The 72,089-nt window shown below is 37.4% G+C and overlaps 2 protein-coding genes across 4 annotated transcripts; one reads left to right on the forward strand and one right to left on the reverse strand.

The window, feature by feature from the left end:
* The first annotated feature begins 1,809 nt into the window (after window positions 1-1,809).
* Window positions 1,810-23,585, forward strand: LOC105052355 (dihydrolipoyllysine-residue acetyltransferase component 1 of pyruvate dehydrogenase complex, mitochondrial). Of its 3 annotated transcripts, none has more exons than XM_010933135.4 (20): window positions 1,810-1,947; window positions 2,323-2,482; window positions 7,000-7,056; window positions 8,406-8,460; window positions 8,532-8,565; window positions 12,198-12,247; window positions 12,342-12,386; window positions 12,526-12,599; window positions 15,248-15,317; window positions 15,532-15,939; window positions 18,764-18,824; window positions 18,899-18,943; window positions 19,123-19,206; window positions 20,782-20,858; window positions 20,937-20,999; window positions 21,508-21,578; window positions 21,682-21,742; window positions 22,782-22,842; window positions 22,918-22,998; window positions 23,089-23,585. In XM_010933135.4, the coding sequence occupies exons 2-20, from the start codon at window positions 2,454-2,456 to the stop codon at window positions 23,145-23,147; spliced, it is 1,485 nt and encodes a 494-aa protein (XP_010931437.1). In that variant the 5' UTR covers window positions 1,810-1,947; window positions 2,323-2,453; the 3' UTR covers window positions 23,148-23,585. The 3 variants fall into 3 exon arrangements, with proteins under 3 accessions (XP_010931437.1, XP_029122642.1, XP_073100291.1); XM_073244190.1 differs by lacking the exon at window positions 1,810-1,947 and adding an exon at window positions 1,975-2,112; XM_029266809.2 differs by lacking the exon at window positions 19,123-19,206.
* A 1,155-nt stretch (window positions 23,586-24,740) lies between these two features.
* Window positions 24,741-59,437, reverse strand: LOC105052416 (protein MOR1-like). Its single transcript, XM_073245111.1, has 54 exons — window positions 59,022-59,437; window positions 58,691-58,796; window positions 58,468-58,591; window positions 54,430-54,509; window positions 54,149-54,326; window positions 54,007-54,071; window positions 50,907-50,989; window positions 50,739-50,824; window positions 50,486-50,599; window positions 49,969-50,088; window positions 49,562-49,664; window positions 47,795-47,931; window positions 47,602-47,667; window positions 47,384-47,501; window positions 47,248-47,288; window positions 46,187-46,258; window positions 45,979-46,083; window positions 45,667-45,772; window positions 41,958-42,070; window positions 41,078-41,165; window positions 39,186-39,286; window positions 38,873-38,980; window positions 38,652-38,757; window positions 38,495-38,574; window positions 38,110-38,259; window positions 37,929-38,004; window positions 37,703-37,827; window positions 37,498-37,608; window positions 37,264-37,413; window positions 37,098-37,172; window positions 36,417-36,498; window positions 36,187-36,308; window positions 36,012-36,113; window positions 35,857-35,931; window positions 31,594-31,689; window positions 31,393-31,494; window positions 31,188-31,289; window positions 30,720-30,902; window positions 30,530-30,641; window positions 30,203-30,279; window positions 29,902-29,981; window positions 29,234-29,299; window positions 29,005-29,134; window positions 27,667-27,789; window positions 27,515-27,592; window positions 27,258-27,416; window positions 27,001-27,159; window positions 26,830-26,927; window positions 26,577-26,733; window positions 26,368-26,484; window positions 26,103-26,198; window positions 25,906-25,977; window positions 25,541-25,817; window positions 24,741-25,414 (listed from the first exon to the last, which is right to left on the reverse strand). The coding sequence occupies exons 1-54, from the start codon at window positions 59,182-59,184 to the stop codon at window positions 25,155-25,157; spliced, it is 6,075 nt and encodes a 2,024-aa protein (XP_073101212.1). The 5' UTR covers window positions 59,185-59,437; the 3' UTR covers window positions 24,741-25,154.
* Window positions 59,438-72,089: the final 12,652 nt, after the last annotated feature.

Here is a 72,089-nt window from a genome sequence, read left to right on the forward strand (position 1 = left end):
CAATTTTCGGATTTTATCCGAATTCGAATCTAAATCTGGTCAAATCTTATTTTTCAGATTTGATCGAATTTGGATAGGATGCATATCCATCGGATCGAATCGATTTTATCATCCCTAATTGTAGGAGGAAGAGGATAGAAGGCTACGGTGGGAGTAGGCGAAGGTGCCGGAGGGGTGGTGACCTGCGGGGAGGGGGGTTTTTCTAAGTACGTATATGGGATGGGATTCTGCGTGAACTGGGGTGGTGCGTTACGAGGGGTGCCCGGTGCTGACACGATTGTGGGGATCAGGAGGCACGAGGTCGGGGAATCACCGAAGGTGCTGCGGATTGGAAATTTGAATGGAAAGTATGCCATATGTACTTATCCTGCTGGTCCTGATCAAGTATGAATCATTTCCTTTTACTTCCATTTTTCTTGGGTTTTATGTGGAATAATTTGATGTTGGAGAAGTTGGATTTTAAGCATTTCGGTCTGTTTGGATGATTCAAGAACATTTGGGTTGTAGCACGGTGGTTGTGCCTCTCATATCTTGGGGGAGGTTGTCCCAAGTGTAGTTGTTTGGTGGTGCTCTCACTGTTGCACGTAGAAAAACCAGAGAGAGAGTGAGAGAGAGAAGACTGCTTGAGTGATTTTGGTAGAGAACACATGCTTGAATGCTGAGGACTGTGCCAGGCAGAACAATTTTCTTTAATTTCATCTTTGTTGGATTTCTGCGTGCTTTTATTTGCATATAGATTACATTGGATTAATCTTTTTTTGATATCTTTATTTTCACTAATTTTGCATTTGTAAGATGTTCTTCTGTTCTGATCATCATGTGGACATAGGATGAATGTTCTTATTTTGCAGGAAATTGATTCGAAGGACCACAAGTGGGGACATTATTTTATTTGCGGATAGAGCTTTATTCTCTATGTTCTTTGTTAAGAAGTATCTTATCTTCTTAATTTAGCTGATGGAATATCTTTTTCTTCTTGATTAGTCGTAAGTTGTGTACCTTTAAGTCTTTAACTTTAGCACTATAAGTTATACGCTTGAAGATGATCAAAATTGAAGCGGAAAGAGGAAAAAAAAATAATAATAAAGGGACAAACAAACAACACATGTTTTCTCATTGATAAAAAGTACTGATAGCAAGAATTAATGGCTGACTATAGTCACAAAAAAAAGTTTAAGTGGAAAATTCTTTCTTTTGTCAAACTGTACTTAAAAGTCTTACTTTTTTTTTGTCTTATCTTTTTTATATTGTATACATATTTTTTTAATAAAATATTCTGGATAGTTCAAAGTTTTTTTTTTTCAATCAAAAAAAAAAAACTTTAGCATTATATAATATAAGCTATGGCTGTTGATTGATTGAAATAATGTATTTGAACAAAAACCTCCATATAAGTTATTAATATAGGAGAATAGGTTGATTTAGCGATAATTTCAAATTTAAAAAAATAAAACAATTTATAATCCGCACTGCATATAAAATATATTTTTTTATTATTTTAATTATTTTTAAAAAATATATATAATATTAATAAAATAATAAAATAAATTTTTTTTTCAATAAAAAATTACATTCCGTGTACGGTATAGCAAGGGATTAGTTTATCTGTAGTTGCGCCCTCTTGCAACGTGGCCTTTTCGTTTCGGCTTTGACAAGTTGAGTGTTGGAGGTCGGGTGCAACTGGACATAAAAGCTACCAAATCCGGTGCATACAACCGTTAGAACTTAATCAGACGGTTCTCTACACCCCCCACCCTTGAATAATAAAACCAAAGCACGTGGACCGGAGAGAAGCACCGGTTCGTTGAGCGCTCGGCCCGGCCCGGACCGGACTCGAGCACTTTTCCAAACATCGCTCCTCGCTTCTCCCATGACCCCCTCTCTGCCCCAACTACGCGGCGGCACGCTGTCTTGATCGGCCATTCAAAGACGTCTTCGGAAGAGCTGGTACACCTTTGCATCTTCTTCTCTCCTCTCTCTATCTCTCCTCCATTTTTCTTCAAGAATTTGATTTATTTTTCATTTAGAATTTAGTTTTCTTGCGTCTGTCCGGGATCTCCCGGGACTTCTGGAAACCAGAGAGTAGGAAGGAGATCAGATCAAGGATTTATGGTCTCAAATTCATTCAATTCTATATTTTACTTCAGATCGAATTATTGATGTTTCTTTTCTACTTTTTTCTTGTTCTTTATGTATTGGATTTGGTTTTGAAAAATGGAACTCCCAATGCCTCAATTGAAGTTTAGAAACAATTCGTTGGTGTTTCTTGAGCGATCGCATGTTGAGATTTCATCTCTTTTACCTTTTCTTGGGTGTATGCAGATTAAATCTTTCAAATCAAAAAGTTTATTTTGCTGATTGGAGCACCTCAAAGTTTCCTTCAAGAACCGTCAGAAGTATGGCCCAATAGAGGGAAGAGGTTTGCATCGAACAATCGAAGCCGGGGAAAGGTCATGGCGAACGTTCGCTCGCTTCTCTTGGGGTAGATAGCCCAAGCTCTTGCAAATTTTCCATCTGTTGTTCTTGTGTTCTAGTCTTATATCATTATTCTAATCTGCCAACATTCCAAAAGAAATGTTATGTGTGCACAGTCCGCTGATCACATGTATGTCTCTGATTCTTGGTTTGTAAGAGTAATAAAAAGATTTACATTATTGCAGTGGAAATTGAATTAAATAAAATCTATAGATCTATGGTAGAATCAATGTCCTGGAGTTGATGAGGTGTGTTTCTCAAGTATCAGAACTCAAGACAAAGAAAAAAAAATTCAGAAATGCATAGACATAGTGAGGAATTTTTAATATATCCAGGGGGCCTTACAAGCATAATGAATGATGAATGGAAAGAAATTCTTGATCAAAAAAAAAAAAATCGTGTAGAAATTGTTACACATGTAGTGGGTTTTGATAAAGATGTATAATGATTGACAGAGTTAGAAAAATAGCTATTAAGGCTAAATATGCTGCTTGTTATAAGTTGCATAATGGGTGATTTCTGAAGAATGCTAGTAGGGATTCTCTAAGTTAGTTAGGGGCGGGGGGGCAGGGGGCGGGGCGCGGGATAGAGGAATACTATTAATACAGATCAAGTTAGATGCTTTAGGAGTGAGAACGGTAGGTTTTCATTGAAAGATGGAGAGATTAAAGAAAGATATATAGGTTACTTTAAATCTTGAGGGAGGGAGGGAGGGGGGGGGGGGGGGGGCGCGGGATAGAGGAATACTATTAATACAGATCAAGTTAGATGCTTTAGGAGTGAGAACGGTAGGTTTACATTGAAAGATGGAGAGATTAAAGAAAGATATATAGGTTACTTTAAATCTTGAGGGGGGGGTGGGGGCGGGATAGAGGAATACTATTAATACAGATCAAGTTAGATGCTTTAGGAGTGAGAACGGTAGGTTTTCATTGAAAGATGGAGAGATTAAAGAAAGATATATAGGTTACTTTAAATCTTGAATTAAGGATCTATGAGTGGATTTGCTTTTCAGTTGGTGCAATTAGGGGGTTGTTAGATATTTCTTTGTTGATCGAGAAAAGTAAGGTTCCTTTAGAGAGGATGCAATGGATGGACTCACATAGAGAATCAATGGAGGAATTGCATTAACTTGGTTAACTAGCTTAAAACCAAAAAATTGATGAATGAACAAGAAGTACTGGAGTACTCATCTATGACTTTGAAGGTATCATATAATTATATCATTTATCAGGGAAATAAACCTATAAGTAACACCATGATTTTTTGGAAAAAAACAATGGAGCAAAGACTTGGGAAATGGCAACAATTTGAGAGAACTGCTTTGTTTTTCTTCAGAAGACTTAAAATGGAGGCTACCTTCTTCCTTAGGCAATTGATGGTAAATTTTTTTAATAAAAAAAAGGAAGGTTTGGGGGCAGGGGTGGGGGGAGATGTAATCTATACTCAATCTTGAAATATGCTAAAGAAAGCATATGATAGTGTTCCAATTTTTAAGAGAAGTCATTTAAGGGGTATTATTGGAAAAGATATGCACTAGTGGTATGTTGGAGTGGAGGGGAACATGCATGTTGGGGCTATTACCAGTGTTTGCAGTAGTGTGTGGAGACACATGAATTGCTAATCAAATTGGCTTCCATAAAGGGTCAACACCAATCCCACATTTGTCTACACTAGTCATCCAGTTGGACTTTTGCTAATATTTAGGAAGATGATATTTTATTTTCTGATTGCGTGTAATATGATGTTGATTTAAGAGAACAATGACAAGATAAAAAAATGTTAATTTCAATTTATGGAGGAAAGACGTAGAGAAAAGGGCCTAAAAACTCATATATTAACAATGTAGTACACAATTGTAAATCTTAAGTGGGAAACTTAATGGGAGTGGGACCCCAATAAGATTTTAACTGCCAAGTGATACCACAGTGTGATCAGATTGTTATCTTGGATATATTGTATGATCGGATGGGGAGGTAGATGAAAAGACATCTGAAGAAGACAAATTAATGTTGGGAAGATAAAATGGAGGGGTGCTTTTAGATCTTATAGGACCTACACTAGACGACTCAAGGAAAACTTTTGCATGTTAATAATATGGCCTGCAACAATTGCTACTCTTATAACATGATAATGGTTATCATGATAGTTTAAGGGCCCGGGCCCTCCTACTGCAAAGTGTATACATGAGAGGACTTCAGACAACTCCAGGTTTTGGTTTTTATCCCGTTATAAGAGCTGTTTTATGAGAATAGCAACTGTTATTCAAAGTTTTTACTATTCTTGTAACTTTAGTAACACAAGTACCTATGTATATGCACGTAATATAGGGTAAAGTTGTAATGCTCCTATGGACCAACTTTGTAAGTCGGTCCTACCAGCAAATGACAACTTTACCCCCACATTTGTTGCACTGGACAATTTTACACAAATGAGGGCATTTGTTAGTTGAGCCTATCTATTGGTGCAGTTTTCCCTGCAATAATTGCTCCACTTGTTTATGCATTAATGGCATGGGCCAAATGACAAAAATGCTCACGTACGTGTAAAATTATGTAGTACATTACATGGAGGTGAACTTGTCATTTGTTGGTAGGACAAATTCAGAAAGTTGGTATAGCAGGTTGGTGTAAATGAGTCAAGCTTGAGAGAGCTAAGCCCAGCTCAAGCTTTGCCCATTTTGTAATCAAGCTGACCTTGAGCCCACACATATATATGTCGTATAATATATATCGATATAACGTTGGACAATGCTGAGCTGAAGCCAAAATTTGGGCCAAACATGAAGTGCTCATGAACAACTTGTTCCTTTGACAGTCCTACTAATGGGAGCTGCGAGCATGATGACCCTATCCATAGACATCAAAAGCCAATGTTTTCATTCTTTGAACAATGACATCATCAAGTAATGCTATTATTTCATTGATGTTCTCCATTATTTCTTGTTAAGACAACTGACAACAATTGTTACAACAACCATAACTATATTGCAAAGTATATCGTCAAAGACCTGATTTTTTTTTTTTTAAATGGGTGACTTTCAATTAGAATGGTAAATAATGGTTTTGAAGGGGTTTGGTCTGTCATTTAGGGATATTTGCTATATTTCAATCTGTTTTTCCAATTTTGTATGGTTCAGGATTCACTATGTTGGGCAATAAAGACCAAGAAAAGAAGATTAACAAGGTAGAAATTAGAATGATATGCTGAGGTTGTGGTAAAAGTGTAAATCTAGCAAGGACATGGAGGAATGCATCATTGAGGATATAGGAAGTGGTTGAGATAGTATGAGCATATACGATGAAATCTATTTATTTTGGATGAAATCTATGTTGTTTCTTACAAGATAATTCATTTTAGATGTACTCTAAATCTGTTTGCCAAAATCTTATGTTTTAGATCAAACTTGGTCTATCTTCAGTTTAATGGGATGAGGTGGGCAGAATGTACCTGATCTGTACCTCATTTTTATTTGATTGTCTGCATTAAAAATGTTCAGACAAATATCATTATCTGATTGTCTACATTAAAAATGTTCAGACAGATTTCATTTTGAATGAAGCATCAATATATTAGTGTATCTAGTGGAATTTTATAGTAAGTTATATTCTTTCCTCTCTTGGTGTTGTTGCCAATGGTAAAGCATGGATATATTGGAGTGTATCGGTGGTGGGGGAGAGGAGTGGGGTTTATATTAGTTCTATTCTTTCCGTTCTTGGTGTAGTTGCCAATCGTCCTCACGACTTTTTTGAAGTAAGTTGCAAAAGAAGGAAATCTTTCTAAAATAAATGGAACCAAGTGAAATATATTTATAAGATGACTCATGTCAAATTAATCCAATGAATTACATCTTCAGAACTGATAAAAGAATAGTTCTGAAACCTATTAGACATAAGGATAAAATACTAAATTGATCAAGCATAGTGAAATTCTAAAGTTAGTGTTGCTATTTGTCAAATCTCCTAGAAGCATCTGTTTTCTCAGGTTGCTTTAAAGTTTTGCACGTTGATATGTTTAACTGTTTTTTATAAAGTTTTGCATGTTGATCTATTTAACTGTTTTTTAACTTCTGCTAGTGCCGGGCATCAAATTGAACTCTCATGGTTGACTGTGTTGATGGTTTTTAGATTATGCTATATTGCTAAAATTTTGTACGCATTTAGTTCTTTAGAAGCTCATCAAAAGGGGAGAAGAAAATTGTGTTCTGATTCAAACCTGTTGAGAATGTCCTTTTGTTCAATTAGTTTTAGTTTGTGCATCATCATCATTTGTTTTAGTTCATAAAACACAACAGTTTGTTAAAGTATGGGTAATTATGATCTTGTTAGATATGCTTCTGGTTCGGGTGATTTGCCTTAGGTATATAAGCCTTTTCTGGGTAAAAATTATTTTCCTTTTGCCAAGCAAAATGAGCGGCAACTATATATTATAATTATTCTTCTATTTTCTTTTTTAAATGAGCCTCCCAGCCTATTGGCACTGTGTCATTTATTTTTCTCTATTGCTTTCTGAATTTTGGTGTAGTTTGGCCCGGGCACGGGGTTCCTCTTTGTTTGGCATCAGTAATGGTACTCATCTAAGGTATGCAAATTTAACTTTACCTTCTTGGTACATAACATACTCTATTGTCACATTTATTCATTTACTTTATTGTCTACCAAATAAACCAGTTTATGATCATGGCTTTATAGTGGATTTTTGCCTAAAGTTCATTTTTCTTTAGTTGCATGATATCAGCCACGTCATTTATTATTATATTTTTGTGTTGAAGTATTTACTTGTTATTAATTTAGTTCAAAAAAGAGATCAGGTGGTCCTTGCTTCTTTTTTTTTTTTTGCTATCACCCATGTGGGTAGATGTATATGTGACTGTTCGAACTTTTTCTGGGCCTAAACTGGATATTTCATCTACAGAAGTTTAGTTAAAACATGATATTCATGTACTTCAATAAGTTTATATATGCACTTGTTCAAAGCACAAAACTTCTTTTGCACATTCAAGCAGGAGAGTATATTAGTTATAACTTGTAAGTACATAAAAAATGTGACCTTAATTAATATGTAATATGGGAGTGTGGAAAATCCTATGAAACCTATAGTCTAAACTTTTCTAATAGATACATTGACATTGTGAGGTGGGCAATGCATGCTGATGTGGACCTTAGTGCCTCAATTATCTGCGGATAAATGTGCTAGCCTGCCCTACTCACATCTAAAGTTTATGCTATTGCAGGTTGCTAAATCAATATGATTATCACATGTCAATTTTTCAATACAGTGTTTCGCTGATTTGTGATCTCTCAAATATCATTCATGCCAGTTTATCAAAGTACAGGCCTTTTTTTTTTTCGAAACCTTGAGTATAACATCTTTCAGGATAATTAAGGTGGTGGGTGGTGTATGTTCGCAAGGACTTTAGTAGCTTGAACATGGGTCAACAAAGGAAGTGGAGTCACATGCATATGCTGAATGATGATGGTGCCCACAATAATTTAGGCATCCTAGTACAAAAGAAATATATTTTTAATCATAACAATAATATCAAGACTTTGTCCAATCCAAATATTTAGGGTCAACTTGGTTAATGTTTTAGTACCAAGGTCATTCCTGGTAATGGGTGTGAGGTGTCTAAATTCACTTCCATCACAAGGTTTTTGAATCTTTTCTCCGACTTCCATCCACAACTTTTTGAATCTTCCCGGTCTCCTTTACAGGTTGGACATGCCCACACCAAGTATGATTTATTATTGTAAACTTTCCTCTGTAAAATGCATGCTGTTCAACCAGTTGATTTTTTAATACCTTCAAATACTAAGGATTGTAGATGAAAAGTGTTATAAGTATGCATGCAAATATGTACTTAAAGATTTTAGTGTCTAAACACAACAAAAATATGATTCTTTGTACCTTTCCCCCTCTTTTTCTCATAGGCCTTCGTCGTTTGCATTGGCCAATATCTTCTCGAGAAGCCCTTTGTCTGATGAGGTTGGTCAGCAAATTGTTTTCATTATCCTTTCATTATGCGACCATACACTAATATTTATTATTCAATGCAGCTACTTGTTCGAGTTCGTTGTATCTCATCTACAGGTATCATGTCTTTGCGATGTTCTCAATTTTATATATATATATTGTGTGTGTATGTATGTATGAGGTAGACTTTGCTACACTCGTGTGGATCTCCACTCAGATCCGATCAGATCTAGGGTGGGTGATAGAGATCCCACGTTGATGATCCGAGTCATTGGATATGACTTACTATCTCTAAATTACTTATACACCAAAATTCATATGATTTAGAGATCCTTAACCTATGCATCAAATGATCAAAATATTAGACAGTTTAAATAACATAAAATGGTACTTTTTTTTTTTTGACTATTAGTGCATAGGCTAGGGTCTCCAAATCACATGATTTTTTATTTGTATGCAATTTGGAGATAGTATATCATATTTAATAGCTAGGATCATCAATGTGAGGCCCCACTGTCCGATCTAGACTTGATCGGATCTTAGTAGAGATCCACTTGAGTATAGCTCTACACACACATATAGGCACATATTTATATACTTCTACCATACAATCTTTTTCATTAGTACCATGTTTAATGCTTGTGTTCATGGAGTTTTTCTTTGGGGGGGAGGTGCCAGCATTTACATCATTAGGAAAATTTAAAGGATTCTTATCTGTCCTTTATATGAAAACTTTATGAAAAAATATACATTAAGATATTATCTTTACTTATCTTTTGCAGATCTTTATGACTATATTGGTTTAGTCAAGCTGTAGTGTACATTATATTTATGCTTGTGGAATTTGTGGATAATGTAAATTGGTTATCATGTCACATATATCACGCGGCAAACTAATGGCAAACAACTATGTCTAATGCTGTATTGTACTTCCAAGAAAAATTCGAGTTCACCTTTACACACTTTGGGTGGATTATCTCATGATTGAAAGGATGCTTTATTTGAAAAAGGAAAGAAAAATATTATTAAATTGTTGTCCATTTGGCTAAAGGTGCTTGAAACTCATAATTGTTGGCAGATCAAAGTTCGAAGTAGAGAGTAACTTAATGGTCATTCTTGATGATTTTTTTTTTAAAAAAAGAAAATAGTTCCCTAGACTTAGGGGCTGTTTGGTCACTGGGTCATAGGAACAAGATTTTACATAATAGTTAGATTTTGTTAATTTATATGTTTTGGCAAGTCATTAATTATTAATCAGGTCTTAGGTAAACTAAGTATCTCATATAACCAAAGGATGAATTTATGAGGTACCTAGGGACCCATTTTTTGTTCTTGTCAGTACTTTTCTGAAACATCAAGACCAATCCTTGTAGAAACCCTATCTCCCTCATCACATTCTTCCATCAGTGAAAAAGTCGACTGCCCACCCTCCTCTCCCACCTTCCCTCTCATCTTCTTCACCATCTTCCTCTTCCTCCTTGTCCTCCACCTCATCCTCATCACCCCAGTCCCTGCCCTGCTGCTCATGTTCTCTCTCCCAACTACTTTCCTCACCATCATTCCTCATTCTCTCTTCAAGCTTTTCTTTGCCACCTGCCCTTTCTTCTTTTCTTCCACCCTCCTCTTCTTCCATAATCCTCCCATCGCCCTAAATCCCCCTCCCCTCTGACTGCTTGTATTTCTCTCCACCACTCCACCCATCTCCACCAATCCTGTCTTTATCATTTCTCTTCCACCTGTTTGATTGTTAATTCATTTTTCAACTCTCCCAAGCCCTTCTCTTACCAAAGTTACCAAACAGCAACAACAACAAAAAAGGATGTTTTATCAACACCATTCTTAAAACTTGTTTTTGTACAAATTAAAATTGGTCTCATGAAACCAACAACTAAACAGTTGCATAAAGACTGTTCTTAGACAAAGCCCCAGTTTATAACATTCTTGAATCTGTTCTGGGATCCTGTAACTAAGTCTATCATGCTATCAGCATTTTCTCATTTAAGCAATTCTGGATTTTTCAAGTTAGTCCATTGTTATCTTGGTACCCTTTAGCTTTAGCTGTTTGTTGCCTTCTCATTGGGTCTCCCACATTCAAATAGCTGCCAAATCACATGCAAAAGGAAAACTTATGAAATTATGACCAACTATATATAGATGATGAGAAATAAAATAACTTAAATCAGTGGGCTTTTGGGGGGGTTAGCAAAGAAGAGGTTGAGATTGAAGTTGTTCCTCAAAGGTTTTAGCATGCCCATAGATTGAACTCTTGAAGAGCCCTTATCAGAATAGTAAGTTTTAACAGATAAGCAAATAATGCCCTCTTGGAAATTACACTATCCCTGTAACCTCCTAACAGTGGAATGAATCTTATTTTGAAAAGCATAATTATATTCCTTAATCTATATAAGCACCATTATTAGATCACTCTACAGTTTGAAGAACACAAAATTATCTCTTCAAGGGTATATGTCCATTTTTATTTCATAGATGTCTTGGAGAAGGGTACAATTGGACCGCTAAAAGTCTTACATGCACATTGCAACCCTAATCTACCTCATTGCATCCTTGCCCTTCCTAGAACTGGCACATAAAGGAGAGGAAGCCCATTTTGTATACCATCCTATCATCGAGAACTTAAGGCAGGTAATGCCAATTAGTTCTGCACAGTCAGCATATTAGGGCTAATCGCATCTGAACTCTTGAAAGCTTATTAGGACAGATAGTATCCTCACCTTCGTCATTTGCTTTTTAACTAGTACTCTGTTAGTTAACTTGTCATTGACTCATATTGTCCTGATCAACTTAATGCTGACCACTGATATCCTGGACATCTTGTGACAACTGCGAGATTGACCTTTTGAGTTTTTCTTTTCTTTTCTTTTCTTTTTAGAAAAAAAAAACTACTAGAATACTTTGTTGAAAGTTGATCTAACTTATCAAAATTCATGAACCAAATGAACTAAACTCTTTGTTTTTTTTTATATCAATTAACACCTTGGCTTTCACCAATAAGCATCCAACCTTCTTCATGAGCTTTGTAAATGACCTATCAAGAGAACAAATTATCATAATAGTCATCTCGGATTCCCATAAGGTCCACATGCCAGTGCCTAATGCACCACATAGCCCCTAGATCTTGACATTACATGCAAGAACCAATATTTTTACAGCATATATGGTCTTTCTTGTTATCCATGACCCATGTAGCGAAATGAAACTCTACTGAAACCTTTGGGTGTTAATATTGCAAATTTCCATAATCTATTATTAAGCTTCTAGGGACCGTAGAAGCTTTTTTTACATCAGAAGAAAAGTTTCTATGGTCCATACGAAGAGAACTCCATCTCTGATCTCCTGTTTGAGAGAAGTTATTGCTGCATTTTCTGATCATATCTATAACCTCCTTGCTCCACCTTCATTCTTAGCCTGCACTGCAACATGTATCTAAACCCTACTTGTTTGTGCCCACTGCCTAAGCTTCACAAGCATCACTCTGTCTTCAACTCTAATCTTTTGAAGTGCTTTTCACTTTTGTTTTTTATTTGAGCTCCTGCCTATTATTTTATTGGCTGATAATGGATAGGTGATATTGTAGACTGTATTAAGTTTCACTTGACAACAAGGGACTCGACAAGGATGTACAATTGGCATTACCACCTTGAGAAAGCTATCTTGGCACAAACTATCACTTAATTTGACATCATGGGGCTTATCTAAATTTTTTATTACTTCTCAATTTGTCAATGCAGGAGTTGCTTCCCATATGGTTCTTGAAATGCCGGCATTATCCCCAACAATGGTGAGTAAAACAGGAAAAGTGACTCACTGTCAACTGTTTCAGTTCTCTCAAAATTCTAAAAACTAAAAGCTGACCTTTGATCTGATGCTCCCAGAATCAAGGCAACATTGCAAAATGGAGGAAGAAAGAAGGAGATAAGGTCAGTTGTTTTAGTTCAATATCTTATAATTTGAAACATTCATATTGTGACCCTTTTAGTAGAGAACTTGGCAAACTATCTTCTCCTCTTGTTACAACTCTAAAGCCATTTCTTGCTGTCCATTTGTTTATATTGGCAGATTGATGTGGGTGATGTATTATGTGAGATAGAGACAGATAAAGCGACTCTTGAATTTGAAAGTCTTGAAGAGGGGTAATAATACGTAGCTTGGTCCTTGATCAAATTTTATTGCCATTTGAGAAATTTCTATAGATTCAAAATTATATTTTATCACAATGTATGTTGTGCAAGTAAACATTTAAGCTAGACATATTTTAGACCTCTCTTTTTGAGAATTTGCATTAATTTGAAATTTCTTTTATTGCTGGAAGGCTCTCTGAAAGAGAAAGATAACCTTAGTTTAGGTGAGAAAGTGACATACAATTTCACTAAAGAATATCTGATAGGTGGCTTCAGAGCACCCTCACTGGGTTTGAATTATAAGATTTACGTCATATGCAGGTGATACCAATTTATATGCACATGAACTTACCAATGCTGCTATTTCTAAATAACCCAACTTGTAAAGTTATTAACTTTCCCTTTACCCTTTAACGTCCTTCAAGTTTAAGGCCCATTTGTTTCATATACGTTCTCAAAGGTGCCATTTTTATATAAATGTTTCCTCATAGTCGAAATCAAAAGGAATCATCAGTCAAAATGACTTTTATTCCATTATATTTTTCCACATCAATCAAGGTTTCCTGAGAAGTGATAATTTTAAGAGAACTGACAGTTTAAGTTCCAGCCTATTGTTTCTGTTAAAACCTTGTCTGTTTTTGTGGCGAGCCTTGGCCTTCGCCATTTGATGTTGAGAATACTCAAAGGCTTTGAGTTTGAGATCTCCTTCTTCCAGATCTTTAGGGACCTTAATGTTTTGATTTTGATTTAACTACCTTTTTTTTTCCTTTCGAACATTTTATAGCCATTAGTTAGGTATTTTTGTTTTCTTCAGTCTTTGCGCTTGTTGGAAAATGACAATATAGTTGCTTTTGATCAATTCTGTGATGTGTATAACATCAGTTTTTACTTTTATCTCCCAAGTGTGATGATTGGCATGAACAAGGGGAATTAGTTTGGAGTATGTCTTTGTAAATTGATAAGAGATTCAGGGTGCAGTGACTGCTTGGATGGTGATTCTAACTTAGCTGCCTGGTTTAGTGGTTCTTCCTGCTGTAAAATAACCTGTAATGACAGCAGTGAGTTTCTCAAAGATGCAAATATCCTGCCATTAGCTATTCTTGACAAGGGTTGCATTATAAGTTGGTTGCATGATGTACTGTATATGTCTGCATCGTGGCTGGAGAATCATTTGAACCATAGGCAATTGAAGTTGGATCTTTGCTTGGATATTCTAGACAAAGGAAAGAAAGGGTGCTAACAATAAGGTAGTTGGGGTTAGGGAACCAATGAAACTCAAAAGGAATAAGATTAGGAGTTATTGGCTTCTTGTACCAAATTCTAGAACAATTTCCTAGAATTCTTTGAATTTGTATAAGCAACATGATTTCCACACTTTAGTTCTTTAAGCAGTCATACACTAACTCTTGACTTGGGTAAGGATCCTCTGACTTGGCTCATGACCCATTTTGTGTTAGGAATATTATGGAGCAAATTCAGATCTTGCTCTCATGCTTTCATTAGACACTATTAAGAAGTGACTAGTTCAGTTGCGTGACTTGCCAATCAGGAAGTGAAAATACCTATTTTTTCAACTAGTCCTATTTACAGCATGGATTGGACTTTGGAGTACTCCAATACTGGTCCCGTGCTGTCCTGTTTGCACTGTACCATCTTGGGACTCGTATGAGGTGACCTGGATAATATCCCCAAACTACGTACCATCCTCACTCCGAATTTCTGTTAACCCATATTGCCCTGAGTTGCCCTACCCCATGCTGACCATACCGTTGGATATGCCTCTTTTTATTTTTGATGGCCCAAAAATGGCTGGTATATTGTTCCAGTATGGTTTGCAGTATGACACATGCCGTACTGGCTAGGGATCAGTATGGTCCTGATCCTCAATATTTAAAACCTTGGTATGATATCCTCCTTCCACCATTCTAAGGGTGCTTAAGGTATAATCTATCTGCTTCATAGTAATTAAATTGTTCGGAGGTGCGTGTAGGTCTTGTAATATTAGTGATAGAACATGAACCATTAGGTAGTTAGAAGGTATATTGAGGAGCTTTCTTGCTCACAACTAAGTTTGAACACAGGCACTTGTAACTCTTTGAAGATCTTGGTAATAGTGGACTAAAGTGATGAGCTTTTTTTTTAAAAAAAAAAAAAGAATTGTGATGGTAAGGGACATGGAGATTAGGAATTGAACAGATCTTTCTAGAAGAAAATTATGATTGCAACCTTCGCTAAATATTGTAGTCCGCAAGCCTGCAACCATGGTGGTAACTCAGAGTTTATTGTACTTTGCCAAGGAAAAAAAATGACGCTTTACCTCCCATATATGTATGAATTTGCCATTAAATGTTGTCAATTTGTCATTTTTGTATCTTTTTATTTTGGTGCTTTGTTGGATAAATGCCTTGTCATGTTTTGACCATGTTGATAAACTTGTTTAAATAGCTTCCTAAGTCTTTGTTATTGTATATAATTTAGTCTGAAATAATGGAGATCATGTATAGCAATAAATTTAGTTTTTATTATAATCTGCTTCTAAATCTAGTGTCCACCTTTTTTTTCTTTTGAAAATTGTAATGGCATTGACATTCATAACAGTTGATACATTTTCTTGCCCAACTTTTAACTCTATCCAGTTTGTCTGATAAAAATCTCAACAGGTTTTTGGCTAAGATATTGACACCTGAAGGTTCAAAGGATGTGCTTGTAGGACAACCTATTGCAATTACGGTATGTGCTTCATGGAATTCTAGTTATATACTCAAACAAAATTTTCTCTATTTGGTCTTATTGATCAGGGAAGATTAGAATCTACACTATAGATAATTAGATTTATCACAAAATTATTCTTTTACATAAATGGTGTCATTTCTATGCTATCTACATCAGTTACTTTAATAGAACCATTTATTTTATTGAGATCAGTTTTCTGCTGATTTGAAAGGTTGAAGATCCAGATGAAATTAAAAATTTGCCAGCTGATATATCCAAAGGGGTCGAGGCCAAACAGGACAAACCAACTCAGGATTTAACTCATGATGTGAAACATGAAGGGATATCTGAAAAACCAAATTTCAGCAGAATCAGCCCATCAGCAAGGTTGCTTATTGCAGAATATGGACTAGAACCATCTTCATTGAAGGCATCAGGTCCCCGTGGTACTCTTTTGAAAGGGGATGTGTTAGCAGCAATTAAATCTGGAGGACCTCCAAGAATTTCAGAGTCTTCTCAAGAAAAGATATCTGGGTCGACACATACATCTCAGCCATCTTCTCATACACCACCTCCATCTGCCACCCCTTTACTTGACATGGATACTCATGAAGATTTGCCAAATACTCAGATACGCAAGGTAGATTTTTTTAATTAACAAAATATGCTTTTAAGGATGACAGCTTTTTAATGTAGAATATGAAACTTCATGATTCTTCAAAATTTTGGCCTCCAGAATTAGTAGTCCTTTTCTTTTATGTGGTAATAATAACTATGACTTTTCTAGGTGTCTCTTTCTTTAGGTAGATTTTTTTTTTTTGGGTAAAGGTAGATGTTAAGTTACTGTATTTTTTCATGTCTGCTAGCAGGATTCCTTTGCTTGCAGATCTACCATATTGATTAAAGCCACTATAGAGGGATAATTTTCAATAATAAGATAATGCTTTGATATTTCCTCCCAAAGTATGCTGAACCGGTACCGTCGGCCGTATCAGCCGGCCGGCGGTACGGATCAATACGGTTTCGTACCATATCGAACCGACGAAGGCAAGCGGACCCAAATTGGAAGAAAAAAAGAGAGAAAGAGAGAGAAAGAAGAAGAAAGAAAAAGAGAGGGGAAGGAGCCGGCGGGGCTGCCGGACGGCCTCCGGCTGGCCGCCGTGGTCGTCGGAGGGCGCAGTCCACGCGCACGGCTCCGCGGGCGTGAAACAGGGGCGTCCCCCCTGTTTCGCAATTTTTTTAAAAAACCTAGTTTTAAGTGAAGCCGGCAAATAGTTTGCCGGCTTCACGATTTGTATTTTTTTTTTAAAAATCCCTTAAGTCGGCAACTATGTTGCCGACTTCATAAGTTTAAAACCAAAAAAAAAATAAAAAATCGAAACAAACGGTCATCTGTTTCGAAAAAGAAGAGGGCAGAGCTGCGGAGGGGCGGTCGAGTGGCTCCGCCCACTCGACCGCCCTCAGGACGTCGGCGTTGGCTCGCCGGCCACCGAGGCCCTCACGACGAAGGCGCCGTCCGTCTGGTAGGTCCCTCACCCCCCTCCGAGCGCTCTCTCTCTCTCTTTCTCGCTCTCTTGAAAGTCCTATCGGGCGATACGGGGTTTGGAAGCCCTCCGACGGCCGCAGCCAGCCACCACCGGCCTCCGGCAGCTCCCACCTCCCTCCCTCTCCTCCTCTCTCTCTCTTTCTCACTTTTTCTCTTTTTTTCTTTCGTACTGCCCGTGTACTGAATTTACCGACTGAATCGTGCCGTTCCCCGCCGGTCCGATACGATACGGGATGTACCGGCCGGTTCGGCATGGTATAAAAAATCTTGTTTCCTCCATCTGAAGATTTGTAGATCATAATCTGTGATATGGATTTCCATTCATTGGAAGGGAACATGTACGACTGAAGATTTACATGCCATAATCTATTAGATGTGGATTCCCATTTATGGGAAGGGAACATGTACATCTAAGTGGGAATTACAAAGAAATCCAGGTATCGTTATCTTGAAGATGAGCCATCCTACCGCCACTAATTGGTTGGTCAATGAAGACATTAGCTGATTTGTGCAAAATTAACATTTCCTCTTCTTTCTAGCAAGATTCCCCTTGCCAATCACATAAGCATTGACTTTGAAATGGTAGCACTAATTGAGCCATCATCCAAAGTAATATCAGAAGCCTCCCCCCCGCCCCCTCTCCTCCACCCCCCAAAAAATAAAAAAGCGAAAATATAATGATGTTCTTCATGCTTTCATTATGCTTTTAGTTCTTATAGGCTCAGATATTGGCTTATTTATTCAACCACTAAGTATTTCTTAGAATCTCACTACTAGAGCTTGGGTAGCAGAATGATCAGCCACATTAGTTGAACACTGGCCTTTTTCCATGGTGGATATGCTTGGATTGACTTGTTCAAACTTCAAATGGTATTTGCAGATTTAGTTTTTAACCATTGAAGAAAGCTTTTTTTTTTTTTTTCCCCTCTTTAGTAAATTGGATATCACCACCTTCTGCAGAGCTTTTACAACTTTCCAATTCCCTATTTTGCACTATCTCTTACTTGATAAAGGCACAAGACAAAAGAAATGATGTCACAAACATTTTCATTTCTACGATAAACGTGTGCAATTGTATAGCTGTGTTGTGGGTTGCACTGCAAACCCTGCTTGTTCACCGCTTAAACCTCTGCTAAAAATCTTTGGCGGCATGTCCTTTGTTGACACCTGAATCATCTTGTGACGTCACTGTCAGGTATCTCTCTTGGAGACAAGCTAGCATTGGAGGAGAAATATGAACTAATATGTTACTAATTTCATAAATTATGATTTGAATGTGAAATCTCTTTAAAAACTAATGTTCTGTGTCAAATATTGTAGATTCAAGGAACATGTTTTAGGGAACCAACTGTACCAGGTACTTATGCTACAAAAATTGGATAATTCTGGGAGTTTTATGATATGAAAATGCAGCCTCTTGTAATTTCTGAAAACAACTAAATCTTTTTAGTATTTCTAGAGCCAGCTCCATCACAACACAGAGGAGAATGCTTCCATACACCATCCTGCTTGTAGGTTCCACAGTCATGCTCCATGTGTATAACCTTCCAATTTGTGAGTATGATAGTTGTTGTCTGTCTTGTTGTAGAAGTCGGTGAAGTTCAATCTGAAAGCAGGCCTACAGTAAAGTCATATTAAACAAGGTTTCTGCGCATGTCCAGTTCATTTTACAGATTCATGTTATATACCTTCTTGTGTGTTTATGTTTGCATATTGCTGAGTAAGTGTTGTTCTATTTTTCCACCGATTGCAACTCATAATGGAAAACTGTAACTTTGACATAATAAAATTAAAGATAACTGTGATTAACAGGAGACCATAATACTGTTTTACTAAAGTTCAAAGATCGATTTTGTTTCTTTTCTTTCTTTGGATAAAATCTATGTTGATGATGTTGCGGAGTGTGTTTGTTTGTTAGGTGATTGCAAAGCGATTGCTGGAATCAAAGCAAAGCACTCCACATCTATATTTATCTATAGGTTTGTCCTTATTGCTTGACCATTTTGTTCTATCAACTTTTCACCTTGTTGACTTATTTTTGATTTGTTACCAGATGTCATTCTGGATCCTCTACTTGCTTTCAGAAACGAACTTAAAGGTAAGCAATGTGCAGTTCTATCTTTGACCAATTTAGTTCTCTATGTTCTTTTTTTTTTTTTTTGGTGTGAGAGAGAGAGAGAGAACTCCATATTCAATTTACAGTTCTAGTTTTTCTGTATTTCGGGCATCTACTGACTTAGGATGTTATTGCTCCCTTTTTGTGGTCTGAACGTGCAGAGCGGCACAATCTGAAAGTTTCAGTTAATGATATTGTCATAAAAGCCGTTGCACTTGCATTGAGAAATGTACCTGAAGCTAATGGTAAGGCTTCAAATACAGTGTAGGACATTCTAAGCTGAAGTGGATCATTTCATATCGGGACAAAAATCAATCCATTGAGAAGTACATGTTCTTTTTTTCTTTTTTACTTTTGATAACAACAGGAGACTGCTGATTTCATTCTCTGATCATGACTTAAACCAATGAGGCAGGCTGAGACAACCTACCTCAATACATCTACTAGTAATTTCCTGTATTGCTTAATTTTTGATATAATAGGGTAAAAGTCTATGTTTGCTCACCAATGGTCAGAGATGCATAGCTTCTAGCTGCTGTCGTATAAAAATAATTGATGGACAGTTAAACCTTGTCCAATTTTGTTAGAATTTGATATATATAACTTACTGGTGAGAAGGTTAATGTCGAGCTAGACCAAATAGACCTGGAATGGCAGATGATTTTTAACCAACTCATTGTATTATTCTTTCTCGGAAACATGTACAGTAATATATAAACAATGAATACAACTTGCTTTTACTTTTTAATGCACTCCATTCTGTGATAATAATAATGTTGGACGATTGGAGAGAAGGGAAAAGAGAGTCATCACCTCAAAAGATCATTAATGATTTGGAATACCATTATAAGACCAGTACAGACTACAAAAAGCCCACTGGATCATTAAAATGCTTATGACTCTCTGCATTTCATATCAACCTTATATCAGTTGAGTCCAAATACCTAGTCAACAGAAGTTGGGGCTAGAGAGTGATCTTTCATAGAACCTAGACAGCTGGTAGGTTGGGACACTTGCCTTGCTATGTAGTTTTGAGTTTAGAAAACTGGAAGATACCTGCCTTGTTTTCCTAGAATGGAATGGTTCTGGATGATCAGAGAGTTAGGTTGGGTTCAATATGGAGAAATGCATCTTTGAGGCATGAGCTATTAGCTGAAAAGCCATTTTATATCAAAATCTCGCTGAAAATGCAAACCCAATCATTAGATACAATTTTGGCTTCTATGGTGCTCAGTCATGCCAATCTTAGTATGTGGTTTGATGCTGCAACCTTTTGAGGGTCCTCTATAACTTTATATTGCTGCTCAATAAGTGGGAGAAAAACAAATTGTTAAAACCAGCCCTGAATTCTTCTTAATTATACACGTTCAGATTTGTAGAAGGCATTTAGAATGTCTTTACCTTTTTAATCTTATCCTGTCTAGCGTCTTAACATTGTAAAAAATATCCTCACACATAATGATGCTCAAGTTTCATCAGATTCTTTGTGCCTCCCTTTTCACTTCTTGATATCTATTCTTGATTGTCCTGCATTCGACATTTTGGCTTGACAGAATTTTTTGACCAAGGACATGCTCACTACTTTTTTTGAATGTGAATATTTTGCAAACATAATCAGCAAATATTTTTGGTGTTTGTAATTCTATTCTTTGCCAAGCCAACTCAGTGTCATAATTATGTTTAAGACTATCTTATAGAATAACCCAATGGTGACCCAGAGAATAACAATAGAATCCAGCCCATGTGTAGAATTCATGTTCCACATCTTTTATTGCTTCATTCTAATCATATAGACTACTGATCTATGCATGGTCGAGCAGCTTTCTGGAACAATGAGAAAGGGGAACCTTCTTTGTGTGATTCGGTTGACATATCGATAGCAGTTGCTACTGATAAGGTAATCTCTCATATTGCCCCTAAAAATGATATTAGTTTATACTAGTAGCTAATTGGATTGGTGATATATGTTGTACAGGGGCTAATGACTCCAATCATAAGGAATGCAGATCAGAAGACATTGTCAGCAATATCTTTGGAGGTAAGCCAAGTTCTTTTGATGTAGATTATAGCATTTTAATCTTTAATTGTGCAAGCAAAAGTTATAATTTTGCTGAACGTACTGTTGAAATTTTATGTCTTAATTTCATTGTTCTTGAATTAAGTGGAGGCTTCAATATGTGCAAGTAAAATCCATTAGTTATGTACTTAATTTCTGTATGAACTGGCGAAGATACTATGTGCACTGTGCAGTTGTTTAGATACTGCTGGATACTTATTTGTGAAATATTATGTCTCAATTTGATCATTCTTTGATTACTATTATGCATTTGCAAATCATCAATGATTGTGCAACATTAATTGAAATGCATTAAATGCTCTTTAAACCACTCTAGAGTTGTTAGAGTCTAGATTAGAAATATCCTTTTCTATTATAGATATCTAAATGCATTGTTGTTGTAGATGTTTATTAGTTTGGTGATTCTATATGAGCAAAGAAACATGGACTTTTATAATTGGCTGTCTTCTTCTTCCTGGGCAATCTCCAGGTCAAAGAATTGGCTGAGAAGGCACGAGCTGGGAAGCTTAAGCCTAACGAGTTTCAAGGTGGGACTTTCAGGTGAGTTATTAACAGTTCAACCTTACTGTAGGCTGTAGCTTAATTCTTTGATCATCTTTTGTAATAGACACTATATATACTTATCCCTTTGTATCTTATGCAGCATCTCGAATCTTGGAATGTTTCCTGTGGATCATTTCTGTGCAATTATTAACCCTCCACAGGTCCTCTCTCTCTCTCTCTGTGTGTCTCTGCATGTGCATGCACATGTGCGTGTGTATACATGTCAATGCAAACATATGTATTATTTTCTCAAAGAATCTGTTGTTCCTGCCTGAACACCTGACTCCAGTTCTCATGTCATCATTACAGGCTCCTTTGCCATAATACCTGTCAAATTACATCCTATTAATTGAGAACATGCTCAAGATTGTTGCTTCACGTCTTTCTTGTAGATAATGAAGTCGATATTTAAATTTTTTGCCATCATCCGCACACTCAATGCAGAAAAAAGGGCTAACAAATTTGAGCAGATCTTGTTTTAAATAGCAATTCCAATCCATCAGGTCATTTTTCCAACATAAGGGTTCCACCTATAATTGAAGCTTGTTTCCGCCGCATGTGCAATGAGAGTACCTCCCCTGTTGAGCAATGTCACAAGTGAATTGCAAGAGAAGTGTTCAGGGCTTTGGAGCTGGCATTATGGAGCCTACCCCTCATTATGAGTGTAAACATCTATGAATATATTAATATGAGAACAATATGCTCTGGGTAGATTTGCTGTCAGCTTTGGCACAGATCTGCTTCAACATATATGGTGATTCATTGATTTAGCTAACCACTATGTGAGACTGTTAACTTATTCGTTCAGATTTTCTTAATCATTCAAGTACTTTAGATATTGACAGCTATCTCATTAAACAATATTAAGTACTGGCTCTTGCTCATCACCTCATTAAACCTTCCAAGACTAGTCTGTTGGTTCCAGCTGGGCTTGTCTTAAATTTTACTGGTCTATGGGCTGTACATCTGATACAACGCTTGTATAGGTGGATTTTGTGCTAGTTATTGCATTTTTTTTCTCTTTGGTTCTGGATTTGTATATATTGCTATTGAGCTAGCGCTTGCGTTGATGGAACATATTTGCACGATTTCATTTTTAAATAGTTCCCAAGCAAGGATTGGACATGAGACCGATATTTCGGGGAGCTGATACAAATGTCTAGACCTCTGAGTTTAATTGTCTGCTTGAATTTTCTTCAGGCTGGTATTCTTGCTGTTGGCCGAGGTAACAAGGTTGTTGAACCTGTAGTTGGCAGCGATGGTATGCTTCTGCATTCTCATATACATCACCCATGCTCATAAATCTGCAAGTATTTATATCCATTTGTTTCTTCAGGAATTGTAAAGCCTGGAGTTGTTACAAAGATGAGCTTAAAATTGTCTGCCGATCATCGTGTTTTTGATGGTCAATTGGGAGGTAATTGCTAAATTGCTCTTCATCTATAACCAGTAACTGGCACACTTCACTAAGGACGGTTTATTTTTTTCCCTTTAATTCTCTTTGCAGGTAAATTCCTTTCTTCTTTGGCGTCAAACTTCAGTGACATTAGCAGACTACTCTTGTGAGGCTTAGGAAAAGAACCCTAAGAAGTCGGTGCGAACATTCTATGAGAGACTAGTAGATACCAAGGCTTTGAAGTTGTGATTTAAAGCTTGCCTAGTGTTTATCAATACAAATCCAAAATTAATCAAGTACAGAAATGAAAACATCAAAGCACCACCTGGAAATCCAGGACAGACGGAATTGCTTGGGCTTCATTTATATTATTGCAGGCTCTCATTTCTGTATCCATTTTACGAAGCTTAGTTACTGACACCCAGATTTCTCTTGATCTGGCACATTTTATTTATTCATTTTGGGGCTTTCTGGTGATGAACTGAAACGTCAATAAGCCCAAGTGAGATGGGCATTTTCTTGTACCTGTTAGTCGGTATTCTGTCTGAATTTTATGCATTTTGCAGCGACAACAATAAAGAAAAATTGTAGATTTCTTTTTTTTGTAATCGTTGATTTGTTAAGCTTCCGAGTGGATGACATGCATCAAAAAGCCTGTAGGGTAAACCATGAACCCATGAGGGATGCTGTGGTTGCTCAGCCATGGGTCTAAAACAGGGATGGCTACTAGCCCAAGTTCAAAAAATGTGGTAGGTCTACAGGGACGGAAGATGCCTTGGAGACGAGAAATTATTGCCTACGCTGCATGCAACGTGGCCGTGCATGCAGCCAATCACCGCTGCTGGTTTCCTGGGCCTCATTTATCAAGTATGCATTTCGGTACACCACCACAGGAACCAGCGGCTGCCGTGATTGGCTGTGTGGGCATGCAACGAAGTCAACTAATGGCACGAGAGAGATCAGTGCTAGACTGCACCAATTGCAGATGCCCTATATCAAGTGCACCATGCCAATCACAGATGTTCTCTTCCGAGGGCCAATCATTTCAGTTAGGGCCAAATCGACAACTACCCTATTAGATGAGAGTTAAGGTTCTTGAGTGGACATGGTTCTTGCTAGTCAATTGGGTTGCCATTGGCTGCTTGATTCTGTCCAATGCTAACAAAACGCGACAAAGCAACCCCTGTAATCAATATTTATCTGACCAAGAGAACAACAAGATAAATGCATTTGTACTTGGAGTGGCAATGTATGCGTATGTCTACCAACGTGTCCCCAATGATAAGATTTATCCAAGGTGACTGGATCCAAAATATGAAACCAGTATCTGCACACAAGTAAGATTACGTCCATCTAACCCTCCTAAACTCCACAATAGCAGGAGTCTTGTACATGAGGCCACCCTTCTAAGCATTCAATAAATTGAATTTCATACATTGAACATTACCAGACCTGACCTTCAGGAGAAATTTATCAACATCCTCACATAAATTACCACCTCAGACAATCTAAAGAGCATCATGACCAGTTCATTAATTCTGATCAGGGCCTAGGGGTGGCAGATGGCTGCCAGTCTAGTTGTTCCAGTAAAGTAGGATGCAACATGGTCAGAACAAGGGAGGTGATTTGGCAGAGCAGGCTTCATTGAGCAAAAGATGAATAACCAAAAGAGTTAAAAAAACAGAATAGCCACTCACATGATGGGCATCATACATGATATGGAATCCTTGTTACCAAAGAAAACTTGTAAGGTGATTCAAATATATCACTAAGCCATGAAACGCTCGTTCAAGGAGACCAGTGTGTTTTAAGGCCATTTAAAAGAATTCATCAATACAATACAAATAGCTAACACCCCTATCCAGTACGCTTTGAAAAACTCAACTCTGTGCATGTACATGGTTACAAGAAAATATGGGCAAAAATATGTTAGATATTGTCTGTCAATCTGTACCAATAATGGGATATTACAAACAAGCATCTGGGGCTTGCTAACTGAATTTCCATATGCTTCAACTGGACTTTGAAACTATGGTGGGATCAGCATCAGATGCATTCGTCCTCCACGATATGCATCTGACCATCTAAAATTTGCAAAGCATGAAAACTGCCTTGTCCTCTTTTTTCTTCTCTTCCATTTACAAGAAGCTATAGAAGTATGAATAAACTCTAATCATCTACGACAGATGTTCGACGGATCCGCTTTTTAGCCTCTCCATCCGGGCTTGAAGTCCAGATAATGCCTTCTCATCCATAGGAAGAACACTAGTCTGACTTGGGGTTTCTCCATCCATGCAGTCCGTTCTATGGAGGGCATTACCATTAACATATGCCAATGACCGGGCCCCAATATCCATATTGCCTGCAGCTGCAGCAGCTTGGATGCTTTTCATCCTTTCCCTGATGGCATCTAAAGTCCCCGTTGTAATTGCAGGAGCTGATCAATTTCAGCCATCATCATATTAGAATAATTGCAATGACAATAAAGAAATGCATGGATGCGCATAAGCACGGATATGAATATGTGCATGTGAGAGAGGGAGGGAAAGGAGTATGGAGAGACCTCCAGATGGGTATCTATCATTTCGCTCACCCCCCAACTGCGACCTGAAGTCGTACGAGTCATTTTGGCCTCTCAAAGTGGTTGTACCACCAACAGCATCATCTTCACTATATGATACAGCCACATTGGAGTTCATGCTTTCAGTTTTTACATTAAGTGACTTCGTGTGTACAGGAGAAAGAGGTGCAAATTTTGGTGATGGAGCAATTGCCAAGGGAGGAGGGGTGGACATTGGAAGACTTGAAGGTGTCCTTCCAGCTGCTGCATTCTTTTCCATCTGCATGCACCAATATCAGGACTAGTTGTACCAAACACTAGTTTCATGAGGTAATCCCAAAACCTGCAAGCAAAAAGACCTTGCTAACCTGGGCAAGCCCATCTCTGATATATGTTCTAAAGGCCTCACTTGCATTTTGAAGCTGAGCAAAAATATCGACCTAGAGATTGTTCAAAAGAAGTTAGGAACCAAATACAAGAATAATCCAGTTACATAAACTAATTAAACAAGTTAATTCAGATAGTTCAAAAAAATCAAGCTCCTCTGAGATACGAGTTGCCATACCTTAGGATACAGCTGGGTGATACGGTAGAGTTCATATAGACCAATGGTGCAAGTTTGTTTGTCACCAATTTTCTTGAACACTGCAGCAAGCTCTTGCTGTTTCATGTGAAGAAAGAGAGAATAAATAGCACAAAGGAAGCCAATAAGAACAAGCAATCACACACACAGGAAAAATAAATAAAATTGATGGAATTAGAATAAGCTAATCTGATAACAATGACACATATAAAGATAAAAATTTGTAATTACTAAAGTGAACCAGCACCTTCAGTTGAGCATCTGCAGAATGTGTTGTAGAATTTGGACTGTTTGAAGCAGTATCACCCCAATGTGTTTGTCCCATAGGACCAGATGGAGTCAACATTCTAGCAGCAGCGAGAGTCTGAAGAAACATAAATAGAAATTATCTCTTCAAAGACAATATCACATGACCGTATCAATTCAAGCAAGCCTTTTTATTTCCAACAAGTTTACCTGAAGGTTAAGGTCAATGTACGCAAGAATGATGGGTTGAGGTTCCATGTCTATAGGAACCATGGAGAGGTGACCTTTAATTGCTGTCCCACGAAGCTTCACTAGTTCATGCAGAACAGTTTTAACCATTCGCAGTGGCTTGTCATCAGCTCCAGCCCTATTCACAGTTGCATATTAAATTTGATGGCCAAAAAATTATACCATAAAGTGATGAGAAAATAGTTAAATAATTTACAAGCAAGCATATAAATACCTTCTTCGTATCTCTTCCATCCCTAGTTCTTGCAAATACACATGAATGCTTTGAAGTATACGGTCAAGATCAACATCATAAATTGTACTTTGAAGTACCTAGCAAATTACTGACAATGTTAGCACAAAATTGGGAAGAAATATTCAACAATTTGAAAAGATTACAAGTTACCTTTGTCAGCTTAATGAGACATTTCACAACTAGATCTGAAAACTTTTGATTCCTGGTAACAAAAGCCTCACTCGGTGCTGGGGAAGGCCACCTTGAGGGGTCCAAGGGCCTCAATAAATTGATTAGCACCACAAAAGATGATGTTCGATCAGCATTGTCCTGCTCAAACAGGAGCCAAGTAAAATGTCCTAAGTAAACAAGATGCAAACAGTGAATGCACCAAAGAAAGAAAATTTAAAAAGAAAAAAATTGCAAACCAGAATTTTAAGCATCAAAACATTAAGTGCTTTCAATAGTTGGCTGCCATCATCCATCATAGGAACTCTTTCATCTAAAAGCCAAAGTAGTAGCTCAGTAATAAGATTGTCTAGAGTACTCTCCCTAACAGCATGAGCAAGTTTCTTGATTTGGAAGGTCTGCAGCAACAACATTTATCATATAATTATATAAATTTTTACAGAAACAATATAAACACATTCTCAAAGAATGACCAAGTTAAAAGAGATATGTATACCTGCATAAGCGTGTTCAAAACATATTTACAAGACCTTGAAGAAGCTCCAGAAAGGCTAAAATTGAAGGTCTTTGGAACCTGCAAAAATAGTCAAGATTACGGAAATGAACAGAAAGCCAAGCTATATCGATGAGAAAAGCAGAACCCACTACCATAGATGCTAGGCTTGAAACTAGTCTATCTGCCTCCTTAACAAGATCTGCAATTATACTGCTTTCAGGATCACTTGTAGCCTGTGTCAGCTCATGGCAGATAATTTTCATGCCCTCAACTGACTGCACCAAAGCAAAGCCTGTGTAAGCCAAGATGTTGTAACACAACAGCTTTCAGTGACAACAGAATCTCAAGCATAAATTGTTCTTCAGATTTAAAATCAGGTCATCTGCAAGTTATGTAATGCCAATGATGGAAAGCTGACTCAATTCATGATCCATGAGTGACCATTCTACTCAATTTTGACTCCTACCATCTAACAAAATCAACAAAGAATGAACCAATTAAATAATATATAAAGCAAGACCACAGCATAATTCTAAAAGGACACAGAAGTCAATACATCTAGATACCCCTCCTAACTTACTAGAAATTGTAAAGTATGAATAGTACTATACCAGTATCATAATATGACAACATATATTTTTTCACTCCATTATTGAACGTCCAAAGCTACATCTACGATAACCCAGTATGTACCTGGATGCCAGCACCTGTTTTGACATGAAACTTGTCATGATCATTAGTTAAGAATTAATCCTTAGTCAAGATTTTTAATAGAATTACTTGGTTTATTTATTATGTGCCATGTCTTTCATGCTGGTGCTTGTCATGCTTGGAAAACACTGGCAGGAAGCTGGTATCATATACTAACATCCCTTGCCAATAAGTACCTCAATGTTACATATTGTACCAAGCTTTGCAGCACTTCAATCCAAGACTCAAATGCAACATTTGCCCATATGTTACGTTAGCTAGTTCTTAATGACTTAACTGCTTCATTTCTCAAAGGCCAAAAGGAAAAGATGACTCAACCACAGAAGGACATGTGATACCCCCAGTATTTTCTTTCCTTTTTCAGTGAAGGGTACCTATGGAGATGGGACAAAAACCATTTTCCTTTTTTCTGTTCATGACTTAATTTTTCATCTATGATCTTTTTTTTTCCGCTTTCCTCACGCAGGCAAACTGAGTTCTCAGATATGTCCTGGAAAGGGGGAAAAATATAGCCAACGAAAAAAAGGCACAGAATTACCATCCATTCAATAACAGACATACTCCTAGGAAGAAATCCAGCAAGTACAACCAGTGAAAAGATAGTATTTTGGTTTATAAATAACAGGATAAAAAATATTTAAGATAATATTTTGGTTTATAAATAACAGGATAAAAAATATTTAAGATAATATTTTGGTTTATAAATAACAGGATAAAAATATTTATTCATAATTTCACAAAGAAAGACCTTCACATGCTATATCTAAGTAGTATTTTACCTGCTCAGGTGAACCCAATGCAATGATATCAAGAGCTTCATGCCAGTCTGCAGGACCATCAGCAGTAACCAGCTGTCTGGCTAACATGTGCCTCTCCACATGGGAATCAGCATAGCCAATGTTCTCCCTACTGATATAGCAAAATATATGATGAATTTCCAGGAACACGATAGATCATGTTTAACACCAAAATTTCAGCTAACTATTATCTTTAAAATATTCCAGGTACCTTGTCGCCATTGGAACAGACATGGAACGTGGGAGAAATTCTCCACTCTGTTCTGCAACATCTGACCTGAAATCCAAAATGACATATTACAAAACTACGTAAAACTGAAGCATGTTTTGTATAACAAATATAAGTTTTCAAGGCTGAAGGAAATTATCTAACCACCCTACACATGAATCTTGAAACATTTTTTTTTAAAAAAATAAAGTCAGAACTTAATATATCAGGAAAAATAGAACAAAAAAGAAGTGTAATTGATGATTATGCTGCCAAATAAAAAGAGACATCAATAGTTCAAAACAGTGTACGGTAGCTAATAAACCTTCGGATATATGTTAGTTTATAATTTTTCAAATATATAATGTTTCCACATAAAACCAGCAACGAATATGATGATTTCCTTCACAAAGATATTAAAATGGGGATATGGCACTACTTCCATTATGAAATTAAGAACAATTGAGAATATCTTAGTGCAAAAGAAAAGTGTAAATTCAGTCAAGATCATAATTTGACATGAAAAAAAGACATGCATTTCAAAGTTAAAAGTCATCAAATTTGTGCATGCACGGACATACACACAGAGAAACAGAGAGCAACACAACAGCAAGACAGACAATACAGAGAGAGAGAGAGAGAGAGAGAGAGAGAGAGTGAGAGAGAGAGACCCATTTTCTCTAACTGATCGCCTTAAAGCTGCTCTAGCCTCACCAGGCTTTCCTTCCTTCCTCTTGTCCATCTCGCGGGCCTGAATACGAAATGGCAAAAAGATATTACATGATCCATGGTATTTAATCCTTAACATGTGGAAGTGTGTTTCCTACTGCTATAGCTCTGCTATCACCCACTAACAGGCATCGAAGCCATTAATTTCTATCATTCCTCCTTCACCCCACTACTCTATGTAAAGACAATAACATCTCCTCGGCATCGTGACAATAGTCTGCCGCTGGGTTTTCATATACTAACCTTCCACTTAAATCTATCATCTAGCATGCTTTTTTGAGCATCTGATAGTTTCCCAACATATCTCCAAACATCCTCTCCTGTTCAAGAAAGACATTAAAATCAAAACCAGAAGTATTAAAAGTATAAACTCTGATAATTTACCTTCAACTGCCTTTCATGAACATTGATGCAACAAATGTTAATGGATTTATATAAGTCATCAGGAGGAATTATTAGAATAATAATCATCAATGATGACTAATTCGTTCAGTAAATCAAGACATATTTATATAATAATTTATTCAATTCTACCAAATGTTACAGATCTATTGAATAAAATGTACATACCAAGATTCTTATAAGCATTAGCCATCGTATTTAGAGCAGCTTTCCTAATTTCACCATCTCGTTCTGATGTCAACCCAGCAACGAGTTGCAAAGACTTCAACTGTCCACTTATCTGCATGAAAGAAACAAATAAGCATGCTTTGTTGAGAATTATGGGACTACAATTACATCAGAAAATTCATTAGTGCACCTCAGCTCCATGGTGGTCAATTAAATATCCAACAAGATCAACACACTCTATCCGAGTACGGTTATTTTTTGAACGCAAGCCCTCCAAAATGTACGGAAGAACCTTTGATGCAGAATAGATAGTTACAATTTGCTTCATCAGTTCACGCATTTTCTCCCTCACTTTTTCAATGTTATGACCAGCCTGCATTGCAACAACAAAAACCACCTCTGTTATGTAATGTTTATGACCTCATGGGTGCACAGTAAGAAATTCAAAAATATGACAATAGGAGTTGCACAATAAAAATTCAAAAAAAAAAAAATTATGAAAATGTACAAATATTACTTAATAAATACTGGAAAGGATATGGCAAGTTGAAAGAAGAATGTTATCATATCCCAACTGAAAAGAAAGACTTGATAGGCAACAGTTAAATCTATTTAATATACATGAAAAACCAGATGCCTAGACAAAAAAAAAAAAAACCTTCTCTACAAGGCATGGAAGAAAAATTGCAGCTTCTGCCTCAGTTAGAGTATAGCCCTCAATCTTCAGTGCATCAAAAAGTTCGGGAAGAAACTCCAGCACCTGCACAGCATGTCCAGTAACAGATGCTTCAGCAATCAGTATAACAAATGGCAGAATCACTTGCAAGACAACAAATCAATTAACAGGCAGGAAACATGTTTACCTTCAGCAAGCATGTTGTGTTAGACTCACAAAACCGCAAAACAGACCACCTTAAAAGTATGTCAAGAAGTTCGATCATTTCCTTTACACTTGATGGCAAAGCCTGCACAACAGAAGGAATTAGATTAACTTACTTTAGATATAGTATACATGCATATGTGCATACACATCTAAGAAGAAAAATGAGTGTGTGTGAAGCCACCTTCTGTAACAACTCAAGCCCATCAACTTGCTTCTTAAAATCCATGCTAAGGAGCCTTCGGTGCAGGTCTTCTCTGAAATGCTTCGTAAAATCGCACTGCAGTAGATGGTGTTTGACATGAAAAACAAAAAAGGGCAAGTGCTTGACATCAACATTCACGTTAAGGAGATAAGTACATGACATACCAATCGAACGTCATTGTCAAATTCAAGCAGTAACTTGGTAATGAGCTTTACGGTGTGAATAGAATTTCACACATTCTCTGCTCGCATATATTTGTCTAGGCAGGCTTAAATTCTCTGCTTGTATGTATTTGTACTCAGTCAGTTTACACATCACTAGATGATGCAATCACAGTCATGGAGCACAGTAGTTAACAGGGGAAAGAGGGCTTACTAACTCGCATTGTAAAGCTAGAGGATTCAATCATGAGCTACTGGGTGAAGAATGTCAATAACATCGACAATTTCCCTTCTAAAAATGAACTATTATGAGAATGGTAAGTTAAATAAAGATGGAACCAGAGAAAGAAATACCCCTTTTAAGGTCTCGGGGAGGAGTCAGCTCAAAGTGTAGGAGTCCAAGCAAAAGTTCATTTATTTTCGGATTGACATTGGTGATATATCAGGGCTGGTTATTCTGACTTCCTTGTAATTTTTTGTCAAAATCCCTAAGATTTATGAGTTACAGATAGGCAATAATCGTCTAGAAATCCTTCTTTTTATACACACAAGGGTAGGAGACTAAACTCAATTAAAGTTAGGAACTGGATTCTACTTATAAATTTTAGATGATGGGTTTTAGTATTCATTACTAATTTTGATGGAATTGTTGTTGTTCTTTGGGATGACTTTGAAAGCATATTTTGTTTCTTTAAAAAGCTCATTCTCTTGCAAAGAAGTGAACTTTATAAAGAAAAATCACATGTCTAGCAAAGCAATATCAAAAATGACTTCTCAAATATGCAAATATCAAAAAATGGTAACGGGCAAAAGCTAGAAAACCTAGTCTCTAACTTATTGAGCACCTTTTTGTCTGTTCAAGAAGACAAACACACTTAAGGCCCTCTGTAGTTCAAATCCCTGAAGCTGCAGCTTATTGTAGAATGAAGACGTATCATCTATCAAAGTTCACATTGCATCATATCTATGTCAAAAGCAATTCCCCTGATGAGTAGCTTAAGTAGGCAGGCACTCCTCACAGCACTCTAGTGTGACAAGCTTCCTTGTAGGGAGGGAAAAAGGACTGATCTCTAGGGCGGTGAGGGTGGGGATGGCTCCTCCCATTACATTTCCATTTAAATGAAAACCTTCCATTACATTTAAAATTCAAATTATCTTCATGTCTTCCATTTTGGGATATAATGATTAAGAATATTAATCAGAACAATCATTACTTTATTCTATAAAAAAAAATGGGAGAGGTCCCTTTACTAGGGATATTTCCATTATCTATGTGCAAAAGAGTTTTGAAGTTGGGTGTTTGTTGAAGACCAATATTGAAATTGGAATTAATGGAGCAGCCAAATTGGTGCAGGCTAGACCAAATAATAATCTTAAAAAGTTATAGATGTTTTCAAAAAAAGAATATCTATATCTTATTGAGGTTTTTACCACATAGGTACAAGCAAGCTGTTTATTCTCTGGAATCAATTTATTGAGAAGTCCTAGTGATGAAAATATCTTTAGAGTCTGGAATCAATTTATTGAGAATTCCTAGTTGAGAAAGTATAATTAAAGAGTTTTTGAGAAACAAAACTCTAAGGGCATGTTTGGATGGGGGGAGTTGGGCTCTGGAATGGGCATAGTAATGAGTGACTCCCATTTCAACTATTTGATTGGAAGGAATGGGAATTCCCAAATCCCCTAAAATCCAATTCGGACTCTCATCTAGTATTCAAATCCCATTCCGATTCCATTCTAGTCATGAACCAAACAGGTTAGGGAATATAACCATTTTGATTCTCATTCCAATCCATTCTGATTCGGTCGCAAACCAAATGCACCTTAAATTCTAAGATTCTTCTTATAAGTATTTTATGTTTTACCACTCAAATCAAGTATTGACAGGACACACAGAATGAGGCAGTAGGATCAGGATTCAGGAGTAGAGGCTGCATGAGTGAGTGATATAGTAAAGAATTACATGATTATGGGAGGGCCATGGTGCCCCACCCACTTGGCTCCATCCATGTTTCCTTGAGGCAACATGCGAAGAAGCATTTAGCCCCCTAAGTTAACTAATACTCCTACATAAGGAGGTGAATAATGGCTACAAATATTAATGTATGCTATGCTCAAAGGGAATTTCCCTTAATAGCAAGACTCTTCTGCTTAGAGTAGCATACCCACTTAGAATCTCTTTGGAAACTAAACCCTGAACCTGCTTCCTAGTCTTTTTCTTATAAAATCTTGTTAAGAGACCCGCTTCACTGTGACCACCACCCAATACGCTCTTGCACTTACACTCACCTCTGGTGCCTAAAGACTTTCCATGGAAAATGATATTTGCAGATGTTTAGCAATTTACATGTATGCTCGTCATTTCTAATCTTCGATAATGCCTCTAGTGGGTTTTTGGAAGAATTTGTTCCCCTTAAATCAAGTTAGAGCTACTGCATTGGTTGTGCTTCTAGTGGCCTATGCACCTGTAACTAATAAGGCATAAGTTTGAGGTTATTAAAAAAATGTATAAATAGTTGATAGATTTGTGAAAGGCCTGACTACAATAAACCTAAATAGGTGGGACTCCTGAGGAACAGCTCGTATGAACAAATTGATGGGACATGATCTGTTGGTTTAATACCATGGATCTCAAGGATATTATGGTAGCACTTGGAGGTGCCTGCTGGAAGAGGTGGCAAGAGTAAAGGTAGGGCCAGGCAGCATTCACTGTACCATCCCGAACCGAATGGGTTCAAGACGTTCTGAGCCGTACCAGCCACAAACCAAAACGATTCGGCCTTCCAAATCGAAACATCGGACAAGGGACAGGAAAGAGAAGGGGGAGGGGGAGAGAGGAGGAGAGAAAAAGAGGAAACGACGATGCTGGAGGGTCGGCGGTGGCCCGCCAACGACCCTCCAGCATCGTCGGAGGGCCACGGAGGCCTCCGCGACTCCATATCGCTCAATAGGGCGTTTAATCCAGAGAGATAGAGAGAGGAGGAAGCAAGAGTACCGAAGAGAGGCGCAACCAGCGAAGAGGCTGCCGAAAGGCGCCGAGTGGCCGCCATAGCCGCAGGGCAACGAAAAAAATACGGACAGAGCCGCAGCCACGGAACAAGGGCGATCACCCCTATTCATCACATTTTTTTTAAAACGACAATGAATAGTAAAGACGGCAATGGAATTGCCGACTTCACCATGGTCAGAATTTTTTCAAAAAAAAAAACCAGTGAAATAGGGACGATCGTCCCTGTTTCAAGCCTGTGAAGCCACAAGCCGTGATTTCACCGTTCGATGGCTGCGGTGCCTAGTCGGAGACCCTCCGATAGTCTCTCCATCAGCTTCCCTCCTGTCATTTTCTTTCCCTCTCCCTCTTTCTTTCTCGATCATGATTTGGCAGAGGAAGTGGAGGCCTTGGCGGCCCTCCGAGCTCTGCCTCTTTGGAGATTCTAATCCCTCGAGATGCTCTGCCTTGCAACTTTGCATGCAGCCCAAGTGCTTTAGCATTCATGAGCACTCTTGGAAAGAATCTATGATATGGCACAGAGGTGCGCATGAGCATTGCAGTTGATTCGAGGGGTCGGACTGCTTATAGGCACTTGAGGGTGTCATCTGTATTCAGTACAACAGTGTTGCCAAGCAGGGGCATAGAGGTGCAAGCTTGGCTGTGGCTGGACTGCTGCGTGCTTATTGGTATGTCCGAGGAAAGGACTCGAGAGGGCTGGCCTTGGTGTGTGGCATGCTGGGGCACCGCACAGGTGTTTGGGTAAGAAAACACTCACCCCATCCTGTGGCCACCGCCGACATCTCCCACCTCTCCCCTCTTTCTCTATTTTCTTCCTCCCCAGTTTCTTTCTTCGCTTCTGTATCGGTTTGCACCGATCCGGTCAATACAAACCCATACCGACTCATACCGCCTGTCGGCTAGCATAGATCCTAATTCCACGGACCTTGGGGTTAGGGAATAAAAGCGATGTACAAGACATGAACGACACCTATGAACCCAAATGATACCTATCTATTCCGGGGCAGAAAATGATGACCATGTTTCAATAGCTTGAACATTAGATAAATTGGGAAAAACTTTAGAAATACAAACCTCCAGATCTTGAATCTGCTCAGGACGTGGCTCCTCAAACTTGAATCTACGTACAACATATCTCTCCCTATCTTCCTGTATAAACAATCATGCAAATATCAAATATTTAAAATCTCTTCATTGATGTATATTATAATGTCTCCATGAAAACAGACCTTGTTTGAGTCCTTGATGTTAAACAAAGCCTGTGACTGGACCGCAAGATCTTGAGCAGATACAATGGCATCAAGCTTTGAAGCCCTTGTGGGAACACCTCTCTGTCCATACATAAAGAAAATAAGCGACCAAGTTTTTGTAGAAAAAAGGTTGTGAGTTGAGACAAGAACAGACCAAAGATATGGCCTTGTTTCCATGTTTAGACCCACGATCACTGAAACTATTTGAACCTGGTTTCGCATTTCTTGTGCTGGATTTTAGACTAGTAGAAATCATTTTGGTGGAATCTGAAGTATCTGGAAGGGGCAAAAAAACATATAAGTATAACAGGAAAAAAAATAATGACAGCAACTAAGATAAATACATTTTAAGTAAAATGATGGGCTAAGATTACAAAAGAACACCTTCAGGTGGACCAGAAAGTTTCAGCCGCTCAAGTATAAGAGCTAAAGCTGGTCCCTTTAAATCCTTCAGATTCTTGGCCACCTAAACAACCACAAGATGGGTATAATAGTATGTGACCGGCCAGCACAATAAATAAAGAGGGAAGGTATAGAACAAGGTTTGCCAGTTCGGGGCGTACCGAACCGGACCAGTCAGGGACCAGCATGGTTCAGAATCAGGCATTTAATTCAGGACAGGCCAGTTCTCCTCATTATTTGATTCCCCTCACAGAAAACTCTCAAGAGCGCCCCTGCTGGTTGTCCTCCTTTTCATCTTCTTCTCTCTGTCCTCACTTTGGTGTTCGGATTACTCACAGCAATCTCCTTCGCCCAAGTGCCCAAAGCCACCCCCATATGCCCCACATCGCCGTCCCTGTTAGCCCTCCAATCCCGACTCCAGCGACCTCTCTCTCTCTCTCTCTCTGTGGTTAGGGTTAGGGTTCCCTCACCCTCCCCCTTTCTCTATATCTTCCTCTCCTTTCTCCCTCTCCCCCTCCCTCTCCGGCTCTCCCTGTCTTGAAATGCCCCCAAATTTCATGGAATGGACCCATGCTGTCCCGAACCGGTCATTAGCTGGTACACCCTCCAAAACCAGTTCAGCAAACCTTGGTATAGAAGAAATTTAAAAGATTGACCACATACTGCTTCTTGGCCGCAAACATTCAAAATTTCACCTAGACAAGATTCAGCAGCTTTTCGAACCTCCGCAGATTTATCCTGGAGAAAGCCAAATAAGTGAACAAAATTATACATAGTTCTTGCATATTTCTAAAACAATGACATTGATGAATGAGAGAAATACTATTACCGAGAGAGCAGAGGCAGCTGGCTTTAGTAGGTGCAAAGCATCACATGACTCGTTATTTTTTGCAAGATGCCTAGATAACCAATCAAAAAGATCTTTTCGCCCCTCTGCGCCAAGCTTTGGTTCAGCCAACGCTACTGTAATGTATGGAACCTGGAAAAACCAACAAATTCTCAGATCATCATATGCCAAAAGCAGAAAACAATTTTCTGAAATCTCCTTTGGATCAGCGCGTACCATTTTATCAAGTTGAACTGCTCCGACCCAGGAATCTAAAGTATTCAAAGTGCATTCTCTCATGTGCTTTTTGTTGTCACCAAGACATTTTAGTACATCTGCCAGAATACCCTTTACAAGATACAGTGTCAGTAATTCTGTCGTCAAGACTTTAAAATAATTTAAGGAACCTATGAATCACTAGAAGTTTTTGTTTAAGTGGAACCTTGCTTGACTTCTCCACAGGAGGACCCATCGCAGATGCAAGACCACCAATAGTAGACAAGGTTGCCATCACTAAATTTTTATTGCTATCACATAGACGGCCTCTTAGAGCTGCAAATAACTCCCCTAACAGTTCCAAAATAGGATGAGCATCAGGATCAAAGTCAATATGTAAAATTTTTCTGAACCTTATAACCATATGAAGAGTACATTATTCGATAGAATACCAGTTCCAGCAGGTTGTATGCGTTTATGCGCTTCCTCCAGAATTTTATTGACCAAGTCAATAGACTCCAAACGAACCTGAAGTGAACATACATTACTCAGCCTTACATAGTACAGAAAAGTGAAATCTATGGTTGATGGCAACAGTTTTCAAGCTCAAAAAAGTAATAATTAACATCATACCTTCCAATCAGGACTGCTAAGACTTTTTAATAAATTAGGTGTTATCTTTGCACTGACATCTTCCCGTGGTAGACCGTCAAAACCAGTAGCAGATGTAGATGACGTGGAATCTAAGGCTTTCACTGTTTTCTTCGGAGCTGCAGCAGCACCCTGCCAATTAACATGGTAAGTACTACAAATGTTGTGAGTGCCAACTAGTGCAGTTAGTACTTAGTAAGATGATTGGTTTGAGGTACCCAACAACCTCGGTTTGAATCTTGCCTACACCTGGGTGGTTGGGTGAAAGGTAACCCCTCCCCTTTTGGGGCCAAAAAAAAAAAAAGCACTACAAGTGTTGAACTAAAGGATCTGAAGGTAAGTTCCTGCTCCAGCATAACAAATATACCTCAAATGGATTTTTTGCATATTCTGCATCCAGAGCACTTAGAAGTGCAGGCTTGACATCAGTCAGGAAACCTTTAATATCTGCAGAGAACCAAAATTTAGAAACTCTATTGAAATCATCAGTGGCCACTGTTTTGAGCTAAATTAAGGATCATCACCTGGACCGACAAACTTATGCAACATTCCAATCAGTTTGATTGTTGAGTTTCTTGTTGCAGCAGCACTAGATTGCAACCCAATATCCTTGCAAAAATCAATCAAATCCTGCAACAAATCAAAGCAGCACTTGTCAATTAAAGAAGAAGCAAAAAAATGTTGTTGTTAAAAAGCCTATGGTAGAAATAGCACATAATAATACAAGCAGAGAACATATTAGTACCTTCAATTTTAAATGGGAAATCCCAAAATCTTCAACTGCAGACACCATCCATAGTATACCCTCACTGAGAACCTTGGGATTCTTGTGCTCCTTCATGATTTTGTAGAGCTATAGTGTAATATTCAAAAGTTATCAGTGCTGTTAGCTAATAAACTAAAAACAAGTATACATGGATTGATGGATGGATGGATGAATGGATGTATAAATATATATATACATATGCATTTTCCATCCAAGCATTCCAAATATATAAAACAGCATACTTAATATAAAAGCAATAAGGAAACTAAACCATAATCTCATCTCTGCTTACTCTATCAAAAATAAATCCTGGACCAACTGCCTCGGAGAAAGTAGTAAGGCACTTCATTGCATGGGCACGTGTTTTGATATCAGCCACCCTTTCACCTATGCCTGTCAAAATGAAGTATGTCTCAGAAACATTGGTCTTCATAAATTCCAACTCAATGAAATCAAAAGACAATATATGCAGAACCCAACCTTCAGCAATACTCCACATAGAAAAGACAAGAACAAGTTGTAAAGTGTTGCTATAATATGTTACTATTTCAAATTTTTATGATGTATTTAACAAGTACAGGGAAATTTAGAATAACTTTGTTAAGATAAGCATCTCATAATAAGCTATGTTAAAGCCACCAAAATATCTCACCTAGTATATACGGTTGGCAATTTTGACAAGAACCCAATAAACCTGACCTGGCAGTACCCAAAATGTTTGTTCCAAGGGTCAGATTTGGGTCCAGAAAATGTTGATCAATTGGCAGGTTGGGGTTAGGTTGCAACGATCCAATCCTTCTAGTCATAATGCATAATTTGACAACATACTTATACATGTACAGCATATAATATAAAATCAAAACTTCGAAGCATAATTCCTACCCTCTTCCAATCTCTCCACTGCCTGACTCCCTTCCCTCTCCTCATCCTCTCCTTCTCCTTGCCCCCATGCTCCTCATCTTCCCCAACCTTTCTTCCTACACTCCATCCTTCTGCACTCTCTTCTCCTCAACAACCCATCCTGCCACATACCTGCAGCCTGCAGCAGTCCACCATCCATCACCCCACTACAGACTGCTTCCCTGCAGCAGCTTATCATGTCTCTCATCGAAATTCACCACCATTCACTAGCTATCTTCTTTTCTCAGCTGGCTGCCCACATTTCTCCTCTCTTTCACTAATCTTCTTCCCCTATCCTCTATTCCTCCTTACCCAAGTCAGGTCCTGATCAGTCTCATTGACCTGAGTGACAATAGGTTCAACCGTTCAAGTGACAGTCATCCATTGGCAGGTTAGTCGGGCTCATGTCAGGCAGGCCGGGCCTTGAGAGTAGAAGTTGATCCAACCTGATTTGACCCATTTACATAACCATAACCATTAAGCATTATCCCAACTGTTTGGGGCTGGCTTTACAGATCTTCATTCATCAAATACTTTTTAGTTAGGGCCACCACAGACATCATTCAAGTTTCTCCATATATTTTCCTACGGCTGTCATGCATGTCAGCTTAGGTCTTCCCCTCCTACATCATCCAACAAAAATTAATGTATTTCTTCTCACTAGAGCCACCAATATCTTCATTACACATGCACAAACCATCTCAACCAGTTCTCCATCACTGTTCTTTTTGTGCAACTCCAACAGGTCCTTAATATACTCCTTTCTTAATTCATCATTTCTAGTTTCACTATATATAATTATATTCATATATGTGTGTGTGTATAGATAAACATAATTATCGTTAAGACCTGATATCTATTGAGGACCCATTAGCTAACAGCATAAGCATTTAGGCTTTAGCGGTTAGTTAACATGGTATTAGATCAAAAGGTCATGGGTCCACATCCTCTTTTAACCAATTTTCCTTCAATCCATCCATTAACTATCTTCTTTTCTTCTCTTGATTCATTCCCTGTTCAGTCATTCTTGACTTCTTCCTATCTTGAGTCACTCTTGAGTCGTTTATGCCTTCACATGCATGGTTCAAGATGCACGTGAGGGGGAAGTTAAGGCCTTATATACATTATTGATCCTTTTCCTGACAACTTAAGCTTCTAGTGTCTTGTGGTTACTTAACAATTATATGTATATATTTATGTACATATGTAAACATAATAATATGTACACATAAGCACATATACTTGTGAAGAATAACTATGAAAATTTTATCAGCAAATGCATACCTTGAAGACACAGCACAACGCATCGTTTTGGAAAGCGTTTCACAGTTGAAGCTATGTATGTGATAAGCTCGATGACTTGTTGTTGAACCTATTCCAATGAATAAAACTTCAAATGGCATGTCATGTGAAAGACATACATATATGCATGCACATATGTATATATACATATATATATATATATATATATATATATATATATATGCATGTGTATATACATATACACACACACATATATATATACACATATACATATATATATAAATACACATACGTATATACGTATATACATGTATATACGTATATATATATATATATAAATACACACACACACATATATATATGTATATATGTATATGCATATATGTGTATATGTATGTGTATATATGTGTATATGTGTGTGTGTGTGTGTGCACACACACACACACATATATATACACACACACACACACACACACACACATATATACACACACACACACACACACACACACACACACACATATACACATATATACACACACACACACACACACACACACACACATATATATACACACATATATATATGTATATACACACACACACACACATATATATATATATATACATATATACATACACACACACACACACATATATGTATGTATGTATGTATGTGTGTGTGTGTGTGTGTGTGTGTATATATATATATATATATATATATATATATAGTTATTCCCAATTCATGTACAAGAAAAGGGTGCCCAATGGTTCAGTTGGTAAAATGTGGACATAACAGATTTCAGCTTGTTCCCACCCTTGCCCTGATTTTTAGGTAGGCTTCCAATAATCCTACTTCTATAATAATAATAATAAGAAGAAGAACAACAAAGTGCAATACCTGTACATTCTTTTCGCCCCATCCAGGAACAGCGCACAATAAACGAATCAAAATTTCAGCATACTGATCGAGATCTCCAAGATTTTCAACTTCCTGCTTTAGCAAGCCAATAGCTGTCACAAAAAAAAAAAAAAGGTACCTTCTTTAGTGTTCTTAAGATCACGAGCTAGGAAAGTAAATTTAAGAAAAAGCATTATATACTTTTTTTCTAGAAGTTTACAATTACCATGTATATATTAATAGGAAAGTCAAAATAGAAAATTAAACAGTAAATGCTACTCCTTTGTATGAAACAAATTTCCAAATTTCTCCATACCATCCAACTATGCATAAATAGTTTAAATCCAAAATGTGCGCCTGCACAAGCATGCACCCACGCACGCACGCACGCGCGCACACAGAGAGAGGGAGGGAGGGAGGGGGGGAGAGAGAGAGAGACTGAAAAATTAATCAGTCATAGCAATTTCCTAACCTCTCTTGAAAGTAGGCCTTATTCTAGAAAATAAGTGCCCCAAGGAAAAAAAATGAAGCACAAAAGAAGATGGAAGGATCCAATCCTACATATTGTTACAGAAACCCACAATTTCTACACAACGAGTAATAGGTAATGCACGTGCGGAAACAATCATTTTGCCAACAATTCAACTATGTAACTTCACCTGCTTTATCGACATGTCTGTGCAGATTTTTCTAAAAAACAGAGGGTTGGAACTCCTCTTATCCCAAAAGCCCAGACTTCATTAACTTAATTAGTATAACATTAGCGAAATATGTTACATGTGTTAAGTAGATCTTAAGTTCTAATGAAGCCAAAATAATTAAAGACACACACATAAAAACAGGCATGAATATGTATATAAATAAATATGCACATACATCCATACATATTATATATATCCATCCATATTCCATAACATAAATACATGCACTGCGCACACCAATCACTAATGTCCCACACCATATCATGGAAGTAAAGATGAAATTGTTAAAAATTGGGGTCAGAAACCCTTGATTGCAAATCAATAATGACCCACACCATATCATGGAAGTAAAGATGACATTGTTAAAAAATGGGGTCAGAAACACTTGATTGCAACATCTAAATGCACTGATTTATCCCTGCAAATTCTTTCTTCCACTAGTGCTAACATCAAATTCACATATCAAACTTGTATCATCTGCATTCCAATGTCAACGTGATGCTATATAAAATACAGTCATAGGAATTGTATACTCATTGTCGTTCATCGAAACTTTTTATCCCATTAATAGTCACCTGTATTTCTGTATTCTGGTTTCTTGTTGGATCAGTACACTAGAATTTATCACAAATCTTGTTTAAAAATTTTATCCGATTACTTTTTTAATGGACTGAGGATTGACATTCAAAGCATAAAATTTCAATAATGAAGTCAATCTTCATAAATTGGAACCAAAGATTTGAGAAACATGAAGAGCCCTCCGAGTGCCACAAAGATCATGTCACCCTTTTAATATACTGATAATATCAATATTTCATCAAACCTACACCCTCCTAAATTCTGTGACAACCTCAATTACTTATAAAATAGTAACAGGAGAAAATAAGCAAATCAACCAATATAACTTAATTATGAGTAAACAAAAAGGAAGCAGCATAGTCTACTGTCCCTTGTAAACTTCTACAATGCTTCACATAAGAAAGTTCCACAACATTCAACCAATTTATCACATCTATAAGGAAAAAAATCAGATATTGTTCTAAATTATTTTCCAATAACTTAATTATCAACGGCATTGGAACAACAAATCATTACACATTCATGTCCCTCATAGCTTTTTACCATCTATTTTGGGAAAAAAGGGCCTTCAATAAAGAAGGCTGACCTAAAGAGTTCACTGGCAACCCAAAGTGCCCATATCCATCCTCAAAGGCAACAATCAACGTTTAAATATTATGCCATCTGGTAAATTTTAAGAGTCAGGTGTAGCAAGAAAACTGGGATGTGCCAACTGAAAGAAAAAAAAAATAATAATCAAGAAAAGGAGAAAAAACTACAGTCTACGATGAATGGAAGTCTAAGATGAAGGTACAAAGTAATAGTCCACAAACAAATTCCAAACCACAGCCTCATTGGCACTATGTTAGATATTAAAATGTGACACCCTCAACCAGCCGAATAATTCTTTCTCCCTTAGTATCTCAATGTACAATTTAAGTCTTCTTAAAATCTCATTAATAATATTCCAGAATCTCCTTTAAAAAGACACATCTAGCAGCAGTTGAAACTCTAGCAGAAGCAGACACCACCTTGATTTGAAGTACACAATCATGAAGATTGCAGAGAATAGATGTCCTTTGACAACTCCACAGGGTAGTTTACTTGGATTTTTCTATAATGATGTGCTGCCTAGCAGCCACAGAAAGCCTGTTTGAGAAAATGTCTCTGCCTCATTCTGTCTTAAATCCCACACAACCAGAGAATAAGGAGCTTCGCTGTAATAAAATTTTTAAACAAATCATGATTGTGCAATTCCTAGTCTTACCATGGCAACAATGATCGAGGTCAAGTTTAACTTCAAATAATTGCATCAAAATCATCCTCTATGAGTTACACAAATAATTGCATCAACCATCCTCTAAGAGTCACACCTCTTTCTTTTAGTCTAGCTGAAAATGGCCATGACAGTTTTGGCTTTTTAAAGATTGCAGCATCCAACAGATGGCATTGTTCTATAGTCTATATCTTCTCCATAAGTATCTACGCATCAATAAAGGTGTATGTCCAGCACCAACCAAAAGTCCAAAGGCATTGCTTTCTTGATAAGCATTTAAAGTTTTAATAAACAATGCCACACAGCACTGTCAAATAAAAAAAATTTAAAAAAAAAAGGATGAGCCACCTGATACTTATCAACTCTACAGAAAGAGTCAAGATAGTCTGTTCTGGTTTTGCATCAAATGAGAAGATGATAGACAACTAGTTGCGCACACAACAAATGAAGCATAAGAAGAATAATAAACACCAAGGTTTTAAACCTCACGGGATGGAGGTATCCTGGTATCTTTATGGAACTGGACTCCCCACTATCCTATCTTGTCCCGGTCATGCATCGCAGTAGATATTCTCCATCTCACTCTCCTTCTTCTTTCCTTTTTTTTTATATTTCTTGTTCTTCTCTTTCTTTTTCTTCTACCTTACTTTCTTTTCTTTCCTTTTTCTTTCTTTTTCTTATTCCTTCCTTTCTTTCTTTTTTCTTTTTTCTTCTTTCTCCTTCCTTTCTTTTTCTTCTCCCTTCCATCCTTTTTTTTAATTTTTTTCTTCTTTCCTTTTACTTTTTACCTTTCGTCTTCCTTTTTTTCTTTCCTCCTTCTTCTCTCCCCGCATAGATGGGTTTCGGAGTCCCAACCCTAGCCCGATCCCATTTTCACATAGGAACAGGATGGAATAGCCAAAACACCCTCCATCCCGCTGGAACATAAAATCTTGGTGAGCACAAGTTTAAGACTTAAACTTTTCTGAAGAAAAAAGCATAATAAAAGAAGTTGCCAACTAAAACTAACTTCAACACAATCCAGTAATTCTACAAAATAATGCTGACCAAGAGAAGCCAAAAAAAAAAAAAAAAGACCAAATCAAACTACAGTTAATTCCTGATGCAATCCAAGACAATATTAAAACCAGCAACAAAAAGTTAAACAGATGTGTCATGGAGCATAAAAAGAAACCTTCAAGGCGTTCTTTCCAAACACCACTCTTTAATTGAGAAATCGTATCAGGCTTTATAACAGAACTCAATTTTCCTTCAATTTCTTCCAGACTCATATCAGCTGGCTGCAAACAAGATTTTGAAACAGTATGATGTGCCATTCAAAGGACCATCTAAAAATAACAGCAACCCACATAAAAATAAGAAAGTAATCTGATTTTCTCTCAAACTATTTGCTTTCATTAGCATTGCATTACTATATTCTACCAAGTATAGAAGATCTTTCATTAATTTAACAAGTCAAAGATTCAGTTTCTAATCAGCAACTAACCTCAACATCTTCAGTCTCAACTGATCCTAAAGCCTTTGACTGTCCAGCTCCATCAGCCTTTTTCACAGCACCTGATTTGACTGAGCCATTTTTCTTGGTAGTTGACTGAATAAGAATTTATATATTAAATCGATCAGACAAAAGCTAAGACTAAGCAAATGTGATTTTTTCCGCATATTGGTGTAATAAAGTAAACATTGCAACTCACAGCTGCTTGGGCAGGCTTCTTTCCTGTAAGCATGCTTGCTGCAGATCTTCTCACAAATGAACTATCAGCAGCCTTCAGATAATATAAAAAAAAAGAGCAATTTTAGTTCCCGTAGGAGTAAATATGAAATAAATAAATAAAATAAACAGATTTGTCCAGCACCCATTGTAATAATGATCATTTATGATAATGAAATGGATTGAAAAACTCAATGAGCATCGATAACAACAGAAAGCCTAGAAAAGGATAAGGAGTTGCTAACAAGTCAATATAATGTATATAATTATCTGAATAATCTTCAATTTAAAGTATAATATGACAATTTAGAAAGCAAAAGCAAGAAGGCTCATCTAACTTTCCATATATTTCAGCACAAAACTAACATGAACCAGTGCAATATCTATATCAAATGTACCACAGATCTCCATAAAAGTACAAAATAAATAGCAAAAAGAGAAGTGACCTTCACTTAAAGTAAAAGAATCAGGCATGCAATTAACAGGCCCGGCAAAACAGGATGTATCTTTTCAGTGGAGGAATACTCAGAGAAAGCATAACACTGATGAACAACTGCAGTTGACAAAATCTTAAAGCAGTTTTAATGGTTCAGCCCAAAAGAATGTTGTTTCAGGTATCATTACCAATCATCTACATGATTATTGCCTCATTTCATTTTGTAAAATGGGAAATGGTTTGCCTAGTAATAGTATTGTAAATTACTATCATTTTCTCCAATTGCAATAGTTTTCTTATTTTTGTTTTTTTTTTCCTTTGAGAAATATTTCATCATTAAGTTATTTTCAGCTCCAGAACATTTCCAACAGAATATGCAATGTGCTTTTCTTTTGGCCCAAATGTTCCGGTTTTCTGCTAATCTAACCAATTTCCACCATGAAAACTTTTATCCTAATGAACAAACTTCTTTATAGAATCTTGTAGAGTAGAATGGATAAGAAAAATTTCTTTAAGATATATTAGATAGAAACAAGAACAGTTACCAATATCAACATAAGGTGTCTAGGAAAGAAGACGTGTCAAGTGGGGGAAAAACATAAACTCACCTCATGACCAGAAATATTTCCACTTGAAGTTGAGACCAGAGCTGGCATCAAGCAAACTATCATCAGGGCAAAACAAAACATTTTCTGAAGTGTTGATAAAGATAAGCTACAAAAATATGCTGTTGAAATTTCAGACCTGATCCGGAACTAGTAACCGGACCACCACTGGTACTTCCAATCATTTCTGATAGCTTCTTTTTCCTCACATCATCAAGTTTTTCTAATGATTTTTCCAAAGGTCTCATACCAACCATCTACAATAGCAAGAATTAAAACATCACTGAATGTTCATACTTGCTGAAGAAAGTAGCTATCTTACATGTGAAACAAGAGGCACTTCTTATTTGTAACTACCTTAGCTATAGCTGCCAAAGCAGCAAAAGAGGCATCTCTCACTTCCGGGGTGCCATCACTCAAGCACTACAAACATTCAATAGAGACATCAAAAATATGCAATATATACACATGCACCAACAGACCATACTACATATCTCCAATAAAAGTATAAGACATCAAGCACAGAGTAGGGGTATTGGTATTTGCTTACCTCCATGCAGATAGGTACATAATCCTTGTGCAGCTTAAGAACAACAGCTTTAGTACTTGTCTCGATACAAAATGTGACCCAGTTTAATGTTAATGAGCGCACAAGTGGAACCTTATTTTTCACAGCCACTTTAACATCTACAACAATGAGTAATCAACTAAGATTTAAACAGCTACTAAAAATGTGTCCAAAGGATTGATCCAATTAAGATTCAGAGTTCCACATGCATCCAAAAAAAATATAATAAAGAATTTCAAGGTTAAAGCAAAATTTCAAGATAGAAAATGTCCTAAGAGATTTTAATCTAAAGATGCAGGAGGTAGAAGTTTATCTCATATAAGGGGGAAAATGTACTCTGCTGTATCTACAGTTGGATGAAATTTGACTTGCGAAGCATGTTAAAACTTGGGTCTAGAATATCACATTAATAATAGTCATTACCACCAGCACACCATAAAATTGTAAGGAAAAGGGACTGGATTAACATTAGGCAACTCACTGGATAAGCAACAAAAGAAAATGTCTACACAAGTCATAATCCTACAAGAAGGTGAAACCATGTGGCAATATTTAAGTCTTTCAACAAGTAAATTCACAGTATGGTTGCATGAATTAGATCCAATAATATATGCGTCATTAATTTCAAATGTTATCCATCCCTAAAGTAACCTTCCATACCAAAAGCAGAATAAGCAAATCTGTTTTTAAAACTCTCCCCACATAATCCACTTCTGCCCTACCACTCCAAGAATAATACCACAATGCATCTCGATCTTTAAAAATGGGAGCATATACCAAGAAATCTTGTTACATTCCCTATTATAACAGATGATGATTATTGTCTTATCTCAATCAATACAGATATCCAAAAATGAATATGAAAAAAAAAGAAGAAGGAAAAATGATGTTACATTCTCTTGAAAGACAATGCCATGTGACATTAACTTTTGAATAACCTCAAACTCCCATACGTCCAATTCACCTTCAATGCCCACCTCTGTGGCCTCCCAGAACAACCATTCCTCTCACCAGAGGTTTTCATGATAAATGTTATAATCCAAGTGTTGCACTTGTGACAGAGATAAATATAATTAAAAGATCTTTGTTGGTAACCATATATAGTTATCATAATGTACCAATGATATGCGGTTACCAACCAAGGCCAATCTCATAAAGACTGTCCTTTCATCATCTGTCACATTCAAATCCTTACAGTCCCCCCCACTCCTATGACCCCACAACAATTTTTCAGAGAATAATGAACCTAGAACAGTTGCAAACATCCTTTCAAGGAAGCTAGCTTGCATTGCATATTGTCAAACCATCACATGTTAACCCCGTCTCTTATACTAGTTTAACTACTAACACAAATTCACTTAAATGTTAGTTTTTGGTTTGAGGTAGTTCATATTGTATAGCATGTATTTCTAATGATGCTTATTGGTAAAAGCAAAGCATATACAGGAGAATTCATAGTATATAATATGTAGTTATTTATATAAGAATCATCTATACTGATTTCCAAGCAGGTGTACAATAAAGTGTTCAATCTACAGTGCACTTTCCAAACCATTTGAACATCTATTTGGTAGTCAATGTATTAATCTAAATCAATGAGTGTCAAGTATCATCAGATAGACCATGCTAGGTACTAAATGGTAGATGCATGATAGTTGCATTTTTTTAAAGCTAAAATACATAATTTGCTTGTACACACTAAATAGTAATAGGTGATACATGGTATCTGCTACCTAGGATAAAACTCACCCTCTATAACATCACCAAGAGTCAAGCACCCTGACTTGTGCATTGCTTGTAGGGTATGAGTAAGAGCTTCCATCAAAGCTGGTTTTTTCTCCTTCAACTTTTCCTGTTCAGAGTGAAAGGGCATAAGCACAAGTCATGACACATGATACAATATGCGACAGTAAACAGAGTTTAAATGTAACAAGAACACATCATGAAGAAAAAATTATAACTTTCATGCTACTCCAAAAAATAAAGCTAATACTATAGCATTCCCACCATCAGTGGGTGGGAAAAGCCCTTATGATATCCAATACTTTATGGCTGGTAGCCGGCAGAATATACAGCACACAGCTCAACAATCGACAAATGGTTGCATTCAATGACACGAGCAAAAAAGAGCAGTATGAGACTTTAATATTACTTACAAGTAGTAGAGGCAGTAGAAAGCGTGAGCTTGCAGCAAAATGATTTCTTAGACCTCTAGCCAGATTCCCTATTGCTTGAATAGCTTCTATCGAAACAGCTAGATTCACATCTGTAACAAGCTGCAACCCATTTTCACCATGAGGATCCTTTATTTGTATGCAATCAACTACAATTAACAAGTCATATATCATTCTTGCATTACATAGACAAAGCCATGATAACTTTCACAGGCCTCATTTCCAACTATTTGAATCACAAATGCAAGGGGTAAAAACATTTCTACTTGTCAGACATGACAGGGTATCATGAACAGTAGCTCTAAACAACCAGCAGAAGAATCATCTATAAAATCTTACAATTATATTAAATGATGTGTCAATATTTATGCATTAAAGCAGGCTATGGATAATTTATAAGATATTTATCAAAAAAAAAAAAGTAAAAACAGATGTCTTTATCTAATTGGCAGTCCACGTGTCAGATGATTATCTTGAAATAAAGTGAAAGTAAATCTACCTTCTTGAGTGTCCGACAGATCTCTGTAAAATCACCAGGAGCAATTCTTTTTGTTGAAGCAAGCTTGGTAAGCTCTGCAACAGCATCCCTCCTTTCAGACCATTTAGTCGCTTTCTAAAAATAATCAGTAACAAATTATTACTTTAGGGACATATTATAAAGCAGCCCTGGTGCATTCTCATAAACCAGATATTGAACAAAAGGATAGTGACAAGAACAAAGAGGGCACAAAAACATTGTGAACAGCACTAACCACTCCATCCCAAAATCCAGATTTTTCCAAAGGCGTCAAGATATCGACAGGGTCAACAAGTTCGTATTCATCTATTTCATGGGGAGCTGAAAGTAAATTTCCATCAGCTATATAATATAAACAGATCGCTAAGAATGGAATATGCATTTATATAGAAATTTTCACTACCATCAACCAAAGATTCATCAGAAGCAACAGCACCCACAGCTTCAGTAACAACTTCTTGCTCCGGTTCTTTGTCTTGCTCACATCTGATACAAAATTGCCAGAATATTAATCACATGTCAATATATTGGCTTACTTCTTCATATCATTTCTTCTCAAAGTTCAGTTTACAACTTGAGGTAAAAAGGGAACTCAAAAGGCTATAGAAGAAAACCTACAAAGAGAATCAAGGAGCACCTTGAATTTTTAAAGTAGTCCAACCAAACATGCATGTTTGGCATACTGAGAAAAAACACACATGCAAAAACTGACAAGAACATGCAGAACAAGATTTTGATGCTCCATAGTTCTCATTACTAATAATAATTTTCATCTATAATTTGTGCGTATAACCACCAGATCATATGAACTTGCCAACAAATCTAGTTTTTGGGGATATCAGGAGGGTGGGCCTAGACCTGAATATAGCCTAGGGATTAGAAGGTAGGGCCCTAGGGCCTGAGCATGACCTTGCCTCAGGGGAGACCCAAGCCCAACCTACACCTGGCTATTTTTTCAGACCCTGCTGGGAATAAGTCAAGCCCCATTCGTTTTTTCACACAAATTAAGATCTGGCTTGGGCCAAGACAATTCAGGTTTCCTAACTTTCAAAGCCAATGGGCTTTAGGGCCTAAAACCAGAACACAGGACCCTTTATTAGGTCAGGACTTCCGGCCACTTGGCCCAGCCCATGAACAAACTAGATAGGAGATTTAAGATCCAGTTTTACAAAATCATACATGTTAAACGCCTATATAACACAGTAAAATATTCTTTCGAAGATACTAATATTTGTTTAAGTTTACCGTTATACAAAATTCAAGATTTCCCATAATATCTTGAATGATTAAACTAGAATGGTGAGAGCTAACTTAATACAACAATCAACCACCAGAATATAGCCAACTCCATGAAGATATTTAATCAGCATTTGGTCTAAAAGCATTTAATATGAACCCATCTTATATAGCCATTTTACAGATATTTCACATCTTCTGTAACCTATAAAACATACAGAAAATTGTTAGCTGCTGCAGATCAGTGCAGATACATAAGAGGATCAATTCTCCAAAAAGTCCAAGACAAATAGAATCTAGATGCTTCTCATCCTTAATCTATAGTTCACATTCAGCAATACAAAACAATAAAAAATTTTAATAGCATAAGCCAATTATCTAAAATCAGTGATATACCACATCACACAAAATCTTCATATTCTATTGGTAATCATCTGAATCAGTGTTTGTCTTTCAATGTATAATAATCAAATTGCAAATTTATAATATCAATGTAAATGATGTGGCAATGTGGCATAGTATAATGATTTTCTTCCATGAATAAGTTGGGTTGCATAACATGTGAAGAACTTCTACATAAAACAATACTTTAAAGAAGTGCATACATCAATTATCTAAAATCAATGATATACCACATCACACAAAATCTTCATATTCTATTGGTAATCATCTAAACCAGTATTTGTCTTTCAATGTAAAATAATCAAATTGTAAGTTTATAATTTCAATGTAAAAGATGTGGCATAGCATAATGATTTTCTTCCATTAATAAGTTGAGTTGCATAACATGTGAAGAACTTCCACATAAAACAATACTTTAAAGAAGTGCATATGTCAATTATCTAAAATCAATGATATACCACATCACACAAAATCTTCATATTCTATTGGTAATCATCTGAATCAGTACTTGTCTTTCAATGTAAAATAATCAAATTATAAGTTTATAATTTCAATGTAAAAGATGCGGCATAGCATAATGATTTTCTTCCATGAATAAGTTGGGTTGCATAACATGTGAAGAACTAAGGTTTCAGGAACCGATACCGAGGCCCGTACTGATTTTTGATTGATACAGTATCGTACCATATCGTACTGGACCGTACCGACGACAAAAAATTTAAAAAAAATCACATCCAATGGAAAAAAAAAAAAGAAAACCAAGCCGAACTAGTATCGTACCGGACCAAACTGCTCAGTATCGGACGGTTCGAACCAATACCGTACCGAACCCACCGGTTTGGGCCATTTTTTTGAAAAACCAGCTTGAATTGAACCGGTTCCCCACCGGTACGATATACTACGGGGTTCCCCACCGATACGATATGATACAGGATGTACCAGCCGGTTCGGACTGATACGGAATACCATGTGAAGAACTTCTACATAAAACAATACTTTAAAGAAGTGCATAAGTCAATTATCTAAAATCAACGATATAACACATCACACAAAATCTTCATATTCTATTGGCAATCATCTGAATCAGTATTTGTCTTTCCATGTAAAATAATCAAATTGTAAGTTTATAATTTCAATGTAAAAGATGTAGCATATTATAATGATTTTCTTCCATGAATATGTTGAGTTGCATAACATGTGAAGAACTTTTGCATGAAACAATACTTTAAAAACTTCTTTAAAGCATTCTGCTAATATGCCGCTTTTTAATAGAAAATTTCAACTGCACATATTCTGCTGATATATGCTTTTTAACTACACCATAAAGAACATCATAACTTCTTGGTTAAGATTGGTTGGTGGGCACAGGATTGATGTACTTGTTTTAACCCACTTGGTATTGTTTTTTCCAGGCTCTGGCAATTAACTTGAATTTTGTTTAGTTGCAAGTTTTTGGACAAAGCAATGGTAACTTAAAATAACCTGGACAGCTGGATTTAAGCAACATTGTTTTAAAGTGGACCAAAGGTAAATCAAGTGACAGACACAGATTAAACCAATGATAAGCCTTGTTCAGGCTACCGCTTCTTATGAAGCCAGCATCCATCAACTATCCTAAAATAAGCAAGTTATGAGAACTACAATCCCTCTGCTATTGTAAGGTACACTTGATGTGTTCGGTAGAAAAAGAGGGACAAAACCCCCAATTCCCCTGCTATTGATAAATCAAACTGCACCTTAGAACCTGTTACAATATGCTACCCACCCATTAACATGTGCTTCAGCTCCCAGAAAACAGATGGCCACAGAAGAAAAGATATAGAAACAAAAATGTATTAAATAGCAAAAAATTGAGACAAATTTACCTTATCTTGCGAGTTGGCTTAGCAATCCCAGTGACATTGGCAACTTCTGCCTCCAGCTCTTTTTTCTTCAGACAAATAGAGAGAGTGGTTCAGCTACGGTACAAAACATAATTCATGATGCTAGAATGGAAAAAATTCTCACCATGGTATCTCGCATTTTCTCAAACAAGATTGATTTTACTGGTTCCTTTCCAATCCAACGACATAGTTCAAGTGTCAGCCCTTTGGAAGATGCACGAACATTCTGATCTTGGTGATCAAAAAGTTCAGGAAGCATTTTCAAAATCTTCTTGGGTGGAACAACCTTGGCCCCAAATTCACTTGACAAAGGAAGAGTTGACATAGGAATGGCAGAATTAGATTATTGTTAATGATGAAATCGGCAAAATGAAACCTCAATCAGTAGAGAAAATAAATGCAGACCTAAGAGCTTGAAACATAACATCAATAGCTGGTACAACCGCTTTTGCAACTTTATTTTTTATAGCTTTCTCCATGGCTTCCTGAAATCACAGTGTCATCTGAATAAGATTGTCTTGCAACAAAAAGAGACAAAAATTGCATCTATAACATATGGTTACTAGCAATTAGACCACTCACCCACTAGATATCAGTCCACTGACTACCAACGACCTATGACAGCACTTCAAAACTTATCACTCACCATATGAATATATTGCAGTCAATTGACTGAATATCTTTTATAGCTGCATTCTACAATGAACTCTCTCCATCTCTCTCTCACTTGCGCGCACACACATTTTCCAATTGTAACAAGTATATCAGATAAATTAGATAGTATAGATATTACACTCAATAACATACCCTCTTTCCACTTTTCTAAATGGAGAAGTATCACCAAGGTCCCGGGTGGATGTAACAAACTCTCATTTTGCAATATGTACCCCCATTGATGGACTCTATTTAGAGAACATTACTGTGAACTACTGCACCAAACCATCTGACAAGTCAATTACTATGACCAAGCACAACCAACTTATCCTGGAATACTCAACATGCCCATTCCATCCTGATGCAACCTGTCCTAGACACCTCAACTTGACCTGAACCATCACTACTTAATGATGAACTCCAATAACACGCATGAAGAACAAACGCGTTCATAACTGAAAGTAAGTACAAGACCCATAAGATAATAAATTCAACAGTAAGTAATTTGGGTGTCCTGAGACAAAGTAGAAAACTGGTGGTGTTTCAAGCCGAATGTGAAGAAAGAACAGGACATGGGGACGAGATGTGAGCTGAGGTGCCTCTCATCAGGTGTTTCACTTTTCAGTACCTTATTTTGCTGGGATCAAAGATCCTATATCGACTCTCATTAAGATGATTGCAATGAGAAGAAAATAATCAATTACAAAGTAACAGAACAACCATAAAAGAGCTAACAAACATGAGCCAAACCAACCAATCTGACATAATTCATGTATTTTCACTCTCATGATCGAAATAAGGACCTGAGCTCCAAAGCACGCTCGACCCATTTAAAATCTGAGTCAAAGGCAATGAAATGTTTGACATGTAGACATACCAAAAATGATGGCATGCATATGAGTGCCAAACACAAAGGGAAAAAAAAATAAAAATCAGGGGACAGATATTTATATGCACAAATAACAGGAATGCATATAGCCTAAATCTTTAATCACTTATACCGATATATGTTTACAAAAATTATAAGTTCTTTAGCCTTATTTTCCACATCCACATCATATTGGGAAAAAATAGAAGGAAAAGTTAGGAAAGCTATAATACAATGTTGCTTTGTGATAATACAATCCCTTAATAGTGCAAATAAAGTAAAGGAACATCTAGGAGAGATAGTATAGCCGGTCAATACTGATGAAAGAAGCAGCCAACCATAAAGACCTTATCAACCGTTTCTTGGGCTTTAGTGTTGTCAGGATTTTCTTTCAGTTTCATCTTCAGAAGCTTTTGGTGTACTTAGAAGAGTTTTCAAACACCAATAATGTCAGGAAAATGGTCTGACTTTGCTTCCCCTTTTAATAGTCACTTTTGTCTCAAATAGGATAAAATTAGTGGCCAGCTAGTCATTTAGCTTAGCAATTGGACTGCAGAGTGTCCCTTTAAGGTGTCCTCATTGCAATCTGATAAAGAGCAAACCATTCAATAAAAGGGTTCAATTTAATCAGCTGATTTGCTTCTTATTTTTGAGTCCTCACAAAATCCAACAGGATGGCCAACTGTATGGTTGTATTCCCTGATTTGGCTGAGAATTATATCTTAATCAGAGAATTGCATTTATGCTCAATATTAAGTATGAAAAACAGGTTAATCAGATCTCTTATTATGAGCATCAGCTGATCGGTCATTTTATTACTTATAAGACACCTTGGGAGTTGAAGAGTAGTAGGCTACACTTTTATCTAGGTTTAGGTTGACCAAGGTTTTGTGACCTAGCAAGATGGGGAACGTCCCAGCCATCCTGTCCTGCTGCTATGAGAAAACAAGATTGGGATGAGCTCCGAAAATCGAAACCCATATACACGAGAAAGAAAAAGAAAGAGAAAAGAAGGAAAGGAAGGAAAGATGAAGAAAAGAAAAAAATATGAACAGAACGAAGATGAAAAAAAGAGAAACAAAGGGAGAACAAAAAAGGGGAAAAAGAAAGGAACAAAAGGAAGATAGAGGAGAAGAAAGAAAAGAAGGAGGAAAAAAAGGAACGATAGAAAGGAAAGAAGAAAGGGAGAAAGATGGATATTATATACCAGGATGCATGACCAAGACTATTATCTGGATGAGACGGGACGGCGGAGTATCCCGTTCCATGGAGAAATCGGGACATCTTTGTCCCATAAGATTTAAAACCTAGAGGTTGACTGCTTAAGCTCTGACTTATATTGTAATTGAAATGTCCTAGTTGAGGTAACACTTTTAACTGGTAAAGCTCGTTACAAGCTTTAGCAAGTAGCCGATTAGGTTGAGTTTATTTATTTCTTTTAAAAAAATGATAATGGCATGATTATTGACCCCAAAAAAGGAAGCTGCAGGTCTTTTTCCCTTCTCCACTTTCTTTCTTCCTTTTATCCTTCTTCTCTACTTCTTTTGTTTCCTCCACTTTAAATTTTCTTGTTCCTTTGAAAAAATTACATCCTTTTCACAGTTATTTACAGCTATAACCAGATCATGAACAGATTTAGAATTGAACTACAGCAGTAATCATTTTCATTGACTTAGAACAGATTCAAGTCTGATTTTCAATATTAATGAAGCAAAGGGTCGAAAATTAAATAAAGTTCAGACCTAAATTCAGATCCAAATTCAACAGCAAAGTTGTTTATTCACCAGTAATCACCACCAGAATTACATCAGTGGACCTACAATACAAGGCCGATTTTCAATTTTCATGGAGCAAGAGGTCGAACATTGAATATAATTCAGACCTAAATTCAGATCTGAATTCAAGAGAGAAATAGTTATTCACAAGTAATCACCACTAGGATTACATCGACATACCAACAATACAAGGTTATTATTTCTATATTTGGTTATAGTGGGTGGCTGTATTAATAATGCATTGAAAATCATTGAAAAGCAGATACTACTGGTAAAAGAGGAGTGAACTGTAGATAAGAGGTTGGTAATCCAAATTAAGAAACTTTTCTGTAGGTTTAAATATCTTCCAGTAGGTGCCTAGAAAATATTACCATCATTGCACGATCATTGTAAGGCATCACAGCCATGAAAGCAGAAGATTTTTAAAAGCAAAAACATTATTCTCCACTGGAAATTTGAACAAGCTGACTTTACAACATTATCTTATCAATATTGGGTTCCACATAGAAACCAATATATATATATATATATCAGACCCATTGGCATGCATGGTAAAGCATGTGTCGCAGTTCCCCACCAACACATATATGCCTTATACACATAAGTCAAGCACTACAACATGCACAAACATCCGCTAAATCATGATAGCAGACGGTTCAACTTATCAATATCATTTATCATGGACAACACATTCAAACCCCCAAAAATAAGTGACTCATTCCTCCCAAACTCAGAAAGTAATTCTTGGTAGTGGGTAGCATACTTCTCCTAGCAGGGCTCTCAGCAAGGCAACGCCCCTCCACATTTTAAATTCAAACTATTCTGTGTTCTTAAAATTAAAACCCTACAGCAAGGAACGGAAAAGGTGTGATGATTCACTAATGACCGGAAATTGTATGTGGGGAAAAAGAGTATCAAAAGCAACTGATCCTTTTCAGAAGAATCTAACAATCAACTCAGTGCTGCAAGGGCATTTCATGGTGCACGTTCGTCATTGTATCGTCAATCATGGAGGAAACATCAGGTATGTTGAATTAAGAGTAATGCTTCTTCATGGGGAAAGAAAATGGATAAATGGATAAATTATTTTTTAGGGAAAGAAAAAAGAAGCGGGTTCTGGGTTCATGGATGCTATTATCTTCTTACCAAGAAAGCATCTGCCGCCTCCAGCTCCACCCATAAGAGGAACGCCGCCTGAGATTTCTCGACAGTCTTGGGTCTACCCGTGAGGCATTTGGCAACAATCGCATCGCATACTTCCTTCGCATACCTGCATTGACAAAATCCATCCAACAAACAATCGTAACCATTTGCAACAAAAGCCCAAATGCTACAACAGCCAATGCCGCAAGACGGGCAGCGACCATACCTCCCAACATCAGCATCCGCGGCCTGTAAGAACGCAATTAAGGCATCCAGAGCCTTCTCCTGTACAGGAGCATTCGAATCCGCCACCGTCTTCTTAAACAACGGCGCTAATCCCAACACCAAAAACCAGAAACCAAGAAAATTAGCAACTTCTGGCTCAGATCCAGTCAACAGCTAAAACGCAAAAAACATTTAAATTGAGAAAGATATTCCTGTCCAAAAACCGGTGTTCGTCGGTCCAATCGAACCGATCCCTGGATCGCGAGGATCAAAGGGTGATTTGTCGAGGGAAATGGGTAAGGAACCGGGTGGGGATCGGATCGGGGGCGTACCAAAGTCGCGGAGCCGGGGATCCTTGGGATCGGAGATGGACCCGCAGAGGGCGGCGAGGTCGATGTTGGCGTCGTTCCGGACCTTCCAGTTCTTGTGAAAGAGCCGCTCGTCCCACGGAAGCTTCTTGGCCTCCTTCAGCAACTTCTCGTCCTCCGTCGCCATGGCCGCCGCCGCCGCCCTCCTTCCTCTTCTTCCTCTCTCTTTCTCTCTCTATATATACAACAATCTACACCAGAAATGCCCTTCGGGCGGTGGATCCGATCGCAGAAAAAGAGACGCCTTGTCTTCGTCTTGGGATCTCTCTCGCTCCGCCGGCGAGTGGAGAGAATGAAAAATTAGGAATGGATTTTTTTTTTTCCTTTTCGGACGCGAGGGGAGGGGGGATTTGAGGAAAATAGAGAGGGAGGGTGTGGGGTGGGGTGGGGTGGGGGTTGGGGAGGGGACTAGGGGAGGGAGGTGAAACCGGAGACTTGTTTGGGTTGGCACGTGAGAGATGGTAGGTTAGGGGTCGGCGTTAGGGTGTGGCACGTGGGAAAGGGAGCGTGCGAGAGGGGGACGGGCTGACGGCGTCAAGGGGAGTGTCGGCCCAGGTACGGGGCCGAAAAGGGTTTGATTCGTTTGAAAGAATTCAAAATGGTGATGTCTGTTTTTGTTTTCTGTTGCCAGATGCCAAGGCGTGGTTGGGTCGGGCGGAGGCTTCCGACAGCCAGGAGAGAAACAGCAGCGACTTTACGGATTATCTATTGATCCCGGTACCCGGCACGAGCGTTGCACGTGATCTTTAATAGTGATTGTTCTCCTACTTGAGCTGTTCTGGTAATGCCGCAATGATGATGATTTATTAGTGTACTCTTCCTTTCCGTACCGTGGGATGGATAGCTTTTTTTGATCCTGGCTTTCTGCTTTTGTCTTTAATTCTTTTTATTTTTAAAAAATTAATTATAAAATAAAAAATATTATTTATTATTAAAATCGATTTCAATTTTAACCTTAACTATTTTGACTCGACAATAACCGACCGAATGTATATCTTCGACTGATCGATTTTGATTCAGTAATAATCGATCGATCGAATGTACAACTTCAATAATATATCGATCGAACTGATAACTCCGACTCTTCATCAATCGATTGAACAAATATCATCGACTTATGACCAATGACTGACGATACAGCATAATCACCAACTGACGATCATATCTACTATCGACATACAGTTGGCTAATCTGCTCAATATGCCTTAACCATCATGAACGGTTACCGGCCGCACATCACGACGCCATAATTGAGAAATTAATGACCCACTACGTGATTATGGTCTAATAATTTAGCGCCATAAAATACGGGACCACATCCGATGGTTACAAGAACCTTGTCTATAAAAAGAGGTAAGAAAAACAGGGTTGGTAAGCCACTTCTAGCCAGAACTCTGCTACTTTGAATATTGACATCTACTGTTCACCAGCTTTCCTCTCTAACTTAAGTATCGGAGGATCCCCACCGGACATAAATCCGATCAGTGCAAACGTTGTCTTGCAGGTGTTCGTTCCCGGTGACAGACGACGGAGAGTTGGCCGTAACAGATTGGCACACCAGGAAGGAAAAAAGAGAGACAATATTCACCATGGCGAAAACTAGAGTCCAATATTTGACTGCAACTGGATCGACGAAATACTCTTCCAGCTGAAAAGAGAATCTTCCCCCTCCTCCAGTAGTAGAGTCTAGTTCCTCACATCCAATGGTCACCACGGATGACCAGATCGCTGCACTCGTGCAGCAGATGATTATTCTTATGGAGGCGATCAGAAGCCTCCAGCAGCAACAGACTCAGCCACCGATGGAGCAATCGGTGGCACAATCGGTGCCATCTAGACACAGCTACCGCCATCCACGGTGATCACAATCTCTTTCACCAAAGCGACCATCACGACTCTCTCATCGGGACGAGCAGTGACACATGCGGCATTCTCGACATGCCATCCACCATTCACGGCATCCCTCTCCTTCTCAGTTGGATCGAGCATGGAAAAGAAAGCGATTGTGAACACCATCTGCTTCCCCCTCTAACTCATCGGGGGGTTCCACCTCTGGAGTTTTCCAATGGTGACTTAATGATTACAAACATAAATTTCAAGAGATCAATCGCCAACTTGCTCAGCTTTAAGTGGAAGATCGGAAGTCCTCCAACGACTATGACTTTCACACCGCCCAACTGCTTTCTTGGTACATCTTAGACCAACTGATCCCATTTCGATTCAAAATACCTCAGGTGGAGTCGTACGATGGATCCATCGATCCGATCGATCACCTTGAGAGCTATAAAACTCTCATGATAATTCAGGGGGCTACCGACGTCTTCTTATGCATCGGCTTTCTGGCAACTCTTTAGAAAGCTGCTCGAGCTTGGTACTCTTGGCTTCAGTCAGAAAGCATATATTCTTTCAAACAGTTAGAATATTCTTTTGTAGCTCACTTTAGCACCAGTCAAAGGCCGTCATGCACTTCTGATAGTCTCTTCTCGATTAAATAAGGAGAGACTGAAATACTTCGGAATTTCGTGGCTCACTTTAATGTGGCCACACTTTAGGTCAAAGATCTCAATGAAAATATGGCTATCTCGATCATGAAAAAAGATCTGAGGGGATCTCGATTTGTATATTATTTGGACAAAACTCTCTCTCGAACTTATGCTAAATTTTTGAAGCACGCATACAAATACATGCGCGCAGATGAAAGAGCTTTTGATCGGTGCCAGACAGAAGGCAAAAGTCAGAAGAAGAAGAAGCAAAAGAAAGAAGGAGCTCCGACCGAATCAAGTCGGCCACCATCCAATAAGTGGGCTTCACCCTGACAACAGAGTCCAAGGCCGAGTTATGGCAGGTATGACTCCTATACTCCTCTTTTCGCTCCTCGTGCACAGATCTTCATGGAGATCGAAGGAGCAGAATATCTACGACACCCTCCATCGATGAAGGCATTGCCGAGGAACCATGATCGGAAGAAATATTGTCGGTTCCATCATGATCACGGTACGATACCGAACAATGTATTCAGCTCAGGGATGAGATAGAAGCCATGATTCGACGAGGCTACCTCGATAAATACCGAAGAGATCCACCGACTTAACCTCCCACTGATCGACGACCTCAACTGCAAACTAGGGAGACTGTAAATAATCAACCGACTGCAGGGATGATCAACATGATCTCTGGACAACTGGACAGGAGGGCAACTTCCGAAGATGAGTCAGCAAAGCAACGATGACTTGACAATATAATAACTTTTTTAGAAGAAGATGTTTGGAAAATTCAGACTCTCCATGATGATGCTATTATTATTTCAGTGACAATAGCAAACTATGATGTAAAAAAAATCTTTGTAGATAATAGAAGCTCGATTGATATTTTATTTTATTCAATTTTCTTCTAAATGCAACTGCCGAATGACTGACTCAGAAGAGTCTCAACAGCATTGGTCGGCTTCACAGGAGATACTGTCACAGTGGAAGGAAAAATCTCTCTCCCTTTAACCGCTGAAACTGAACTACAATATAGCACTGTTTTCATAACGTTCACGATAGTTCGGGTACCTTCAGTTTATAATGCTATACTCGGATGATCTGGACTTAACGCCCTGAAAATAGTGGTTTCAACATACCCTCTGTTAGTCCGATTCCCAACAAGACATGGAGTCAAAGAAATATGTGGAGATCAACAACTCACCCGATGTTGCTTCCTTGTCTCCACTCAGAATAACAAATCTGAAGACTCTTTGCCTGTTGACAAATTGAACCAAAGAAAAAATCAGGAGAGGGGTGAACTGACTGAACAACTGATTTTTATCCCATTAAAAGAAGAAGATCCGAGAAAACGATCCGAATCAAATCACAATTATCCGACTCAGAGCGGCAACAACTAATAAAATTGCTCCGAGCCAATATCGATATTTTTGCTTGGTCGGCCACTGACATGTCCAGAATTCTTTCAGAAATAATAACTCACTGATTTAACATCAATCCAAATGTTAAACCGGTGAGACAGAAGAAATGATCTTTTCTCCTAAAAGACAAAAGATCATTGATGAAGAAGTCGACAAATTCCTTGCAGTAGGCTTCATCAGAGAAGCTACATATCCCGACTAGCTTACCAATATGGTAATGGTGAGAAAAGCTAATAGGAAGTAAAGGATCTGCATCGACTATACTGATCTGAATGGAGCCTGTCCGAAGGACAGCTTTTTTTTGCCAAAGATTGACCAATTGGTCGATGCGACTTCCGACCACCGACTTCTGAGTTTTATGGATACTTTTGTCGGATATAGCCAAATCCATATGGCACCAGAAGATGAGGAGCACACGACTTTTGTGATCGATAAAGGCATATACTGCTATAAAGTAATACCTTTCGGTCTGAAAAATACTGGTGCTACCTATCAACGGCTTGTCAACAAGATCTTCAAGATACAGATCGGGCAGAACATGAAAGTATATGTGGATGACATGTTGGTGAAGAGTCTCCAAACTTCAGATCATGTTCGAGACCAGGAGGAAGCTTTCAGCACACTTCGGTGGCATCAGATGAAATTAAATCCGACCAAATGTGCATTTGGAGTAATCTCCGAGAAATTCTTCAGATTTTTTATTTCACAACAAGAGATCAAGGCTAATCCCAAAAAGATCAAAGTCATCATCAATATGAAGCACTCGAGTTCAAAGAAAGAGATACAGCAACTCAATGGAAGGATTGCCGCACTCAGCCGATTTATTTCTAAGTCGATCGAGAGATGCTTGCCATTCTTCAAAACTTTGCAGCAGACGAAAAATTTTTTATGGTCAGGTGAATGTCTACAATCCTTTGAAGACTTGAAACAATACTTGGCTTCTCCACCTTTGCTCACAAAATCAAGGGTCGGAGAGACATTGTATCTCTATTTGGCAACTTCAGTAGAAGTAATTAGTTCGATGCTCGTCCAGGAGGATGAGAATCGAATTCATCGACCAATCTACTACACCAGCAAAGTACTTCACAATATCGAAGTTCGATACTCAAGGGTAGAGAAAATGATTTATACCCTGATTATATCAGCATAACGACTTCGTCTGTACTTTCAAGCCCATCAAATTGTAATTTTGACAGATCAACCACTGAAGGCGATCTTACATCGACCTGACACATAAGGTCGGATGGCAAAGTGGGTAGTAAAGCTTGATGAATTCGACATTCAATATCGTTCATGATCGTCCATGAAGGCACAAGTCCTAACTGATTTCGTTGTCGAATATACCATATCCGATAATAAGCCAGAAGACACAGATGGCAAAATAATAAAAGAGGATACGACTCTAGACCTCGACCTAGGGTCGATCTGGGTGCTACACATTGATGGAGCATCTAATACATAGGATAGTGGAGCCGATCTTATACTTACAAATTCTGAAGGGATTGTCACCGAATACGCCTTTCGATTCAATTTTAAAGCTTCAAATAACCAAGCCGAATGTAAAGCACTTTTGGCTGGCTTGAAGATAGCCAAAGAGCTCGAGATCGACAGTTTGAAGGTCTTCAACGACTCACAACTAATTGCTGGACAAGTTAAGAGTGAATTTGAAGCCCGAGATTCTACTATGATGAAGTACCTTCAAAAGATGAAAAATGTTACGACGAGCTTGAAACACTTCGAGATCTTTCACATCCCCAGAATCGAGAATGCTCGGGCTGACATACTTTCATGACTGGCTACTACTACTTTCAACTCGCTGGATCGAATATTTGTCGAATGTCTCGAGCAGTCGAGCATTAACAAAGTCAAGAAAGTATTGCAGCTTACTATCGAATCGAACTGGATGGATCCGATCATTGAATACCTGACTGATGGGACCCTTCTTGTGGATTCCTCAGAGGCTAAATGACTTCGATGGACAACCTCTCAATATGTGATGATAAGTGGTCATCTATACAAAAGGTCCTTCTCTCTCTCCTTGCTGCAGTATTTGGGACCTACAGATGCTGACTATGCACTTAGAGAAGTACACGAAGAGATTTGCGAAAATCATTTGGGGGATAAATCTATAGCTTATAAAGTCCTGCGACAAGAATATTATTGGCTCACCATGAAAAAAAATGCAGCTGAACTCGTCCGAAGATGTGAACCATGTCAAAAATATGCAAATATACAACATCAGCCAGCTAGTTAGCTGACATCAATTGTAGCACCATAGCCCTTCGTACAATGGGGGATTGACGTACTTGATCCTTTTTCTCTGACATCTGGTCAGAGAAAATTCATAGTGATCGTCATTGACTACTTTACCAAATGGATAGAAGCCGAACTTCTAGCGCAAATCATCAAAAACAAGATGGAAGACTTTATCCAGAAATTCATTATTTACAGATTCGTTTGCCACACACCATCATCATCGATAATGATCGACAATTTGATAATCAAAATTTTAGAGAGTTTTGTGCAAAATTTTATATCACGCACAAACTCATTTCGATCGGCCATCCACAGTCAAATGATAAAGTGAAAGTAACAAACCGAACAATCCTACATGGACTGATGATCTGACTGAATGAAACCAAAGGTCTCTAGGTGGAAGAGCTATATCCGGACTTATAGACGTATCGGATAACTCCCCACATACCGACAGGAGAATCCTCCTTCAATTTAGCTCATGGAATAGAAGCAATGATATCGCTCGAGATCGAATTGCCATCAACAAGAGTTGAACAATACTGTAAATCGAGCAACTCTGAATATCGGAGAGCCGATCTAGATCTTCTTCCAAACTCTGACAGCAAGCTCAAATTTGGATAGCTGCATATCGATAAAGGATAGTCCGATATTATAATGCAAGAGTCAAGCCGAAGGTCTTTCGATCAGAAGATTTGATCTTAAGAAAAGTAAAAGTATCAAAGCCTTTGGATCAAGAAAAATTATCTCCGAACTGGGAAGAACCTTACAGAATATCTGAGACTCTTAGATCGGACGCATATTGGCTAGAAACTCTCGAAGGGTCGGCGATTCTTCGAACATTGAATGTCGATAATTTGAAGATGTATTATTAATAAAATCGTCAATATATACATTATTTGAAATGCAATTAGAATTTCAGAATCACAAGTCTTTGACAAGTTTTATCAACTACCAACTGAATGTCGGCTTTCATTCCCAAAGCTGAGTTGTTTTCTGTACTTAGACACAAAGAATCAACTGCTTCAGTGATAATTGTATCTCGATTCTCTACAATAACTGACATCGACTACAGGCTACACTACAAAAATCGAATTGCCGACTATATTTAGTTCTCAATGTCGGCTTTCTATTACAAAAGCTGACTATAGTCGAAAGACTAATATACCGACTTAGTCCCAACTAAGTGGAATAAAAAATATCAAAATGATCAAGGTCGGATTGCAATTATACCGACTAGGCTATGGAGAGTCGAAAGATATTCAGCTTACCATCGATTATCAAATAATTTGACGTACAAGCTCGATCAAACGTCGGGCACGAGATATTCGACCTATAATCATTTCCTAATTTTGTTAAGTATGTCAAAATGATTATGCGACTAATGGATATTTTATAAATCCTACCGAATGATCGAACAATCGATTAATGTTCGGTGATTATTCTACATCGCAGACATTGCAGGCATTATCAACAAGCAAAACAAGAGATAAAATTTTGAAGAAGATGCTTTCATTCATTATCAAAAAGAGTTATAAAATTGAACCGAAGTCCGACTACAAGTATCAAATTACAAAAAAAGAAAGCAAAATACACCGACTAAGCTTTGTCATCATTCCTTTGTTCGAGTGTAGTATCCCCGACTTGAATGATTTCGAGCTCAGTCGGTGCTTCTTTTTGAATCAAAATGGCTTCTCCTTTAGCAACTCCATCTTCTGATCTTGAAGGGATGATACTGCTCAAGTCGAGATCTGGATACAACTCTCTGACCATCTCGCTTGGTCGACCACATCAATAGCCTGACCCACTCGTATGAAAATAAAGAGGGCTTCAAATTTTCGTCCACTGTCATTAGCATGCTTGGTTGCATGGCTTAGACAAGGATATGAAGCACATAATAACAACTTATTCATCCGACCATCGGCTCCAGGGACGAAAAGTTGAAACTGCTCCGAAATACAAAACTACTCTCGGAGCCGTTCGATATTCGATCTCGAAAGTGAAGAGGACTCCACATCTAGACTCGATTGAAACTCATCTGTCGGATTTTTCGACCGATCTTCTCAAGAAGGAGAAGCCCTAGCCATGAGAATTACTCTAAAGAAGACAGAAGACTTTAGAAGAAAGAAGAAAGGACTCGAAAGAAAGGCAAAGTTGATCTAAAAACTGGGAGCGATAACCTTGGGCATTGGAGCAACAATCCGGCAGAGTCCCAGCACTACCAAAGACAATGAAAAGTAGAAATTTGGCTGAGAGCGATCCTATATATGTAGGATCCCTCAACGACCGTGATGAGAGCGGTCAAATCAAAGATCCATCAGATGACGATATGTGGCAACATCTGGATCGATCATTGGTCGGATGGTTCGATGCACCTGTTTCAGATTAAACCACGTCATCCCTATCTGCGTGAATAATTCTGACCTAATAAATTCGGACATGTAGAACAGATCTACTTGTCAGAATCATATCATTTGATGCCAAATCGACTTTTCGAAATGACACTTGACATTGACAACTGATACCAAATCCTCCGATCAGTGTAACTGATAACTGTACCTGCCAATACGATAAAATAACTGATCACCCGTATCTCAGAGGAAACGACGTCAAAATTGGGGCTCGATATGATAGAACTCTCTTCGTCTAATATGATAAACCACGTAACAATTTACATGTTGGATCACTTTAGACTTGAGAGTGGAGGGCAACTGTTGGGGTAAACCCGTCGACTTCGACTTTGGTCTCCATGACCTCGACTCGATAATAGCCGATCGATCGAATGTATGACTCTGATTGATCAACTTTGATTCAGCAATAGCCGACCGATCGAATGCACAACTTCAACGGAGCATCTGTCGAACTGACGACTCTGACTCTTCATCAATCGATTAAACAAATATCACCGACTTATGGCCGGTGATCGATGATACAACAAAATTACCAACTGACGATCATGCCTACTACCGACATACAGTCGGCTAATCTGCTCAATATGCTTTAACCGTCATGAACGATTACCGACCGCACATCACGGTACCATAATTAGAAAATTAATGACCCACTACGTGATTTTGGCCCGATGATTTAGTACCATAAAATACGGGACCACATCCGATGGTTACAAAAACCTTGTCTATAAAAGGGGGTAAGAAAAACAGAACTGGTAAGCTACTTCTGGCTAGAATTCTGCTACTCTGAATATTGACATCTACTGTTCACTAACTTTTCTCTCTAACTTAAGCATCGGAGGGTCCCCACCAGATACAAATTCGGTCAGCGCAAACGTTATCTTGTAGGTATTCATTTTCGACGACAGGCGATAGAAAGTTGGTCGCAACAATTATACTTTAACAAAATAAAAAATATCGATCTTGATTTATATGTCCAGATTGTTTACAGGATAAAATTTAATAATCATGTGCAATCTCACATGCCAAATGATGAATGGACTAATAGCTTGAATCAACTGAGTCCATTCAAAATTTCAAAGATAAATTATAAAAATTCCTTTGAGATGTATGTTTATTATATTATCATTGAATAGTTTGAAAAACTTATACTTGCTTGCACCCATAAAATATAGGTTGCGTTTGGCATGCAGCTATAACTATAGCTATGTTAAACTATAACTAGGGTCTAAATTGTGAGCTGTAGTTGTATTAGCCTAAGTGTCTGATAAAAATTAATTGTATCAGTAAGCTGTCATGTACAAAATACCACAAAAGGATATGATCTCATTTTATTTATTTTTCACATCACTTTAAATATTTAGTTTAATTAAATATAACAGATATAATAAAAATCAACTTTATTAAATTATAAAATAAATAAATTATAAAATAATAAAAATAAAAATCATGTGATATTTTTTAAATTTGAATTAAGAATTAATGGAATTGTATAGTTGTTCATAGCATTATTTTTGTAGATAAATTTTAAAATTTCAATTCATAATAAAATAAAAAATTTCTATTATTATGGGGCATAAGTTGTTTACAGAAAGTAAAATCTTTAATATATATACATCTATTAAATTATTTCAATAAAAAATTTGGTTTGCTATAAAAATTTGAAATCTTAACAATATCTATCATTCCACTATATAGAAGTAATACTGTTATGAATGCCACTTATAACCTGACATCTCTCGTATCTATTCTCATCATTTGTTGAGGAATCTCCAGCATTTACGTAAAGCACATAAAGAGGATTCTCTTCTAATATAGTAAAAATTATATCATCATTTGAGTTCATCCTTATATAGTTGTGCAGGGCACGTGATGCTATCATAAACTTGCCTTGTATTACAGCACTAAAATTTAGCATGACTCTTAGTATTTTCTATCTTTTCTTCAAAACTCTAACATTGTGCTCCACACGAGGGTTTTGGTAGGAAAGGGAGGGTTTTCAAGAAACCTTCCCATGTTCCACAAAATTTTTAGTGGAGGAAAAGATTTTGGAGGGTTTCTAGAAACCCTCCAAACTCTATTTTTCAATCCTACCAAATCGGTAGGTTTTGGAGGGAAGTGATTCCTGCTTAAAAATAATGATATTTAAATTACTATTATATCCTCTATTTATAAAACTCAAAAATACATTCTCCTTTTCCCAAATTCGATGCATGCTCTCTCTCTCTGAAGAACGGTTCGTCTCTTGCAAATTTTTTTCATCTCATAATCTATCTTTGATCTAGTTTTAATGATTTACTATTGCTATAATATTTTTGTTTCTTGTATGTTGATAATTTTTTTTTGGCTTATGGCACAGCTCAAGTTCTCATCTACTCTTGCTTCGACTTTGGCTTTACTCTCTCTTTTTACTAAGGTTCGTCTCTTGTCCAATTAAATTTATTTTTTTATTTTCATATATGTTTGTTGTGATCATTATTGAATTTATTTTTATTGGTGAAATATTTATATTTTATAGATGCAAAGTCAAGGAATTGAGAAAAGAAAATTACTTTATAGAAGATTAAGTATTCATCTTGCAATGGTTGCTGCACTTCAATGTATTGTTGTTGCTCGACGTTTTCTTTTGATGCAATCTCGTAAGAGAAAAATCAGTGCAATAACAAGCCTCGAAAGAGAGAGAACTAGAGAGAAAATTTTAAGTCGAATAAGAAATAGTGAAGAAAGTCGAAAGATAGTAAGAATGGGGCCATAAGCTTTCTTGAATTTGCATGCTCTTTTAGAAAGAGAAGGTGGACTTAAGCCAATGAAATTGGCTTCTGTAGAAGAGCAAGTTGCCTAAACACTTTATATTTTATCACATAATGCTAAAAATCATGAAGTGCAATTTTGGTTTCTAAAAGAGGCTAGAACTACTAGTCGCCATCTTCATAGCATTTTGAGAGCTATAATTAAAGTAGAAGATAAATTTTTATTATAACCTGTCGGTTCAGAGATCCCACCTGAGATAAATCTTAACAACAGATTCTATCCATATTTTAAGGTAAAATTCTCAAATTATTTTTAAGAATTTGATTTTATCTTAAAATCAAATATTAACATAAGTACAAATATTGTTAAAATTACATTGGTGCAATTGATGGAACACATGTACGTGTTAAAGTTAGTTGCATGGAAGCTCCTAAATATTGTGGTAGGAAGGACCATCCAACTCAAAATATTTTGGCTGTTTGCTCGTTTGATTTAAAATTTACTTATGTGTTGCTGGGATGGGAATGGACTGCATCTGACTCAAGAATTTTAAAAAATACATTAAGAAGAGAAGATAAGCTAAAAATTCCTGAAGGTATAAAAATTGTAACATATTTTGTTACTATACTTTTTGCATTTTATTCGAATAAATTATGATGTTGAACATAATTTTTTAAGAAAATATTATCTTGTTGATGCTAGATTCATGCTAACAAGTAGGCTTCTTGCACCTTATAGAGGAGTTTGATATCATTTGAAAGAGTATTCTACAAAGAATGCACCCCAAAATCCTAAAGAGCTATTCAACCTTCGACATGCATCATTATGCAATGCAATTGAAAGGGCATTTGGTGTTCTGAAGAAGCATTTTGAAATTATATCCAATGCAGTTGAACAGACATGGATTAAAAGCATAGAAATTAATAACTTTGGCATGTTGCATTTTGCATAATTACTTAATATGTGTGGATCTAAATGATGATCTCCTGACTCAAGTGCATGAAGAACTTGCAAATCAACCTCACCGACAACAAGAATTTCAAGTTCATATGAATGAAGGTGAAGATGCTGCTAGAGGAGAACTTTTGTGAGATTCAATAGCTAATCAGATATGGAGAGATTATAAGCAATAGTTTTATAGTTTACGATTACTTATGGTTTATTTGTTGGTTCTCATTAATATCTTTGAATATTTCATATATTCTACTTATATGTTTAATGTTTTAAATTGTATTTGTGTTTTTTTATTGGAGATGAATGATTCCATCTATATATATGTGTCTTATGTACATATTTGTTACAGTATGCTTGGGAAAAAGAAAGATCTAAATGATGTGATTGATAATAAAGCTTTGATATGGATGCTTGCTGTTGCGGCCAATCCTCTGTTGCGCTTAGCTCCGATGAAGAGCAATCTACCCAAGAAGTCCATTGATCAGAATTATATCCGATAGAGATATTCCGATGCTTAAATCAGTGGAGAGTGATGAACAGCAAATAGAATATTAAAATTGACAGAGTATCAGTCTAGAAGTATCTTACCAATGCTATTCATTTATCTTTCTTTTATAGACAAGTTGTTGGTAACCATTTATAGCAGTTAGACATATAGGTCCTACTTATTCCAGCACTATGTGATCGTGGGATGGATAGTTAATATCCATTGATGATCATGGTATGTGACCATTATACACTTTCTGCACTGGTGATTTC

Source organism: Elaeis guineensis, chromosome 10, assembly GCF_000442705.2.
Source record: "Elaeis guineensis isolate ETL-2024a chromosome 10, EG11, whole genome shotgun sequence".
Classification (NCBI taxonomy): Eukaryota; Viridiplantae; Streptophyta; class Magnoliopsida; order Arecales; family Arecaceae; genus Elaeis; species Elaeis guineensis.

What these genes read in the sequence shown, in the direction of transcription:
- LOC105052355 (XM_010933135.4), top strand. Translation starts at nt 2,454, where the DNA reads ATGGCGAACGTTCGCTCGCTTCTCTTGGG. An exon ending in GAAGCCCTTTGTCTGATGAG is followed by an intron (nt 8,461 to 8,531) that starts GTTGGTCAGCAA and finishes TATTCAATGCAG; the next exon opens with CTACTTGTTCGAGTTCGTTG. An exon ending in TTTTGATGGTCAATTGGGAG is followed by an intron (nt 22,999 to 23,088) that starts GTAATTGCTAAA and finishes TTCTCTTTGCAG; the next exon opens with GTAAATTCCTTTCTTCTTTG.
- LOC105052416 (XM_073245111.1), bottom strand. Translation starts at nt 59,184, where the DNA reads ATGGCGACGGAGGACGAGAAGTTGCTGAAGGAGGCCAAGAAGCTTCCG. An exon ending in TCTGTTCCAATGGCGACAAG is followed by an intron (nt 29,135 to 29,233) that starts GTACCTGGAATA and finishes TTGCTATATCAG; the next exon opens with TAGGGAGAACATTGGCTATG. An exon ending in TTTTGAACACGCTTATGCAG is followed by an intron (nt 27,417 to 27,514) that starts GTATACATATCT and finishes TTGTTGCTGCAG; the next exon opens with ACCTTCCAAATCAAGAAACT.